Genomic DNA, 71263 nt, shown 5'->3' on the forward strand with positions numbered 1-71263 from the left:
ATTCAATATGCTAGTCATAGGTGTTCTACAAGCTAATAACGTGAGTATGACACATGTGATATAATACATATTCTTTTTGCTCATTATATTATTTGATATTTTATCACTTTATATTGCTTATTATATATATGCATTGTGATATTCGAATCTATGCAATGAGAATTAAATCATGATGAAATCACAATAATAAGACTGATTCGCCTTTAAACACATATCCTAAATAATCCTAGTCATAGGTTACTCGAGAGAGACATAAAGATAACTGGATATACTGGTGTACTGTATACCCGTACATATGATAGAGGCGGTTGGTCTCATAGCTGCTCGTGTAGGGATACTAGGATTACAATGCAGGTGTTAATTAGATAATGAATTTACTGATTGATTCACTCACGGAATGTTTAATGGTTAATGATAACTCGTTGTCATACAGCGATTCTGTTATCCTAGTGGTGGATCTGGTCCTTAGACTTGAGACACTAAGGATGTCTTATATAAGTACTCTACTCTTCGATACCAGACTTAATTTGAAAGTTTTAGATTTATCATAACCAATCATCGAGAGTGATTGCCAACCTTACGAGAACTATTAAGTGTCGATAGAGGATCATCTATTCTAAGTGTCATAAGAGGAATATCTCATTTGCTCTTGCTCAAACAAATCCTTGGCTATGGTCATTTGGATTGAGAGGGAAAGAGTTCTATGGGAGAATCCAATTAAAGTGAGACTCGAGTAGAAATTGTATGGGCCTGATAGTACCATGCCCGATATATAGTATCTGGGGTATTAGATGGATGAGAGACTATAGATACATGATAATTGAGAATAGATATGTCCAAAGGATTAGATTTTCTTGCATCGTCTAGGGAATACGGCGTAATGGTCTAGTACGTCCATAATTGATGAGTCGAATGAATTATTATGGAGATAATAATTCACCGATCCAAAAGGAGTTCTGATAGGTATGACTCACGACCAACTCGATATTGGGCCTAGAGGGTCACATACATATAGTATACATTACGACGAGTAGAGGTTCGGATATGAGATATCTATCGAACCCCATATCTTATTGGATATCCAATAAGCACATGAATTATTGGATCATATGTATGAGATTTAATAAGAGCAAATGAGAGATTATTGTATAAAGATCCACTAATCTAAGAGGCTTGGGTAGTTGGATTAAGATCCATTAGGGTTAAGTTGATAGAGAGCTTGAGGGAACGAAACACCCATATGCAGTTTTCAGTTTTGCAGATGTTGTACACCATTTTTTGCACAACAACGAACACATTTTTAAAAAATTTGAAGATTTTATTTTTTATTCTTTCGTAACGCATGTGATGTCGCCTCAAGATTTCCCTACACTGTACGTATGCGGGGCGGGTACTTCCTTATGGATGATGAGATCCAATACAAGCTAATGAAAGATTATTAAATAAAAATCTACTAATCTAATAGGCTTGGATAGTTGGATGTATAGAGAAATTCTTGGGAGCGACATCACATGCGCAGCGGAAGAACATAAAACAAAATCCTCAATTCCCAAAGATGTGTTCGTCATCGTGCGAATATTGGTGCACAAAATTTCACAAAACCGAAAACCATTTGTGAGATAGATTGTATTACCTAGGGAGATCGTATATCTTTGAATCCACGCAGATCTATAGGAGAGGGTGAAGGAGGTCAAGCGCCCTCCTCTCTAGCAATGATCTATACAATAGGGCTATGATGATGCTCCTCAAAACTCCAGACCTATTTTGAGGTGGAGGGGGAGGAGAATAAGAGATGAGACAAAAAGCTCTAGCCTATGGATCACTAGTTCTCTCCTATTTATAGAGGTCTCATATCAACTTAACCCTAATGGATCCTGTCCTATTGGGTATTGGATCTTCATTCAACTACCCAAGCCTCTTAGATTAGTAGATTTCTATCCAATAATATCTCATTGGCTCTTATTGGATCTGATCCATAGGATCTAATAATTTAAGTGCTTAATGGATATCCAATAAGATAGGGGCTCTAGTAGATATCTCATATCTCAACCTCTACTCATCGCAATACCTATATCATATATGTGTGACCCTCTAGACCGAGCGAGTCATATCTTTTATAACTCAAATTTGATTTGAGTTATTATTACTGTTCGGAATAAAAACAATTTGATTTGTTGGAAATGATGTATTCTTTAACAATCCTAACTCAAATCTGAAAGCATGAGTTTGATTTGTAAAGTTTACAAACTTATGAAAGAAAATTAAAAACTCACTAAATAATAAAGATTCATCCGACCAAACTTAGCTGAATGAGATATCCTCCCATAAAAATAAATGGGTAAAAAATAGAATAGTATTCGACCAAACTTAGCCTAACCAAAGAATATTCATCATATCTCTCAATATTTTTTTTCCATTTTCATCAAATTAGGTAGCACACTCAAAATTAATCATAAATGATACATCTTTACTGACTAAGTTATAAATTTATACGATACAAAACTGGAGACTTAATTTTTATTAATATAGAAATTAGTTCTGATTTTTGGTTTTATTATTATTATTTTGTGTCTTCAAATGATAATTAATGGTGATTAGTAATCCAAACACTAAACTCCAAAAAAAAAAAAATCTTTTATGTCTAAATGGGTAGGCAATTGGAGGTTGAGACTCCAATAAAGGTGATGTTTAGATGCATCACAAAGGAAAGATGTCTACGCCAAAGGGATAACATTGTAAATGGTCAATCAACATGATTGGGTATTCGTCGTCAGCAAATTATGACAGAAAGCTAAAGTTCTACATGGAAAGAGATTTTGAAAAATGGTGATTTGAAGACTTGTCTAAGCCACATTGAAGATGTAGATGTGACCATTCAAAGACAAGAAACAAGATATCATAGATCTTGAGTTGGTCCAATTATTTTGGTAGGATAGAAACAAGAAACAAGATATCATACAATATTAACTAATGAAAGTGTTCCTAAAGTTCGAAAAATCTCGAGAAAATTAGGCAAGAAAATTAAACCCATTGATCATCAATGAGTAGCCTCGTTGTTGAATTTAGTGCTCTCAAAATTTGGACAATCATTCTTCCTCTCCTGTCCTTTCCATAAGCAAAATGTATTCATATCTCAGGTGTAATAATTAACTATGTAGTGGTTATGGACATATTATATAATAATTATTTTTCATTTATGTTAGAATTTGAAAATGTTTTAAGCATGGTATGCAAAGTACCAGTCCAATGATATATCGGTATGCGGATCGCTAACATGCTACAGTGTTACACAGTACTATATTGTTACAGTAGAGAAAAAGAAATATTTAAAATTAGATGTATCATTCGGTATGTTTTGGTTTCTCGTTCGGTACATGGTGCTGTACCATACCGAGCCAATCTCGAAACATCGGTACACTACGGTATTACATACCTTGGTTTTAAGTATTAAATAGATTCAAATTGCTTGAAAAATAATATTTAATTATTTTATAAATACCTTATATATATCAAGGTTTTGATGAGAGAGAGAGAGATTGAGAAAAAAAAAACACTCCAAGGTTCATTAGGTCTTCTTTAGTAGATCTAGAAAAGTTTAAAACAAAAATATTTGTGTGAGAGAAAGTACAAGATTTTTATCTTAAGGTTGGATTAACTTAAAGAAGGAGGTTTATTCCTTTTACTTGATTATCCTATGAATTTTTTTTATTAATTTTCTTATCGAGATAATCTTCCACAATAAACTATTAATAAAAAAAGAGTGATAATTATTTACACAACCATGATTTAGATAAATTATAACTAAAAGTATATATAAATATAATTAACACAAACTAGATTTCAGTGCCTTCCAATACTTCTAATATAACCACAAGCATGGCTCCGCCATGCAACAATAAATTCTTCACTTATTTTCCAGTCAAAGGTTAAATTAAGCCCATTTTAGATCACTAATAGACACATCTTCATCCAATAAAATATTAATTGCATGTACATATCAATCTCATAAGAGTCATCCTCTTCCCTCTATATTATGTGGTTAATAAATTGTGCCTATTACATTTATCTGACATTATCACCATACCAAATGCAATCTATGGGTGTCTTCTCTAATGTGATTTCCCTTACGTATGCCATCGTATCTCTTCCTGTGATCGACTGTCCCTTCGTCTTGTCTCCTCAGAACAACCAGTGAGGCAGCTTCCTCATCGGATGCCCCTCCTCTATGGAAAGTAGACTTGGCTTCCACCTCTTGCTTGAGTGCTGCCTCATCAAGAACTCCGGCACCGGCCATTCCCTTCGTCCGACCGCTTCATTCGCCGTCAGCACCACATCCTTCATGTCACTCCTTCTGGGTGTCCCCCCGAGAGATGCCAGGATCCGGCGGACCTCTTCGGCGGACAACGCCCCAGCCTTCTTCCGTGCCATCGGAAGCATGGCGTATACCTTCTCCGGGTTCAGTACGTGGTCGGCGGGAAGCGGCCGAGTGAGCTCAGCGCTGCTGCCACTGCCGCCAGAGATCAGCTGCACCTCGGCGACGACCTGCCGTGGGTGGTCGAGCATGAGCTCGGCGGCGGGGATCGGACGCTCGAACTCGTGGACGGTGCCATCGGAGAGCACGACTCTTCCGCCGGAGGCGCCCGGCGAGGGGTGGGAGAGTAGATTACCCATGGAAGAAGGTGGTGCAACGGAGGAGGGAAGGGAAGGCTAGCTGCAGATGATATGAAGAAGGTTACGAAGGACGTGGCTTTTACGAGTGGGAGATCTTGCAGCATCCTACGGTGTCTTCCAATGATTTGCCTCGAAGTAACTTGCATGGCTGACTTGGCGCGGAACTGTGGGAATAAAAGCGTGTTTGGTGTCAGAATTCCGCACAATACGGTGCCAACAGGTTCGCTGAACCGCCGCGCGTCTACTTACCTGCACGCAACAACTGACGTGGGACACACGAATGTGGGACCCAGTGGTGTCGGAGTGAAACGTGTCGTCCGGTGTGGGACGATGTGATATGACGTTTCTCGATTAACGGTGGGTTTTAGTTTTATTGTGCATTAATTCTCGAGAATATTTCTAACTATCATAACACTTGCATGTAATCAAGAAATTAATTCAAAAGGAGATCCCAAAAAAAAAAAAAAGAAGAGAAATCAAATAAAGATTCATAGGAAAATAATCCAAAAGAGAAGGTGTAAAGGAACAATTCAAATAATTGTGTAATGAATATTTTTTTAGGATTTTATTGTATAGTATTATGAAATATGGTTCTACACAATTTATTACGTTTTATGTAATTTTTTTTCCTAGAAATTAGGTTGATATTTTCTATTTTTATGTCTTGACATTTTTGTATATAGAAAGTACACTGAATGAGTAATGAAGAACGAATCATTTTCTCAGTGATTCTTTGGTTTTTTATATAGACAACAATCAATCATGTAACAGTGTGAGTTTTCTTAAGAGCTTAACTATCACAAAATTCAAGCCGTTGTTATTTAAGATACAAATAATCATTGAAATTATTTGGTTACCTAATATGCCGAGAGGCGCAAAGTTGATTAGAGTAAGTTTAGCGTAAACTTGAAGTCATAAGATGAGTTACTCAGATAACGAATGGTACAAAAAAGAACTATGTTAAGATGATCATAAATTAATATGGGGTTTGAAGTATTCGATTAGATGTCAATTATGGAAGGTGTAATTCGTTAGAGAAAGAGGAAATTCATGAGAACATTGAAAATTTTTATAGTACGATATTTGATCGTTGGGTCACTATGTTAAGATGATCATAAATGAATATGAGATTTGAAGTATTCGATTAGATGTCAATTATAGAAGGTGTAATTCACTAGAGAAAGAGAAACTTCTTGAGAACATACCTTGAGAATTTTTATAGTACGATATTTGATTGTTGGATCGAGGTCATGATTAATGATTATATGCTTCCTCTAATCATATATGTAATCATTTAGTATTGAATTTGAAAAATATGTTACGTGACATAATGAACGATTGACTGAGTCAAATCTTACGTACGATGATGATGAATTGTTCATTCGATGTTAATCACGTAACAATGAGGTGTCACTCACGTTTAGGTGTTGACGACCTTTCCTATGTTATTATTCTTATATCAAAACTCATAAAACTATCTGAGAAGGATCAGAATTAAACTCATAAAATAAAATAAAATAAAATTATTTAATGACCAATAAATATAGTTTAATGATTGCTTCGGGCCAAATTGCAAAGAAGAACAAGAAACAAAGAGGAGGGATAGAAAACTTTTAAGTTCCCTCTATTTTCTAACACTTTCTTATAATTTTTATATAGGAAAACCTAAAAACTTAAAAAGATAAATAGTTAAAATTATCAACAGTAACATCTTCCCAAGGCAAGAAATTTTTGTTTTCTTTGGCTATAACATTTTTCATATATGATTTTTAATATATGTAAAATGTTGTGAAAAACCTTCTGCCTAATATGTGAAAGAGTATTTGAATCAAAACAGACTATTATTTAAATTCATATATGTAGTTCGACATTACACATAAATGAATATATATATATATATAAGAAAAAATATATTACAAGAGTTAAACTCCGAAAATGTTTGGTTTGAAATTAATTGGTCACACGTGTATGAGAAATTATATAGTAAGAAATTGAGTAATCTTTGGGTGGAGAAAGAGCTAAGGAATTGCCGATTTGAAAAGATCAAGATTAGTAATAATAAAAGAATAATAAATGAGTCATGTAGGCCACATGAGTCTATGTCATGATGGTCATCTGATGGCAAATGACAACTATTGGTGAATAAATTTACTGTGACTGATGAGTCAGTATGGCCTGGTCCATGGGTCGATGTCGGGAGTCTCCTGTCGGCTGAGCTAGATGCCGAGGTCGATCGGGCCCTTGCGATGGGGTATTGATCAGCGTTTCTCGATTCGAGCACCGTTTGCGTGGAGCAACGTCTCTCCGTTCTCGGGCTGGTTGGCAGCTCGCCTTCGTTCGCTGGATGGCGATTCCCAGGTTGAAGCATTCATGGCTCGGGGGTGGCTGTTTGCTAGCAAAAACGACTTTCGTTGATTCCCGACTTTAACCCTTCTGACGAGCAAGTCAGTAGTCGGTCGAATTATTTTTTACCCCCCTTGGTCGGATGTCGGATAAGGGCTTTTATACTATTGTACGAGGGTCGATCACACACGGGTTCGACGTGACCGCTGATCCTCGAGGGATGGGATGATATTCCTGACTGGCTGCCGTCTCGGGACATGTGGAGCGACATTAGACGACACCGCCACAAGCTCTCGGACGGGATATGTTGAACATCGTTTTGATACAGATTCTGACTTGACATATGATATTGACTGTGACGTATCCTGGGCCCAAAATACGCCTTATCAGTAACTTCATTGGCCTCCATTCCACACACAATTATTTGCATGTGTAGCTTCAATCCTACCTTGCTCAATCCATTACTTGTCCTCATCGATACAAGACAACATGATATCGGACATTGGGCAGTGCTACTTTTTTTTTTGCATGTTTTCGAGGAGGTATACATTTTTTTTTGTATTCCTCAAATGACGTTTCTTATTTATTATATTTCTAAAATATTCTCTTGAAAAGATAATTGGAGTAGTATTTTTTTTATTATACATCGTGGATCAATCCATAAGATAAATCGATCTAATTCTTCAAAAAATATCATAAATATATTTTAAAAATTATAACTAAAATAAAATATCTTTAATAAGGATACCTATTTAAAATTTTATGTTTTGTATGAGTTGATTTTTACTATGTTTGAATCTATTTACCTTAGTTATAATTTTTTTTTAATAAATTTATAGTTTCCTAATGGATATACCAAAAACACTATAACTAATGGATACCGTAAATCTTATATATAGGCAATTAAACCAGTCTAGTCTACCTTATGGATCAGTCTATATAATATACCATATAGTTGTGTTGTCAAAAGATATTTCTAAGATTATGTCAATCGGTGTCGTTTAAAAAAATATGAAGAAAAAGAATTTTCTCGAAAATAATTTTTATACAGAGAGGGGACAAATATTTAACTATAAGGGTAGATATGTAATTTTAAGAATTAGACAGGGGTAAATATATAATTATACAAGGGTAGAGTAACTTTTATATAATTTATAATTATTTTTATTGTTTACAATTTGATGTTAAGAACGTTGAATTATTCTTATTATCCCTTTATAATTAGACATATAAGTCCTTAATTTAATTCCAATAAAATCTTTTTATTTTTTACATATAATCTTTTTTTCTTTTTCAATTTTCCCTTATGTTCCTTTTTTTGCTCCAATTGATCATATGAGGTAGCACGAGATGATAAAAATAAAATAGATAATTAAACGGGATGAATCGATGAATAAAAAAAAAGTGAAGGTAAAAATTAATTTTTTATATTAATAATTTTAAGATTATATATATTTTGTAATAATTCAAAAGATATCATCTTTTAGATTAATTATATTAATTCAAAAGATATTAGAACGTTTATAAGCTATCCAATAAAATAAAGAGAGTCGATGACAATAAGACGCATAGACAAAGATCGACAATAAGAAAAAAAAAGTAATTATAAAATTATAAAATTATAAAAAAAAATATTATTAATAATATTTTAAATAAATTATGAATAGTAAAATGATTTTGAATATTAAAATGTGGCTCTAAATAATAAGCTCCAAACATAAAATGATATATTGATCATTATTTAAAAAATGAATTTATCTTAATTGAAACAGTGTTAGATACGTATACATCGTTGACCAGTTTTGCATGCTCATGCTGACGAGCACACGACCTCATCCAAATTGGCCGCCCAATGGCGTCGCCGTCTGCTTTCCTTTCGTGCTCGATTTAGTCCAATTAGGTGCCGAATTGAAGGTTTGATTTCGCGTTAATGTCCAATCGAAATGTGGAAGGTTTCAACTCACGGAGAAGAAGAAGAAGTCAGATTTGGTGGTCTCCCCAGGGGTATATTGGTCATTTCGCAACAGGACATGGCAAACCACGTTTATATGCTCGAAGAAAGGGAGAGGGGAGACGACGGAGAGTCCGAGACCGAGGAAGAGAGATGGCATTCGGAGACGGAGAAGAGATCAGACTGCTGGTGGATGACCGTGGGATGTCTTCCCCCTGTTCGCCTGCTGCTGCTTCCATGTGTCTCTGCAGGATATGCCATGAGGAGGAGGAAGAGAGGTCCACGACCATGGAATCCCCCTGTGCTTGTTCCGGAACCCTAAAGGTAACAGCTTTCCGTCTTTTCTTGCTCTTATTTGGATTTCTTCGTGACATGTGGACAAAGATTTGGTGTTTTTGATGCGGTGGTGATGTTGATTCGGTGTTCCACTGTTCCAGTTTGCTCACAGGGAATGCATTCAGAGATGGTGCGATGAGAAGGGAAGCAATGTCTGTGAGATATGCCTTCAGGTTCGAACCCCTTCATAGATAGAGGCATAGGTTGATGGTGGAAACAAATGATGGAGGACTTTTACCCTTACTTTTTGAGCTTTTTTCTGTGGAAGAAAACTATTTCTTGCTAGTAACTGTTCATAGCTTTTTTCTGTGGAAGCAAACTATTTCTGTGGAAGAAATTTTGCTAGTAAGATGTCTTTTCCTTTAAAATCAAGCTCAAACTTCTCAAAATTAACTTGTGTTCAAGAACTGAGAATAATAGGCAACTAAGTTTTTGGTTTCTGATTAGACCTTGATGTTTCAAGAATTACTTTGAATCCCATATTTTTCTCAAAATTTCAATTTTTTGTTTTTCTGATTAGAATTCGTCTATGGTTTTCTTGTTGAAGCTATGATTATCGGGTTAACAGTTTCATCAGTGATTAAAAATGCTTTCTCCACCTCCTCTCTACCTACCAAAGATCTAAGTAAAACTATGAGATCTTTGTAAGATGTTATGCAGCTTCTTCAAGTGTGTCAAACTGACTTATCTTATTTAAATATAGCTGTACTTTAGTCTAACTTGCATAGCATTCAAATTCCAAGAGCTTTCCCTTCCAACTGATCTCTTGACTAAAACAAATCTTGCAGAAATTTGAACCTGGATATACCATTCCTGAGAAGAAGGCCTCGGTTGATGCGGGTGTGACCATCAGGTTAACTTTTGACCATCATCCCCTCTCTCTTTCTCATCACAGACACTTTTTTTTATTACTAGATTCTAAATCCATGCCACTGGAGCCCACCTGATATGCATTATTGTGTTTGAATTCGAATCCTTTCTCTTTTGGTATGCCTGTGAGCTGAACACCTCCACCTCCATGTCCATTGCTGGTGGACCACCTGCACCTGTTGTACTTGCAGCTTTCTTTGATGCTTCCCACCTATTGCTGATTTGAACTATGGATATAGTGGGTGCAGATCAACTTCTCTTCTGAAACTTAACCTTGATGATGCATAATGATAAGCATTTAAGGTTGAACAGTAGAACTGATCTCGACCCTGATGCTAACCAGCTGCATTCTTCCTGAACAGAGGAAGCTTGGAGGTGCCCAGGCTCAATTATGACCCTCACAACCCAGAGTTCATCAGTGACAATAATTCCGACTTTGAGTGCGCAGAGGTCTCTCCTGCATCGCGCAGGCATGCCTTGTACATCCGATCGATCGCCCTCATGGTACGCGAATTTGTATCACAAATGAAGTACATTGTTTAGCTTGTTAATCAGACTGAAGTTGGATTCCCGTAGCTATAGATTTTAGACCATGGAAGTTGATTCTTATAAGTTTGATCGCAGTTCATGATCGTATTGGTGATCAGAAATCTCGTTGCTGTGATCACTGTTGGTGCCGATCACTATGCATCTACCGTTCTCACTGTAAGAATTGAGTTTCTTCTGTGTGCCACTGATCACATATATGCAGTCAACTGATAATTAAAGATTTGGTGGAAATGCTTGTGCTGAAGGTGCTTTTGCTGAGAGCCAGCGGAATCCTACTGCCATTCTACTTGGTGATGCAGTTCGTTTCGGCATTGCAAGAAGCACAGCAGCAGGATCAGCTGCGGCGGTTCCATGTAAGTTTACATGGAAACAATTTTCCCATCCTTTTTCTAGAAAACAAACTGATTTATTTTCTTTTGTTTTTGCTCATGGAGTTGTTGTCTGTCAAACACAACAGATAGTAGATGCATGGACCAGTCGTAGATCGGAAGAAGAGGAGCACAGGATCCAAATACCTTCATGACCACATCTTGACATCACTCAATATTTTGTGAAATCTTTTTTTTTATTCTTCTCTCTGTTGAGTTTCTGATTTCATAGTACATTTGTATACTTCCCTTTGCCTAAATCTCCACGGTTAGTGGAATTACCCCTCAATTCCTTTTGTTGTTATCAAAGGAAATGAAAAGAAGAAAGAATTTACCAGTACCGTCTGTCATGGGAAGTATGTGCTCGTAGTTCTCCAACATGTGCAGGGGCACCGAAGTGTAGTCAGGCTTATGTCACAGTACACTGCATCATTAGGGGTACGACGTAAAACTTAGACCGTATCCAACCGAAGTGTAGTCTCGCTCACCACCATATCCAACCCACGCCGTAACACTTAGACCATAATCATTCTCTCCAACACAACCATTGTCATGCCCCTCCTCACCACTGTCATCAGCGTCACATTCGCGATGGCGTCCACGACCTCTGGCTCCCTCACGACTTCTAGCACCATTGTCACTTCTCACTGGTGACAATGGTGAGGAGGCACAAGGCAAATGGGGTTACTAGTGGAGGACAAGGTGGTGACAACTGACATTCGAGGCCATGGCAATTGTGAGAAGGGGTGGAGCAGAGGCATGGCAAAGACAAAGGGTGCGATTGCACGACTGGTCGAGGTTCTCCGATTAGTGTTGGACTAGACAAATGAGAGTGCAATGACGACTCTAGTGGTGGCTTATCGATAGTCCAGGGTGAGGGTGATGGTAGAACTGGTGGAAAAATAATTTTCGTCAGTGGCAAAAAAATAAAGGGAAAGCCTGCAAGTAAAAATCAATTAGGGATAAAGACCTACAATAAAAACGTATTTTAAGGTAAAATGCCCTAATTATTCAACATGACACACGACACAATACAAATGAATAAAAAACATGGATGTACCATTTCAATACGAGCAATATCTTCGCACGGCCAGTGATCATCAAACAATAGTAGTAAATATGATGGTAGGATACTTTTCTATCGTCCAACAATTGATTTGTTGGCCTTAGCTATGCATAAGTCCTTCGAGTGAGTTCATATGGAAATAGCACCTTCTATGGAAGAGAAATAATGACTTCACATCTCTATAGCCAATTGTCCAAAGATGCAATGGAAGATCGTGGTCTATATCTTTCAGACAGAAATTTCTATACAAGGAAAAGCATCCTTCATGCTAATCTCATGCTACAAGTGTAACAAATTTCTGAAATAGCAAGTCCCTGCAATGATAAAAGATTAGAACGAAAGACATGTCAGATAGGATTACCATAGAAGAATGGAGTGGCTTTCAGACAAAATAAATTAAAAGAAAGAATAATAGAGTTGAATTATGACTCAATCTGACGAAACTATCAGAAGAAATGTATGCATACATGAAATGGCCGATAAACTAAATAGAAAAGAAGCCCACAACGCCTCTATTTTCTTTTAATTTTCATACTCATTTTACTGTGTCACTAATTCCCTGAAAACTTTTAAGAAAGGTTTGAACATCTTATTCTGAACCAATAGAATCTTCCAAAAAACTGCTTAAAGCAACTATAATTCACATCATAAGACTTCTGGGCTCCCCAGGTATAACTGATCGTAAGCACATGTCTATTTGAGCATTTAAAATATCTTTTACCAACCACTTCTCTTCATCATCAACCTTCAGCAAGTAACCTCTATGATATAGATTACTGGGACACAACCAGACTCACCTGCCCGAATAAAGAACCCCTGGAACAGAAAATTTTCAGAACTTGAAATAACAAATCATTGGTGATGCAGAAAGAGATCTGAACAACCGATAGAAGAAATGCCAGCCTCACCAATTGAATTGGTACATGGAAAATAGTTCAAGAACAAGTTATTTTTGTATCCTGGTTGCCTGAAGAGAAGCAGATGTTGCTGAAGCTTCTGCTATTAGTGATATAGGTTGCCTAGCCTGCAAACATGCACCTATATCAAATGGGTGCAACTGTGACCCGTCAAACAATAGATTAACACCTGGTAGGACAACTTCTCTGCTGTCTAGCTCATCGGATTCATGTTTCACTCCACTGGCAAGGGTCGACCCTTCATCAGGTTGTGTAATGGCCTCATATACAGGACTAAGCGCATAGGCCCTGCAGGCAGAAGTTTGGAAAAGTAGGAATGAGTATTGTGGATTCAACAATTATACATGAAGGGTCAATGAAACATTCACTTCAATATACTTGACATCTGATGATTGTATACTGATTTGAAGAAGCTTAAGAAAATACCAATGACTACGTACTGCAACAACTTATAGAATTCCCATAATTAAGCCCTAGACAGAAAGATTTGTCAAAAGATGAGAACCAATTGTGACGATTATGCAGCTATTATATTCTGAACTAAGGTTCAACATATATAGTTTGAAATATCGACCACACCGGTTGGTACAGATTGGTATTTACTAGTACATGTTATCAGTATGTGGATCTGACAAGTTGGCCTTATTAAATTTGGTACAAGGGTTATGCCCGGTATACTTATCATGCCAGGTGGTCCAATTGAAATTCAACTGATACACACTGCCCAGTACTCAGACATAACCACCAATTTCAATCTCTGACCTGAATCAGCCCCATTTCCCATTTTCATGTTTGATGATAGATATATAATAATGTTGGGTCAATGTCATACTTATTATATGAAGTAACAAATAGCTTAATACATCTTAATATAAAATTACCTAAAAGAATTTTCCATCAGATTTCTAGGAAGTGGAAAAGTACTTCCAACAATTTAGAGAAGTTTGTTCTCGCTAGCTAGAAGGAACTCAAAATTGACCATGAAAAAAGCTTTTCAGGTTGATAAGTCCATCAGGATAGAACTGTTGGAACTGAAGCAGTCTCAGAAATGTTTCTGTAGAGATTCTAAAGTTCAATCAAACTTCCCAACCAGAAAATGTACATTCTCATTGAGATCAGTCCAGTAGAACTATTAATCCAATTCACAATTGATGTTACAGAAGCAGAAGTATATAGAGTATCATGTTGAAGTACCTGAGTATGTTCCCGTCAAAACTCAGAACCTCTGTTTGGCATCTTTGTCGATTTGCAAGCTTGAGCCTCTGGTGTTCACTGGAGGTTCCAGAGATTGCTGTTGAAGGCTCCAACAGTGGGTTCCATCTACCACTTGCATAGCTTGTCAGTTGACGAGGTGATTTCTTCACATGTTCCATGTGGTGAAACGACTTTGCAGCAGGACCTGTTGCTTGGTATTCAGAACATAATTCGTGTAATCTTCTTCTTAGACTTTGCATTGCAACATTGTGCTCACTAAGCGAATCTGTTTGTAGTAAATGTGATGAAACTATCCTTTCACAAATTCTGCCACATAATTTGGGACTAAATAGAGGAATACCAAATTCCAAGCTCAAAGGAACCCATTCATATTGTTCATGATCTGGTGTTAACACGTCTGATTGTATTCCCTTCCAGAGTCGTATAAGGCGAACGTAACCTACTGTATATAACTCAATTTTGCTTGAGAGATCATTTAACAATGAATTTAAGTTTGCAATTCTCTCCTGGTCTAATTTCATGTCTAGCCCTACAGGTTGAACCAATCCATCAAAGTTCTTAAGCGGCAATGCAATATCCACTGTGACAATCTTTCCAGAACTATCAAGATCGTATCTACTTAAGGGTTGTACTAGAACAGCTGAATGCTTAAGCATGGAGTTTAAACAATGCAAAAGCACATTTCCATTAACCAAATTTCCCTCAAATTTGCCTCCTAGACCTCCTACTATGGAACCATCCCACGACCATATTAGTGCTTTTTCACAACCAGCTAATGGTGCAGGAAGAAACCTCAGACACTGCCCCTTCATCAGAATAACTGACAGAGGTCCGCTAACCATCAGTCTATACAAAACTAGTTTCATCCATGGCGTCATTGAAGAATATGAGGGTGGTCCAATATGGATTGGACCTGAAGGTCCAGGTAAAACTGATGAGGCAGGAAGTGGAACCATAGATGCAATGATATCATAGTCTCTAAGAAGTAGTCGTTCTAGTGTTGCTGGTGCAAGAGCGGCCAAGCTTTCACAACGAAGAATATCAACACGGTACTTCCTTTTTCTTTTTAGAACAGTCCTTTCATTTTCTGAACCACCTGAGTACGTAACTCTCTGATCATTCTGTAAATTATAATCAGGTTTGCATGTGTTATTTTCAGCTGAAGTACCTGAACATACAGGAGTAGAACCATTTACAGAGTCAGATTTGTCTGGAGATAAATCAGGCTGGGGAACTTCAGTATGACCGTGTTCCAAAGAGTCATCATGATTTGCTTCATTTACATTAGAATCACCAGATTCCTCAGAGATGCTAATTTCGGCTGCAACTGAAGTAATGTCATCAATGAAGGAATGTGTATCAGTTGGATTACTCGCTATGTCAAACTTCTCATTGTAAGCTACACCACCAGATCGAAGACACTCTAGAACACATCGAAGGCTATATGCATGGTTAGCAAATTCCTGTAGTTCACCCTCATACTTTTTTCCCTCTAAAGTTGAGAGATCCCTGCAAAGTTCTGCAATACTAGAATCACCAAGTTTTCCTGCTTCATATAGTGTTACAGCATGAGACTTCAACCCTGCAAGTAGCAACTAAACAAGTCAATTAAGAAAGTTTAATTCAAGGTTCTCAATTTCGATGTGTACTGCTCAGTATGAGTGGTACGTACCAGTTCGAGATGATACCGGTACATGGACCATCCTTTACCGGGCGGTACCAATGTTTTGACCCGTATCGAACAGTACGAGGTTTGTACCGAGCGGTAACAATCAAAATCAGATCGTTACCGAGGCATACTGGTCGGTACGCCCTGAATTTCGATTGTTACCGAGGTGTATGGTACACCCCAGATTTCGATCGTTCCTGAGGTGTACCGATCGGTACACCCCACTATTTTTGGACAGTAATCTCCAGGTATTTTGGAAGTTTTTTAGCTTTTTTTACTGATGTACCATCGGTATACATCAGTACGTTCCGTACCGAGTAGGGCTCAGTACATCGGTACGAACCGAAATTAAGAACCTTGACTTAATTAAAGTACTGCTAGAACATAGTACTAGGGAATGAAGAAATCAATAGGTAAAGGTGCTTGATGAACATAACTGGATGTGTAACTTAATTAAAAATAAAATACACTTCAAAGTTGGTGCCTGCCTTCAAAGGTTGGTACACTGCCTGGTATACCAAAATTGTATCAGGGAGTTCTGGTTGAGTTTTGTAAAATTTTACTTCAAACTAGGAAAAATGAGAGGAAATCCTAGTATAAGTACTATTGAACTACCCAATGGAAATGAAATTCCCATTTTTGACCAAGTCAGCATGAATATTTCTCTCGTCTTGTGACAACTCATATCTTCAAATATTCGACAGGATGGTAAGGAAAATATGACATCATGCCACACTCAGCATACCAAATGAGTTCATTACGTTCCATTTCCAAAACCACAATTCTTATTATGGTCCAAACTCCAAAAGAAGTTCCTAAAAGCCTAAATGGAATAAATTATTAAATGTGACTTCTCAAGTGCTTACTTATTGTCCAATCTGGATATACAGTTATGATTCCATCCTCTAGAACGAAACAGAAATGCAATAAAAATGAACTAATTTGAGGTACTTCTTGTTGCTCTAAATCTCTCTCATCAGCAAGCATTAAGCTTGTCCTCTTTGTTGCCTTTTTCAAATAATTAGTTCTTGGACTTTGCACTTCAAAATTTTTTGTTGAGTTTTCAACTTACTCATAATGACCTCTTATTCATGTGTACTTCTATAATCCCTCAAGAAATCCTACAAAGCCAGCAAGCATAAAATGCTATAGACTATAAATAAGTTGTTTTCATATTAGCACTGCATACATTGACATATGTATTCTAAAATAGCCAAATTAAAGAACTATAGAAGTTCAGCAAACAAGTTCACATGTAATTTACCATCCAAAATTCTGTATGGCTACTCAGACTCAATTCTAAAGATTAAATAGATTTTACAAGGAAAAAATGGAAAATTTCTTTCCATAACAAAAGTTTAGAGAAAAATCATCATAAATATTTAAGGTGCTGCAAATTTACTTTTGATAGAGAGTGCTAATCTCATGAAAGTTACAAACAAGTCGAAAGACAGTATAGTGCAACCCAATGTACAAATGGTTTATCAATCCCTAGAACCAACAGTAGCCACAAGAAGGAAAATAATGCTAGAACTATAAATAAAGCATCAGGATGCAATCTGAAGACGGGCATGCAACAAAAATGAACCGAACCTGGTGAGACAGATCCCATCATTAAATAGGAAGTAATATTGGCATCAACAACAAAAGCAACATGAGCAGTGCCTGAAATCATTCTATCCTTTTCAATTACTAGATCATGACTATGCTGGCCAGACTTTTCTGAGTTGATGCTAGCAGTAGAAGCCTCTTCATCATCACTTAGTATATTACTAGGGTAGCCAGGCATGACAGAATCTCGAAGGATGGATTCCGGATCCAAAAGTTTTACAGCCCAGCCTAATCGGCAAGCAAATGATGCAGCAGCCTGGAGCTGAGAAAGGTCAGCCTGGAGGGTTGCAGCCAACTCAGCAACGGTAGCATTCTCACTCGAGACAACAAAAACAGCATATAATAACCTGCAAAAAGTTCCATATATTTGATTAAAGATATCTTACAAGTGAAGAATTTTCAATTCAAAAGGCATTCTTTTATCATATAGGTTCAACAATCTGTCGATTGTACTAAATGTATCTTACTCTTCTATTGGATCTTCATAGGACTGTTCCCTGTTTGAAACAAATCCTTCCAGCCTGGAAACTGAATAAGTAGAAGTCAATTATGTGATCATAGTACAAGAGGATAAACACAGAGAATTGTGATAAAGGAAGGAATCACAGATTACTATAATGTAACATCAAACTCAAGCTTCGCTTCATTGGAAACTTTTATGATTTTGATAGAGGTTTGAGAATTATATATAAAATAAAACTTGTACACATCAAAGAACAAACATGGGTTTCTGCAAAAATAAAAATGGTATTACTTGCAGGTCCATTTCTATTGCAAATTTACAAGTAAAGATAGATGTGGTCATAAAATTTTGTTGGCAAGAGGTATTACAGGATTTTGTTTTCCCTGACAAATAGAATGCCTGAACTAGATATAAAATTGGAGGATATTACCTTGAAGCAGCATATCCACAAAAAGTGATAGATATGAAAAAGAAAAGGCAAGAGAGAGAATGATGCTGAGATATCAATGGCAAAAGGGAAACTAGGAAAAGGTTAAGGTTGCCCGCTGCTGTAGCAGTTTTCATTTATCAGAACTTCTTAAACCTAATTTTTTAACAAGTATTGCACATATCAGGCTATTATGAAATCCATAGCTAATCAGGAAAATAATATATGCTCAGATATAGTTGAACATGATGGGGATAATTGTCACCTATAACATGTTTTTCCGTTTTTTCTTCGGAATGAAGAACAAGAGACAAAAAAGAGAGGACAAGAGAGTTTGGAGAGATGAGAGACAAAAAAGAGAGATAAATCAGTGTGCAGGAGAGGACAAGAGACAAAGGAAAACTATAGAGAGACTTGTTATGCAAGTGACAAGACAAGAGTTACATCAACTCATATAACTCATATATATTAAATAATAAGACATGAACCCTAGTAAAAACAAAAAAAAATAACTTTACTGTTGTATTCTCCCTTGCCCGACACCTAGTGGTAGACTAGAGCATGGTTTGTTGCTTCCAAAGGTTGGCGACCACATCCAACGATTGGCCACCGATCTAAGGTTGGGCAAACAGGACATCCTTTCCCATTTGAGACTCTCAAAGCGGTAAAAAATCTTTCGCCTTCCTTTTAATATGCGTTGTCCATAACTCCATATTCCAAGCTGGTAAAGTGTATGTTTGAATGAGTTTGGATGAAATTAGAATTGACCCTAGGAGATAAGGTTAAGATGGACTGAGCTCACCTGAATTCTAATACAACTTAAGAGTCAATCCCATCAACCCATCAAAAATTGATAAAAGCTAGTTAAACTTCTGAATTAGATAGAATAAGTGTTCATGGTTGCCCCTTGTAGTAGCGCCCCATCACATCTTGGTTCAGCTAGTAAGGCTCCAGGGTGTCATACTGGTCTGCCTACGAGTTTTCCTAAGATGATGGAGGTCTGGTTCCTATAAATACTATATCCTAATTTTTTTCCCCTATTAGATTCACCTTGCTCCCAAGGGTATGCAGATATAAATTTTCGCATTAATTGATCTTCTATAGCCATAGTTGCATATTTTTTAGTGCAGTCATTCCATCAAACAAGCACTTCAGTCTAAATCCTTCCATAGATTGCGCAATGCTGCTTTTGATTAATCTCCACATGTTTACATGGTTTCAATCAATTCTGGTGGCAATAACACTAAGGTGACATCAGGCTCTCCTTGGTGTTGTTTTCCAGATTGGACACATGGAATACATCATGTATTTTTGCATCAAAGTTGGCTCTAATTATAGCAGCTTGTCGTATTCACAAAATTACCATAACAAGGTCAAATGTAGGGATAGCTTGCTATGTCCTATTTACACAATAAACTGTAGATACCTGGGAAATCAAAGCATCAACTAAAAATTCTTTTTCTTTATGGCGATCACATACATGCAATTCTAGAAAATTTTCAACTGTTACATTCTTGTACCTCTGCATTAACTATATATCAGCTTCCAATGAAGTTGGTTAGTGGCAAAGTTATAATACCTCAAATGATGTCAAAGTGACTGCAAAGTGAAATGTAATGTTTTATGCCCATTTTACTCCTCTTCTTAGGTTGTTCTATAGAATTACTAAATTAAGTCTCAAGCTCTCAGTTGGACAGCCGTCTAAGGGTGATACTACTCATTCTGAATTTGGTTTCCTGCAATGCAACTTTAACTTTGCCACTAACTTAACTTTCAAAAGTTAAAAGACTCCATTCTTAATCTTAATTTTTTAGACATGTTAAAGTTGATAAAACCATAAGAAGATACAGTGCCTACTAAATCAGAAATCAGTTTAGGATTTTATATGGGAAGTAAATGCAAAATTTTAAGCTTTCAGGTTCACCTGATATGACAAGCATTGACATTTCATACATGTACTTTAGTGTTTGAATTGGATGTACTCTTGTGTTTCCTCCTCGAAAAAATCTTCTCGAGACTCTACTTACCATCTACCTCAAAATGTAACTCATTGAGTCAATCCTTGTTGACAGTAATCAAACTCCAGAGAGGTTTAACCAAATAATAGAATTGGTGACCAGAATCTACCAAGAGCTACCATGTAATGAGGTATTCATACAATAAACTTCAAAAATCATATAAAAATGTGTTGAAAAGTTAGAACATGGTACTCACAAAAAACAACCTAACAAACATAAATGTTAAGAACACCAATAATATAGAATTTCTGGAAAATAAAAACAAGTAGCCCATAATGTTCTATGGAAATTCCAACTAGTAAGTTCCAAGACTGAACAAAAGATGAACAAACAAAACTCCTACTCAGAAGCAATTGATATAATTCTTTAAAAAATTCAACATCTATTGCATTTCAACAAAAAGTGGATAATCATATTGCTTGATACAAGGATTGTTATACTGTGTACTAGTCCCAATATGGACCAGTACGGATAATCATGCCAACACCGCTCGGTGATTGGACCAGTACGGATTGACACACTGATAACCAATATGGGTCAACATTGTCCAGACTAGAGAGGAAAAAGAGAGGAGCAGAAAAAGGAGAAGAGGATGAGAAGGTGGAGGAAACACAGAATAAGGGGTAAGTTGACTGGCAGAGGAGAAGGCAGTAACACATACCCAAGGAGGAGAAAGTGGCAACATGAGCAGAAGGAAGTGACGACATAAGGTGGAGAAGGCATCAACAATTCAAGAGCATAAGGAGAGTGGTGATGCAAAGAGTTGGTGGATGTGGAGGACAGAGAGTTCTTTTTTTTTTTGGTGTTGTGTGTTGGGGGGGGGGGGGGGGGGAGGGGGGGGGGCATGGCGGCAAAGGCTCGAAGGCAAAGGGAAGAGAGAGAAGAGAAGTTGCAAAGAAAAGTTATTGACAACTATCAACTGTCAACGACTGAGAAGAAGGGAGAAGGAACCATATTAAGAAAATAAAAAAAAACTTTAGAAATTAATTAGTGTCAGTTGGTAAGTCTCATGCCCAGAATAACTCTGCATCAATCATCTTACCTAGGGGTGTACTCACTTAGATAATGCTAGTGAACGATACACTCAGAATTAAACCAAATCAGATAAAATCGTCCAGTCCACGTATCAGTCAACCATTAGACTAGTAAGTATTCAGTCCTTACTGATCTGTACACTTGGTACAAAAAATATTCATATTTCCGTTTTTTGGTTTTTAATGCCTGAAAATAATAACATGTTAATGTGTATTATGGCCATATGTATCAATTAGGACCACAATAATGTATCATGAGCATAATATCTCAATAAAATACAATGTGATAATTTAGTGAGCAAAGCAAACTATCATAATAAATAACCACCAAAATGTATTGTTGCAAAACCAATATAACCCATCCTAAAAGTTTAAAACTATCAGGAGACTAAGGGGTCTACCTGTTCTAATATTAATTTCATACAAGTAATACAATCCTGTCAATATTCCCATGGCATGTTATGTTAATAGACCTCGTGGTACTACTAAATATGGCAAGTACAATGGATAGGGTCCAGCAAATTGACATCTGCCAGATGGTCTATGTGTATAAAGCAAAAAGCCCCATCTGTGAATTGGCTAGATTTGATAGCTCTCTAATATCAATTTTTACATATTACATACAATAGGTAAATGTATTGTGGTACTGTCGTACGTACCTTTAAACCGATCATCAGGATAAACAGGAACATCAAAATATACTAATCCCCTTCTGTAAAGACCTTTAACAATGTCAGGATCAAAAAGAACAAATGAATTTGCTTCCTCCTTGCAGACCTTGTCTATAGTTGCCATTTCTTCTTCAGTGAGTTTCTACAAGAGTATATTACATTACTAGAACCAGTTATACTCAGTATGATAAGTTGGAATTGGCATCATCAAGAAAGAAGTGGCATTTATTTCATGATCCTATTCCTAAATTAGTTTCATGAAGTAAATTTGTGCTAACTCAAATGTCCATGGATGAAAAGTGAAACTTCATGGTTCAACAGGGATGTTTATGCTTATGTACTTCATCTATCAAGCTCACTTATCATAGATGTTTATATACTTTCTGACGATTTGTGAACAAAGTTTGCAAGAAAGGGCACCTTAAATTCTTCCAATGTAAAGTTAACAAGGCAAACTCCCCACCATGGTTCGACAGGGAAATCTACAGGCTGTGTGGGCAGCAATTCCTTAGCAATTGACTTGTTCAGCTTCCACATAATTTTCTGGATCTCTCCAAGAAAACATAATAGTCAAGGAAACAGCAAAACAGCAGCAGCTAGAACTAAAAGTAAGAAGAAAGAGAAATATAGACGAAAACAACATAAATTAACTTCATTTATAGTGTCACATTACTATAATAAAGATCAAAGAAGTTATGTCAATCCATGGAATCATCTGCATAAGTTGATAGATATTAAAATTTCCAAAATACCATATCATGCAAAAGCAAATTCAAGCATTTATTATTCTTTTAAGATTCAAAAAACCCGATAAAAATGATTATCACAACCAACTTGTATCAGCAACTGCAGTTATCAAGTTCAAGAAGTCTATCACAGCCATATGAACGCAAAATAAATGTTTGTACATCTTGATTTCCTTCTTGATACATCAATTGCTTATTTATATATGTTAATTTAGAGATGCTTGTTTCACGAGGCTTTCAGCCCATTTATTGGAAAGATCACTATTCCATGCCAATAAAACATGGATCTTGGTAACACAATTACAACTAAAATGTATACTTTACATCTCACTTAAACAGGTAAACTCTAATGTGATTGTTTAATTACCCTTTTGCAGCTAAGTGGTAGATACAATTTGGAGAATCTGCATCAAACTCAAGGAAAGTAACAATGAAGGTTCTATTACAGGCCACTTCGCCCATTGGTTGAGATCATAATCGGTCTATATTCATTTTGATACTCTCAAAAGTTTGCAACCATCTTTCTCTTTCTTACAGATGCTAGGAGAAACTTGTATACATTCATTATAACATATCTTTGAGGCTGCATTATTACGAGCTAGATTCATTTGTTATGGAGTTATACGATGATGACTTGGCCTGCAAGATAGATTGATATATTGAGTACAACATAGTGAAGAATCTGGGTGATTCACTTCTAGATGTGGCAAGAGATCCACCAGCCCATCTTGTTTTATTCCATAGACGGTCAAGGAAGAGGAATGACAGGGGTCACAGGAGGCTACTCAGTTTCGACGTGGTTGTGCTACAGGCAGTCAATCCTTCATGGGTCACGGTAGAGCATATCAGAATCAATCATCTGATTATCACATCAAAGAAAAGATAGTTTATTGCAATCAATTGACCCTTTAGATATACTTGATGAGCAACAGGTACAGTCCATTAACAAAAGATCTCCCTCTAAATCCCACACTTTGTGATGTCTGATGTAAAGATTAACACATTTACCAATGACAGTAGCCAAGATTAAGGATCTTATGTCCTAGCTACACAGACAAAAACCAGCAGGACATGGACTAGGGAAAATATTTCAGTCATATCACCCATAAAGAAGATTATAGCACATGCGGATCCACACAACTTCTCAATGACTACAGGGAAATCTATAAGGTTTGTATGATCTCGAATCAGATAAAGGTTCCTCATAGTAACATCCTTCCTACCAGCATGCACTTCATGTCAAAACTTGCGTATATTTACTGATTATTAACTCTTATTATGTTTAACTTAATGAAAAAACTCTACACAAGCCATACCCATGTCAACTAATAAGGTACCGTATCAACGTGAAGGGCTGGTACAGGTCTTCGACCGAGATTTTGAACATTGGTTGGAAGTAATTAGCAACTTTCAATTTGAATGGAGATGGCCTTGTTAAATGATGCAATATTGCTTAAATAAAATTATTGTTGACAAACAACCTAAGCCACATATAGAAATCCATCTTCTCTAGAGTGGGACTATAGAGAAATTACAATCTTCCCCACTATAAAGGGCACTACATATAACTTACACTTCCCTACTAGGAGCATATGTGGAGCAAATCAAATGGACTTTCACTAAGCTCTTTCGTATATCTTTGGGGGTCGTAACTACCTCATCAGGACAACAATAACTATTTCAACATCAATCTAACTTACAAAAAATTAGCTTACACCAAATAGCCTAAGAAGTTGCTATGATATTATTATCTAGGTATGCAAGGAACTCTTGCAAAATGCCAATTGGTTATCTACTCATGAAAAGACTTAGAACCAACAAGTTTCTTCTCTTCATCAATCTCAATTAACCAAAAGATAATTAGCACTATTTTACTTCCTCAAGATCATGACCTTTCCACTTTCGCTTTTGTTGCCCATTATAGTATTCACCAATCGGACAACCAATCACCATATGGATTTCACTATATTTGGTCTGGTATGGCTTGTATCACCTATTAAATTCACCCCACCAAATGGTGAATAGACTTATACCAAACTGTATCATGCAATTGTACCCTTTTTCAACAAAGATCTATGTGCTCCCATAGACAGATACATATATACTATATGTTATGCATAAAGTATAAGCATGTATTTCTACCACAAATAATTGAGACTTACTGCTTATTTTTTTGTTTTTGCACATATTTCTATGTATAACATACCTAAAGTATTACCAATTCATTAAAGAAGTGCTAATATTGCATAAAAAGAATATTAATACATACACAAGAACTGAGAATTCTACAAAATATTACATTAAGTTGGATTTGTCAAACACATGACAATATGTTCACTTTCTACTTGCATCAATCCATGCATATAGGCTATAAAGTATAAACTAAGAATTATCTAAAGTTCATCAAGCAATAACAAAAACCAACATTCAAAAGTAAACCCATTCCCACCAACAAAAAGAAATCTGGCAAACCCTTTATATGCACACATGATAAGGAAATAGAAGACCTTTGATCTGCACTTGTTCATAATATCAATGTATTCATTACGTCCAATTCCTGTAAGCCTCAGAGCATCTGCGGCACTGAAATTGGGGATGCTATCATAAGGCTGCTCTGCAAAATGTTTTTGGAACATTAGTATATATTCATACAGTTCTTTCCAGATCATAAAACAAGTATAAGTTCCTTAGGTAAAGTTACCCTTTTTTTTTTAATGTACATATATAGGACATGGAAAGATTGGAAATGTCAGAAAGGAAAAGACTATAAGGCTGAAACTAAGCACTACAAAGAATCTAATCAAGATAGCATTTTCTTTTATCCAACCATCTCACAATAAATAATATGTGGACATCTTTAATTATCTTCATTAAGAATTAAAATGTTGAAACTCATAAAGTAGTGAATATCACATCCTGGTATATGTGGATGTAGTATTTATAGGACAAGAAACCTATATCAATTTTGAAAGAAGCAAAATATAATTGAGAAACTTGTGCAACGATATTTATAGACACGTGAGAACTTTACTAGCAATTCAAGTCTGAAAACATATTGATGTAAAAGTGAACATCATAAACTATCACCATTCACCAGCCAGATAGCACTTAAGGCAGCACTTAGAGATATATTATAGTGATGAATAACTGCCAAAGTTAAGTTAAAATCAATTGCTGTTCAGATGAGTTCATTCAGTGGACAATATACTAATATAGCATTGCTGTGTGAAGATAGAAAATACCAGCAACATTACCGTCATATTTTGAAAAAACTAAACTGAATATTTATAGAAATTTAGAAGCAACCACTCCAAGGTGAGACAAAGAAAAGAGGAAAAAGCTAGGGAAAGGAGTCAATAGGAATAAGGCATTACCATTCTTTAAAACTTCAAAGATCATGTCACAGTAATATCTGAAAGGTGACACCCTCAGTACACGACACACATATTCTGCAAGATGATAGGGAAATAACTGCAGAAAAAACATATCAACTTAAACAGATGAGAAAAAAATCCACAAGATTTAGAAACAGGGACACCTAACATTATAAATCCAAAGTTAAAGAGAAAGTGAAAAATAAAACACAAGCTGAGATCACAAGGTCTACAAAATTACCACAAAGGTCAAGAGACAGACTGGGCTAGAAGATCCATGTAAATTCATAAAATATTGGTGAAAATATGAGTGAATCAATAAGAAAAGAGGTTCCAGGACATACAGCAAGATTCTTACGCAGATAGCGCATCATTTCTTCATAATATTCTCCCTCTTTACAGACTTTACGTGCAAAACATTGATTCCATTGTAGACGCTTCCTGATGCAATAGTCTATGATTCTGCAACCCATGAAGAAAAATTCAGTATTGACAACACATACCCTCCATGGAATTTGTAGCATACAAGTGAGATATGGAACCATAAAGAACATATCAAAACACATAGCCATCGAGGTTCTGCCCACAGAATTAACAAAATAACAATGACTGGCAACCTCATATAAGAATCTGGAAAACATACTACAAGAATTTCTTCACTCTTAATAAAAGTGAAAATGCAAGAGCAAAAGATATAGTTAGGAATACAGATGCATAAGAAACAGATAAAACAGCTACAGGAAACAATCAGAAGTGGCAAACAAGAAAGGGTAGATAAAATATTTGAAGTTTTGTTGGTAACAAAAAGTGCAGTGTCAAGGTCTGACTACGATACTGATATGAGTGCTTCGACCCTCTCATAAAGTTATGGTAAGCTCTTCATGAAAGATGCAATTAGATGCAGCAAATGGAGCTCATTCTAGAATTTCATGATAAGAAAAACCTAGCTAAATAACGGAAAAGAGGTCACAACAAAGTGTTTTACCGTTCAAATAGCACGAATCACAAGTTCTTAATGCATACATCCAAAAAATTTGAGCAAAAGAGCAACTTGCAAGTTCTATTTTTCATTTGACATATTTCCGATCTTACTGCTATCAACTAGACTATGCCCGATCTAACTAGTTAGTCCAAATAATATAATGATTCCGAGCACGGGACCTTTTATGCCACTCTTCTTTTGAAGTCAACGTCAGTTGAAGTCTCTTCGGCAGGTTCTCCCATGGGCTCTCTTCCCTAATAGCCTTCAGAAAAAGCTGGTCGTCAATCGTCGCTGGAATGTGCTGCATCCTCCAAATCAAACACTAGACTACTGCACAACAAAAAAATAAAACAAAATTAAGTCTCATCTGCATCAATCTTTCAAAAGCAACTTCAGAATCGTAGCCGTAACAAGGATGACTCAAACAAAAGAGAGCCACCGGAGGATCCGAGCTGCAATCCCTTTGAGTTAGCAACAAAAACCTAGTAAAAGAGACTGAGATCTGAGATCGAGTTAGGGTTTTGGAAGCACGGGGCGAGTACCAAGGAGATCGAGCTCGACTCGCTTCGGATCTCCGCTGAGGGCTTCCAGAATGGCAGTCGACGACCCAATCGGAGCACTCCTCCACTCGCGAAGCCGGACCCCGTTCCGCGCAATTGCTGACTCGAGTCCAACCCCGAGCTCGGACCGTCCTCCCGGCAACACGTACAGAACCGGACAAAATGACGCATCCAACGCAACGCAGTTTGGAAGAACGGTTACGCAGTAAGCCGTTCTCTTGAATGTCGAAGGATCTTCTACAATTATTCTACGTGATCCATTCGGACCGTAATGGGATGACTCATCAGCGAAGTGTTGATATCGGAAGTTTAACGATTTAATTTAAAGGTGATGTTGGAGAGGATCTTCTTTCTAGTCCTTCCAAACCCGTAACACGATGGTCCGTTCAAAATTGGGCCCGTACATGGCCCACTTGTATCTGACTGGGCCTCAACAAATGTGGCCGGCTTAGAATGGTTGAGCGATAGACCGAACCGGCTGCTGGGTCTAACAGTTCTGGGTTAAGTCCACCATAGACTAAATTAGAAGATGATCAATTTGAATTTGTGGGGATTAGTTGTATTTTGTCACTCAATTTCACATGAAATATGAAAATATATAGACAATAAAATTTATATCCATCACACATTTAATTAAAACACCCAATAAAAAAATCTCTCATATTTTAGACCCATCAAATATCAATATATAAATATATATATGAAAAATATATATTTATATTACAATAAGAACAAATATATATTTATATATAATTCAGTCGTCTCCTTAACAAACATCATTTTCCATTCCACCGTCGCAAAGATGGACATTATTATATTACAATAAGAACAAATAATGCTCGTCTTTTTAGCTCTCATATCTCTGTGGGAATGACTTTGGAGTATTATATATGCTTCCAAATCTAAAAGAAGCCAAGAGTTCAATATTCTTGTATAAGAAAGACTATGAGGACAAAAGCACTAATCTCCAGGAAATCATTATTATTGGAACCCCCCCCTCTCTCTCCTTGACTGTTGTCCTCCCAGAGAGAAAGGTAGCGAGTGTGTTGAGAACATTTGTTTAGGAGAAGTATGAGATAAGGTTTGCTTAATATTTAATGAATGCTGCAACTAATGCTTTGACAGTTCCTTCAAAGATGTGGCTGCCGAAAGTGGAGAAGGTTGGGAATAATTAATGAATGGATAAGGTTTCCATTAATTATTTATAGTTGCTTATTAAAAGTCAAATTGATTTTATTATTATCATTGAAGAACAGCCTATTTAAACAATACTTTTATCAGTGAAAGAGCTAAGGAGGTCAACAAGATTTAGATTATTTATATTAAGTTCATCAAATCATCAGCAATTTTGATCCAAACAAATGTGCTGAACCCTTATTCTAAGAACAAAAAAAGAAAAATTAACAATTTCTATTCACTTCAATGTCAACAATATAATTCTATTTTTTTTTAACTAAAGATAAATAGTAAAGACTAGATTTGATGTCAGATCTTACTATCAAGAATCAAAGTTATTACACTAATCAAATAAGCTAAAATAAATGTAAGATTTAGTTCAAAAGAAATATTAATATCTGTTTGAACATTAATTATTAAATTTTGTTGTAAATTTTCTTACCATTTTATCTCAGTTAACTAATAATTAATCAAGAAAAAAGAACAATTAGTACTACAAATGATCCAAAAATATCACTTTCTTAACTTTAAAATCTATCACAACTAAGTTATTTATTTATTTTAAATATATCAGATAAAATTTTAAATCTTTAATCTTTAATTAATATTTAATAGATGAGTATGATATACTATCTATTTTTTATAAAAATATATATATTTGATTATGTTAAAAATATTTAAATTTTTATTTATAATTTGTATTAAGTTTTTTAATCTTTCTTTTATCTCCTCATATCATTAATAATTTTTTATTTTGTCATTCCATATATATATATATATTAATCTAAAAAATATAACGTCTGTTCTACAACTGATATAATAAAATATATATAAAAGGTAAGTGGTAAATCTTATGATATATTATTGGAGCGTTTAACAGTTAGTTGACAGATACTGTTATTCTAACCATATTGAGAAAAAGGATAAAATTGCGTTCGTAGGCCCCTCCAACATTATTATAGAAAGAAGCAAAGAGCAAATAAAAAAAGCGCATGAGAAATGAGTAAAGCGAAACGGAGCACTTGATGGATTAAAAGGTTCTAAAAACCCTAACAGCTCACGGATCGGAATCCTACCCATGGACTGGCGACCTCCGATCCCTCCCCGGTCATCGCCCTCCCCGTAGCCAGACCGAGCCCGTCGAGCTCCGGATCCTGCGATCTCTTTCCCTTTGATCCGTAAAGCTCGCCGGTGCCCGCTGCTCCCGCTCCTGGCCTGCCCAGCTCCGAGGCCTCCATGCGCTCCCCGCCCCTTGCCGGATTGATCTACGCCGAGTTCTGTGGATCTGTGTCGCATTTTTCGGCCGTGATCGGCGATGGGGGGTTTTGGGCGAGCGCCGAGGATTTCACACTGGAAAGGTACTGTTTGTGCTTGTTTCTGTGATTACTTGATTTCACTTGGTGTTGTAGAGCGATTGTTCGCTGGAAGATCACGTTGTGGGTGTGTCATAGCTATTTTTCGAGTTTGGTGCGTAATGGCGGTGGCGCTTGAGGTGCGGATGGATTAAACCAGTTTTTCGAGTTGTGGCTTCTTGTAATGGCTTATATTCACAATGCAACCTTTGTTTGCAAAGCCAAAAAGACTACTTTTCTTGACATCAACACCTACATGATAATGTGGCTGTTTATTTGGAATTTGCTTCAGCTATGCTCTCTTTTCTTGGGCTTTCAGTCTGATTACGTTTGTGGCATATAGTAGTAGCTTACTGTTAGAATAGACAAAACAGTTTCCTGTATGCCAACTTTTGCCTGATTGGTGAACGATTGTTTATTTTATCGAACTAGATCTTCATTTCCTATTTTGAATAAAAACCAGCTAATGCATTGATCATGTTGAGTCCTCAATTGGACTTTAATTTGTGGCATGCAGGATTACATGAACGATTGTCAAGGATATTTTTTCTGTGTTATCTGTTGATAGTAGTGCGCTTGGAACTTATCGTGGAGGCAAAACCTACCAGTCATTTACCAGAAGCAGCTCCCACATCTCCCGCTACTGTGGCTGCTGCTTCTCCTTTAGATGAATGGAACCAAGTTCATTCCGCAATCACGCCATCAAAAGTTGAAATTTCCTTGCCGGCAAGTCTTCCTCTGGTCAGTAGAAGACACTTGAAGTACACTATAGAGAAGGCTGCAGCTTCACAATTGCCAATAAGAGGTTCCCCAGATTATAACACTCTAACTGCTTCTTTAAACTTGTCAAGTTTAGTAAATCCTCCAATGCCAAACAGCCAACATACTTCCACAGAGTTGGCTATTACACCTTCATCTGTTGGCCATTCTTCTCCAGTATATTCAAACTCAACCTCACTTCCTTCTGGCTTGGCACAACCACCATTGTCTCCTGAAACTGGTAAGATAAATTTTGTATTTCAACTTTTTTTTCTAACATTCTGATAAGATAGCTTGTGTTCATTCTTTTGTAGTTCAACAAAGAAGTTAACTTGCACGACACACTTCTCTAAGTGCATCTGCTTACATTCTTGCTGAGTTGTTATAGTTAATTTTCTCTTGATAGTACCAAAAATTTAATGTCTCATCTTCGTAACATCGGCCTCTTCTTCTAGAATATTAACAGACAATTCACTTAGAGGTCATTGATTCTAGTTTCTAGCTTGTGAGACATCCAATGGACTGTTAAAGAAATACAAGAATGTTTGAGGATTTGGCATGTTTTATATTTTGAAAGTTTGATTCATGTACAAGTGTGTTCAGTATGTACCTTTCATAATTTTAAGTAAACGATGTTTGTTTTATTCAGGAAGTCTGTAATATAAATGTTTTACTTCAAAAGGAATTGAAACATGACTTCTTCTTGGACAGGGAAAACAAAGGTAGGAAATCTTTGTCACTTGAAAATGTGTATTATGTTGGTGAAAACTGTAGTGTATTCTTCTGATTTTAATCTTTAAGGATGGAAAACTTTCTCTCATCTGATTATCCTGTTTTAGAAAGTAATAACTAGCTGAACTAAGATAAGAAGGCATTGTTCTTTCCAGCAATCACTATGCTAATATAATTATTTCTAACATCTTCTCAATGGAACAGAATGTTGTGAGCCAAACATGGTGCAGAGACAAGGTACTCAAGATTGCCACTGTGTGTACCCTGTCAAAGTCGAGCTCTTTCTGCAGAATGTTTCTCTGATTTCAAATTGGAGCACTGAATTTCTTCAAGAACTGTCTTATCAGCTTGAGCTGCGGATTGACCAGTTTGAGATTGTTAATTTCTACGTTGTTGGTGCATTTGGGTTAAATATCACAATGGACATAGCCCCACATACAGGGATAAGTTTCTCTGCAGATCAAGTTATTGCAATGAATTCTTCGCTTGCACTGCATAGGGTTCGCATTAACCCTGGGCTAGTTGGCGACTATAGACTTCTCAATTTGACTTGGTTTAGACCACTTGCTCCTCCTCCTGGTAATCACTAGAAGAACATAGTAAATTATTGTTATTAGATGGTCACAAAGTTTAATTTTCTTCCAGTCTATTAGATATGTAATCCATTATTTTCAAAGTTGCAGTCTTTGATAATTTTTATCTACTATCTGCATATTTTTCACTCTCAACCATCAAACAGACAAATGTAGCATGGTTTTGAACAGGTAAACTTGCAGACATAAAAATAAATTTGTGGAACATTGCAACAATTTAGCAGCTAATAGATCATTCAACATGAATTAATTATGGAACAAGTTTCATGCTTAAACTTGATAAACTTGAACAACATATCTGCCATAGTTGTCTTATAATAGTAGCAACCAATTCTTCTGATGTTATAGTAATCATGATATCATTTATGATATGTGGGACTCACATAAAATTGTACATTTCATGTACAGTATTTGACTTCTTGTTAGTAAAGACTGTTCATATAGATGTTCGATTTTACCATATGTTAACATCCGTATATCTTAGAAATGTATTTTGGAAAAGCTACAAGAAATATTGAACAAATATCTTTGTTCAATATTTTATAATTAAATTCAAAATCATACAAGAAAAAATGACATGTCACACTGCAGATGTCAGAGATGATTTTCTTCAGAAAAGAGTAATAACCATATTTATATTTTGAGATATATTTTGTTTAATTCTCTTATCCTTTAGTTCCATTCTCTTCCACTGTCACGGTACACTTGGACTTTTCTTGGGTTCATTTGTTTACTTCATAGGTTGAAATCAACTTCAAGACCTAAATGGAACCACATGCAGATGCACTTTTGTGTTGTTGATTGATTATTGATATGTTTTGTTTAGTTAGAAGAAACTAGATCAATTTTGACCATTATAGGCTTAGTGTATTCTGTGATTGTCATGATACTTGTTTCTGCTTTTAAGGAACTAGTTTTGTCAACAATAAGATGATTACTATATACCATGAGTGCCCTGGCTAAATCATCTAAAGCTTGCTGGATGTAACTTCTATTTATGCTGCAACTATCATTTGTTCTTCCTCAACATTTTAGAGGTTATTTATGATGTACCTAATGCACGCTATATATCCAAGAATGCTGTCATCTTCTCTGTCTTGTAATGAACTTGTTTTCTTGGTTGTTGTATCTAGCGGATTTATACTAAAAATGTCTCTCTTTCCATGTTAATCTATCTCCATTTATCTTGTGGTGAAATTTTTTGTAGGGATATCATTTCATCTCTAGTGAAACTTATGGATATTTTCTCTAGAATAGATTTCATATTCCCAGATGGCATCTGGTGAAATGATGGTTGACTTTTCAATCTTTTTTCTCCAGCTCCTTTGTGGGCTTCATCACCCATGGCTTCATCACCTGCAGCACCCTACTTGCCTGCATCTGTACCAAACAAGGATACTGGAGGTGGAAACCATTCAAGTTTCATAATAGTTATCGGGATATGTATCAGCATTCTGCTAGCTGTTACTTTAGTCATGCTAGTAATTTGTTCTTGCACATCTAGCAAAAGGAAGGAGGTACCAGCAGAAGAAGCAGGTACATGCTTAGGTCCTATTTTGTTGCTTAAACTTATAAGTTAGGATATCCACATCCAGCTTAAGTTATGAATATATGGAATGGTTGAATTCTAGTAGAAATGTTGCACAGAAATTGAGATATGGCGAGGAACCAATCATGTAAAGGTTGCAAAGTAATTGAATATGCATCTGACAATTGATTTTTGCATATCTCAGTTTAGAACTAGAAAGTTGATTTTGAAGCTTACATGTTAACATCCACATCTCCTGAAACAAGGATTGGCTGTTCCTTGAATAATAGCTAATGAATATTATGATTTTGGAAGACTTCAAAACTTCAAACTAATGACTTACAAGCTTTTGGCAAAGCAGAAAAGGAAAAAGAAACACTTTTGACTAAAGTTTTATCATCATCTTCATCATTATTTATTTCATCATAATTAACTATGAAGCAAAAGTGAACACTCTAATAAGTTACATCCGAAAACCAACTCAAGTTTGTGGTTGCCTTTTAAATTGATTATTAATCAATTCTCAAGCAATTGATTCTGAATTCATGGGAACTTTGGACATGGGTTCTTGAATTTATGTGATATGGTTTAGCCTAGATGTGGTGGCTGTCCATGTTAAAGTTATTTTAGTTTTGGATATAGGTTAAGATTAGCCCAAGATATTTGTTTTGTTGCTAGTGAGCAAGATTGGGAACATCGTTGGTAACAGGGATACCTTTCAAATATCCTTCCTATGATTTCTTATTGTGTGGATTAATGTAATAGGACAACGGTTATTATTTCTTAGTTTCACAACAGAACTTCTTAGTTTAAGCACAATAAGTTGAATTTCTTAGCAATCAATTATGATACCATATAATTTTATGTATTTAGATTTTCATCAGAATTTTACTTTGCAGTGAAGTCAAGGATTGCAGATACAGTGTCTGTGGAAGCGGTTCTTCCTCATCCCACTAGTACACGGTTATTTTCATATGAGGAGCTCAAAGATGCTACAAACAATTTTGAGTCTGCTAGCATGCTTGGGGAAGGTGGCTTTGGCCGTGTCTTCAAGGGTATATTGAGTGATGGGACTGCTGTTGCCATCAAGAAGCTTTCCAGTGGAGGACACCAAGGAGATAAAGAATTCCTGGTTGAGGTCGAGATGCTGAGCAGGCTGCATCATAGAAATCTTGTGAAACTTGTTGGTTACTACAGCTGCCGTGACTCAGCACAAAATCTTCTGTGTTATGAGTTAGTTTCAAATGGAAGCTTGGACTCCTGGCTTCATGGTATCATTAATTTTGAGCAAGAGGTTTCCATTTTGAGCCTTAAATTCTATTACATCTAAGTTTCCGAATGTGATACTAATAAGTGCCTTCTCTTTAGGCCCCTTGGGAGCAAACTGTCCTTTAGATTGGGAAACTAGAATGAAGATTGCTCTTGATGCTGCAAGAGGGTTAGCGTACCTACATGAGGATTCTCAACCCTGTGTGATTCACAGGGATTTCAAAGCATCCAATATATTGCTTGAGAACAACTTCCACGCCAAGGTTTCTGACTTTGGTCTGGCCAAGCAAGCACCTGAAGGTCGTGCTAATTATCTTTCTACTCGCGTCATGGGGACATTTGGGTGAGTAGTCAATTTCCTTTCATTCAAGTTACTTTATTTTGACTTATATTATTGCACCATTTGCATCCTGTGTCATTTCAGGTATGTAGCACCCGAATATGCCATGACCGGACACCTGTTAGTAAAGAGTGATGTGTACAGCTTCGGAGTAGTTCTACTTGAACTGCTGACAGGAAGGAGGCCTGTAGATATGTCACAACCATCTGGCCAGGAAAACCTTGTAACTTGGGTTAGATTTTTTTTTCACGGTTTATTTTTAAGTTAATATACATTAGTGGATCCTTTACAGTTTACCTCATCAGATTTACTCATTTGTCTACATGGTGTTGGTGGCGTAGTTAAATTTCAGTGAAGATAATGATATATAGACAAAAATATATAATCTCTTAAGTGAAAGACATAGCAAAGGGAAAAAGTTTCTGTTGGAAACAGTTAAATAGAATCTGCAAAGGTTAGTATAATAATTTCTTTATGACAGCTTAAGATATTCTTTTCATGATAATCTTTCTGCAGTTTATTTAAGTACCAATTGTTTTCATTGTTAATCTAGCTAGCATACTTCAGACAGCCCCCACCATATATACTAATCCATCAGGCGGTAAATCATGCATTCATATGTTCTGGTACTTGCAGGCCCGGCCAATTCTTCGAGATAGTAACAGATTAGAGGAGCTTGCAGACCCTAGGCTTGCAGGTAAGTACCCCAAGGATGATTTTGTGCGAGTTTGCACAGTTGCAGCAGCTTGCGTTGCACATGAGGCGAACCAGAGGCCTACGATGGGTGAAGTGGTGCAGTCCCTTAAAATGGTGCAGCGTGTAGCTGAATGCCAGGATCCCTTGCCGACCCCATCAACTAATCCCCATAATAAGCAGTCGTCGACGACTTTTGAATCAGATGCCACTTCGTCCATGTTCTCTTCTGGTCCTTTCTCAGGTCTAAGCCTTTTTGACAATGACAACATTTCCAGAACAGCAGTATTTTCTGAGGATCTGCATGAAGGTCGATGAGGCTTAAGCTCGTGCTTTGTCATGAGAGGGCTGAGGTAACGGCTGTGGGGGAAACGGATTGCAGATAGTCTATGTTGTATATTTCAGTTGTTGCCACTCTAGGTTTTGGAATTCATGTGCATTATTATATATGACTAGTCTTGTTTTGTTGGAAATATATTAAATGTTTTCTTCGTTCTATGATTGATTTCTCACATTTGTTTACTTAATGAGTTCTGAATTTGGCGATACTAATCCCATAGGTTTTGTTCAATCTGTAAAATATTTTCTTGATCCTCACATTTGTATACTGATATGAACACACAAACAAAGATCTCTTCTCAATCCAGGTGCCAATAACACTAGTCTCCAGACCTACTGCTTTGTACACTACCCAAAACGTTTTGGGTGTAATTATGTAGCCATTCTTGTCAAAAATTGAGCCACATGAATTGACTTTTGAGTTAGGAAAAAGTACTTCTTGAGGGGCATATATACCAGCAGCTGCTTGTGGTGCTCAAAAGCTTCAATCTGCTATTACTCAGTCAACCTTTTGCCAGAAATTTTCGAACGTTTAATTTGTTCAGCATTTTGTTTGGGTTCAAAATAATTGGATCAACCTGATATGAGCACACCTTGCAATCTTCTTCCACCAATTGAAAATAGGTCAAAAGACTACACTCTAGATAGATTGTCATCTCATCCTACATGATAATTTTCTTGATGCCATAAGAAAAAGAGGTGGTTCAAAGCTAGAAATTGTGTCCTCCTATATTCTTTTTTTCCTTCGCGTCAATATGGAAGAAAGAAATTAGACGGTATCTGAACCATCATGGAAGTTTTGAGGTACCCAAAAGAACAGCTCAGCCATGTCAAAAATGAAATGTAAGCATGACAAGCATTCTGCCCTCTTTGACTAGTAGATGGTTGAAAACTGCAGCAGATGTGGAGGGGCTCACCTTTAGCAACCATCAGAACCACCCTGATAAAACTGTCTGGTTTGACTTTGAGCTACGCAGGAACATATGACTCTAGCATCAGCTGTGCCGGCGACGGGGACTTGATCTCCACAATCAAGTATGTGAATGTCCACTTCTTGTCAGCCTGGTTTTTGAACATTTCTGTGTACACCTTGCCAAATCCATGTGGTCCGCGAATATGGAAATTTACCTATATGTAAATTAGATACAAGTCAAATGTTCATTCCTGATGACCCTGATGCGCGTTTGATATCTTCAACAACCAAGGAAGTGCATGATAAGTCTCTGGAAGCAAAATCCTAATCTTACTATTAATTTTCAGAGAATCAATTCTTGAAGGCGAACATTCTGCAGAAAGCTTTTTAAATGGATAATTTCCAGTATTGCCAGTCTTTAGTCTTTTCCAATTCTTAACATCCAATTCTTGCTACAGCTACTTAAAACTCACTGCTTTCCCAATAATCTACTTTGATAAGGCTGGTGGTAAAATCCTTCTCAGAGGTTTGCCAGAATCCAAATATCATTTGAAGATTGACCTCATTTTCTTAGTCCAGACAGGTTTTGCTAATTTTCACCAATTACCCTTTTTCAGAATAGATTAAAGCGAGCCCAGATAAGCATTGCATGGAAATGGAAGATTATAATTTGTAACTATCACATTGGCTAATAAGTTCAGATTGGTCTATAACTAAAACATGCATAAAAGCTTCTCCTGTGAGATATTACCTCAACATGTTCAATACCATCTTCATCAGTCCAAACCCTATTTGGAATACGTTGACGAGCAGCCCGATTTCTGCTTTCTTGGCCATAGCCAGTAACAGGAGAGCCAATTCTCACAGTAACCTGACAACCCAATATGGAGCACAAATATAATAAAGAAAACATAATAAAAAAAATCCCAAATGAGTTAACGAGGCAACTGATAGAAAAATCATGACTGAGATAGACCAGCTCTCTGATACATACCTGACTATCATTCTGCACCCTTTCAAGAGCCTTTCCGAAAATCTTGTACCTACATAATAGGTAAAGAGAAAATGCATAATAAATTACTTTCTTAATATATAGAAATGAAAGAAAAGGAAAAAAATACAATTAAAAAAAACCAACCAGATTACAAAGAATTCATAACTGCACAATTGCAAGCATTTTACCATCTAATATAATCATCTTCTTAGTAAAATGTAGTCTCTTCACTCCACATTGTCAAATAAAACTAATAATAAAAACTCCTGGAAACTTGATCCATCTAAAATTGAGGCTCAGTGAAAATGTGAGCTGAAATCAACAATTTGAAGGTGTTCCCACATCTTTTACTTCAAATTACGTACTTCCATAATCAAATCCATGTGATTTGATCTATCAAAATTTTTTTCTTCTTTAAAAGCTTCAAAACTAAAGAAGACAACCAAACAATTAATATTGATACAACATCTAGTGTGGCATGAATGAATCAAGCAAGTAAAATGTTTCACCATTATCGGTATACTAAACAGCAGGCAAAAGGTCCATATCTGATGCTCCATCCTGTTTGATTGATGGCACTGCAACCCCCATTTATGTCAAAGCTAATTAGATGACTGTGCTCATGACACATGACATGACATGGTTGACACATGCCACTAGACATACCAGCCAATAGATTTCCAGCTTGCCTTCTCTGCCAAGGGATGTCAATGATCCACATAGCGATCCAGAGTGGGCACTAGCACTTGTTTCTGTTGTTTGTTCAAGCGCTATGACAGATGAAAGTCAGTTGTACTACATAGACTCTACATTAAGTATAGTCATCATAATTCATTTGTGTAACGATTCTAACGTCAAAAATCAATAGTCACACTTCTAAACAGCCTAAAAGTGGCAATTAAAATTAATATGAATGCCTTATATCCATGGTATGCAGTACTGAATCGGACGGTATGTACCGGTCTGACGACATACCGGTACGCGGATCGTTCGGTACTGCTACAGTGCTACAGTATTATACTATAACAGTGCTATATTGCTACAGTGCTACAATAATGAAGAAAATTATATAAAATTATTTGGTTCACCAGGGTATACTGCTCGGTACACCCTGGTGTACCGCTCGGTACGCCGATACCGTACCATACCGAGCCAACCTCGAAATACCGGTATGGTACGGTATTGCATATCTTGTTATATCCTCCTAAATTGTATATTTGTGATGCATCACACAAAAATATGATGTCAAGACATCACTAATTAAACAGCAGCCTTCTAATACTACTTTCCTGAATTTTGGTAGAAACTTGTCCTCATTAAAGACTGTTGAAAGAGCTGAACCTAAATTCTCAGAATGAGCAGAAATTGAAACTCCAAACCTTATTAATATCTGAAGTTTAGTGAGTTAAATCTGAAATTCCAACCCTTTACATACAAAAACCAACTTATTATCACATAGTAAAAACAGAAAAGAAAAGTACAGTCTACAGAAAATGCATGTAACAAAGAATAATAAATATTCACTAAAAAGAAAGATTTTGCAGGTTTACCCACTCAACATAAGAGTCAGACATCTCAAGATGTTATCAAGAACTTATGATGATAACATGTCATATTTCTCCTTATATAATACCAACTGCTGCATAGCATGACAAAATGGTTTTAACTATTAAGCCACTGTTGACTCAAGAACCAAAAGTTAAAAGATCTTTTGATGACCATCGATGTTCAGCATAAATTTGTAACTGCAATCAAACTTGGTTGTAATTTATTCATAAATGGGCAATCGATATAGCAGCTGTCACTATAGCAGCAGCAGAGACTAATAAAAAGCAAGGTTAACTCTGAGTGTAGTATCTAATCATACATTACATTCAACATGTTGAGTTTCAAAAAACTTTAAACTTCAAGTAGAACTGGAAGAGTTACCATATACTATGTAGTTGCAGTTTCTGTAGTTACAGTTTCTATCTTTACTTTAAAACTAATATGAAGAAAAGCTTACTCTTTTGGCTCAAAAATTAACTCCTTAAAGACAGCATATGCAGCCAAGCCTGCAACACCCAGACCCGCAAGTATTATTAGACTGTATGAAGCGCCCTCTGCAAATGTCACTGGTTTTTCTGGAATATTGTATGTAGGTGCATCAAAGGGATCTTCAACTGTAGATATATCTTTTCTTTTCTCCTGAGAAGTTCATATGATACATGGCTCTTATCAAAAAACAATTACAACTATTGCATGAACAAAGAAGCCATGAACATAAAGCAGACTACATGGTACAAGTACAATCAACAGTGAGAACTAAGAGAACTGATAAAATGAATCATGAATTAATTAAAAAAATACTCTCATTTAGATAAGTTTTCTAGTTAAATCAGCTTGGCGAAACCATTATCTGTAACTTCAATAACAGGTCAGTGATGAATAAATAACTTGGAAAAAGATAAAATCTTCAGTAAATTTTATCAAGGTTTTAAATCCCGATCGTGGCTTTGTTCAGAGCTTAGTAGTGGCAAAAGATCCATGCAACTGACCCCAAATGATTGCGACTTTACAGCTTACCATTGCTATTATAAATATTGGTTATACTGGTCAGTATGGACCGATATGGGGACCTCCAATTCAATACCAAGCACATCGCCCAGTGAGGTTACCTTACTAGGCATGCTGCCAGAGAAGGTAACTAGTATGAGTTGTGGGATGGTATAGGAAACTTTTATTTTATAAATCTTTTGCTATTTTAAATATGGGGCCCTCAAGGACTGTCAATCCTCGTCTTCTATGAATGCTTGTTTATCAATGCTGAACATTTTCTTTGTCTTGCAACTTAACCCATAGTTCCATCAGTTCCTTGTTAACTGGGTTATCTTCAACATTGTCCACTGAGAACCTAAGACTACTTTCCTAATAACTTATTCTCTTGTGCCCTTCCTCGGTTTAAAGATTTTAAAGTTTTTCTTTTGCCAGATGTGATAAACTGAAGCCACAAAAATTCACTTCATGACAACACATGCAATGGATCCTCCTTTATAATGATCAACCCACCACTTCTATTCCTGCTCCAAGATTTCAGCTTTCTGATTCTGCAGAATGATAATATATCTTCCTTTACCTAATTTGTACTGCTACATCCAAAAAATAGATGCATGACATCTTTGTCAGCTTCTTGGCACATATATGGGTCTACTAAGTGATTCCTTCCTATATTAATCTATCCTTAGCAATTCGTAATTGCTAACCGAAGAATGACTGCTGTTTTCAAATTTTGTTCTTGAACCATACCATATTATGCTGCCACACTTTTGGCTCTTTAATTGTAATACATTTGCTAACTTAATCTGTGATAAAACCTTTTTAAATATCAAATACTAAGGCCTTTTTAATTATCAAGCATCCAGATCTTTTTAGCCTTGGTATCCCGAATACAAACTTTGCTAATTTTGGTTCACAATGTAGCAGTCTCCTGATTGATGGCTGGTCGAATAAGTCAAAACCACCTATTAGTAACTACATCAGCAACAAAGTGATGTTTGGCAATTCCTAAAATTCCTGATTACAATCTTTGTCTTTTACCATTTTTCAATCTCTTAATTACAATCCTATTGCATATTACATGTACTGTAATGATGAAGCCCCATCTCTGATCATATAATGTCAGCTCCTTTAGCATTTGCCATTTGCCATCCTACAGGACCAAAACTGAATAGTAATTCTCCACCAGGATTGTTCTCTACCCTTCTCTTTGTGTTTTTCCTTACAGCTAAACTGAATAGATCTCTTTATTGTCTACCAATATCGTTCTCTTCCCTTCCTTTGTGTTTTCCCTTAGGGTGTCATCCTATCTATTATCGTACAATCAAAACCTTTTTTTTCTTCAAGAACAGATTCAATAGTCCCTTGGTAAATTCATCCTGATTGTATTCCATCTCCTTCAAAATGGGTGTCCTCTAGCTACTCAATATGGCTGTGCAACAACCAGGAAGCCTGGAAGCCTGAAAAACCAATCCACAAAACTACCTGTTAATACTAATTTCATACTATTAATAAAGTATATGCATACATGGTTAACAGTTTGCTAAAAGGAATTCAAAATTAACTACAGATTGGGTACAAAAAGTATTCTTAAAGACATTGCATGCACTCACTTGAGAATTTGATGTTCCATAGTGTTTCCTCAGTATGTTAACCTCATATTATTAATATTCCCTTTAGGCACGTCCACTAGATTTACACTACTTTTTCATATATTCTCAGCAAATAAGACGATAAAGAATATAAGTTGTGAAGAATGTAAAAGGTGCACTATTTTTTTTCCTTGGCTCTTTAAAAAAATTATGTGATATGCAATAAAAATATTCTAATAATAAATTAGAATGAACAGTAATAATATAAGTCATTAAAGAGAACCAAGGGACGAAAGGGGAGCTAAGATGTCAAATGAATGATCTCATAGCTTTAGTGACAAAATACAAACCTCTTTTGTTCTTTGTTCTGATGCTTGTGTAGAATAATTTGATGCAGCTGTTCTCACTAAGCAAGAAATTGTGCAGTGCTTTCTGTCATGTATGGTAGGCTGAACTGCATGATTTCTGTTGATCATATGCCATCTGAAAAGTTTACTAAACGATCCTAGTGTTCATGTCAAAAACATGCATTAGTACATGCTATGCTCTTCTAGTGCACCATATAAAAGTTGCACAGAAACAGATGACGTACATGCTAAGCATGCAGATAAAAAAGACGGAAAAAGTCCTCAGCATTCATGCACTAATTTTGAAAGATCACTTTTCCATATACAGCATCTTTCCTTTTGCAAAATAAACCAAACGATAAGGAGCTGAAGTGGACAAACAATTTTTAGCAAATACATCTCTGTGAGTCATTGATTTAAAATTGACAGGTTGCACTCAGTGCCATATCTGGAATAGTTGGAACAAAAGCAGTTCAAGTGAGGAGATAAGTAATTTTATAATTTCAAATAAACATTGACTTAATTAAACTTACTTTTTATCTACACCAATAATGAATTAATGAGATAAGCAGATGGCAAGAGAACTTAGATAACTGGTTAATATAAGTTATATAAAACCAGCGATTTAAAAAGCGCTAGACGCCAAAAGGCGCCAAGGTGCAAAAACGCCCGAGGCGCTAGGCGCTAGTCCGAGCGAAACGAGATGCTAAAATATAAAAAATATATAAATTAATTAATAAATATAATTATTTAAATTATAAAATATGATATTAAATTAAAAAATCTTACAGAATCACAATATCACATTAACAAAAAATCTCAAAATTTAAAACAATAATAATAATTTCAAATAAATAAAAATTAGCAGTATTAAAATCAAAATAATATATTATTAATCTAATAAATAAAAAATATTGTTACTAGTATACGGTTAATAGTATACTATTAATATACTGTTAACAGTATATTATTGAGTTGATGTGAGTAGATGGAGTAAGAGTAACAGCAGCGGCAATGGCAGCGGGAGCTGAAGCGACGATAGTGGCAAGCAGCGACAGCAGCAATAGTGGCAGCGAGTAGCGGCAACGTTAGCGGTAGCAGCAGCGGTAGCAGGAGCGACGATAATGACAACGACAGCAGCGACAACAACAACAAGCAGCGATAGTGGCAGCGGTAGCGGAGAGCAGAGACAACGAAGACAAGCAACGATAGTGAAGAGAGGCAACGGCAATAGAGAGGAAATGTCAGCGGTAGAATCGCAAGCAGGGTTAGGGTTGGGGAAGTCGCGAGAGGGACGTTGGGAGGCTGATATCGATGCTTTAGTTGGTTCAATCGAACCAACTGAAGCACCGGAGACCGAACCAAACGTAAAACACTGGTTCGATCGCCTGGTTTAACCCGGGCGCTCGCCCGAAGCGCTTGACGCCTGGGCTCGGGCGAGCGCCTCTTAGAAGCGAGGTGCTCGCCTGAGCGCCTATTGAAATCGCTGTATAAAACCTTGATAGATCATCTTATTCTCACACATATATAGGCCTTCTCATGCAAGTTCATCAAGAATTTCAAATTTCTCAAGTTAAAAAGACAAAACAAAAGTGGGAAATGTTTATATCAATTACATGACAGCTGTGGTCCTCAGCTGTCAGTAGCCTACCCTACACTTCAGAAACAATATGCATGAGTTAAGATTTATAAGTTATTATCAAACATGGCTGAGATAGTAAGCAAAAGAAAATCCATGAACACCGCCTAAGAATATATGGTCGGTCATCTTGCTTTGACTATGATGAACAAAATAACTCAAGTGTTTTCCAAAGCACTAAGCACCATAAGGAGCCAAGGTCCCTTATTGCTTGAGAGGTTGGCACTTGTCCGAAGAAACCAAGATGCTTACCTTGAAAAAGTTATAAATATAGAATTAAGGATAAAAATAATTACTTAGATAAGAACTTCAATCAAAACATGTTTTATATCATTATTGCAAAATGAATACTTGACATTGTCTTACCCAAAATATTCCACCTTAAGTAATTTTGTCAGAGAACATGTAAGGATGACATTAGGTCATTTGGATCCTTTAAATAATTACACTCCCATCCTGGACACTGTCTATTGTTTATCGGTGATATTTCCTCTGACACACCTACAGTTGCCATTGTACTTGAAATGTAGTCTGAATTGTCATGATAGATTGATTAGTTGAACCATGGAGATAGAAGAAAAATAAGAGGGAGGGAAGATGGGGCAACGAGAAGATGGATGAAGGAGGATGACAGTGAAGAGCAGTGGAGAAACGGGAGGAACACAAGCAGAAAGTGGGAGAGAAGGGCAAGAGTGATGACTGTTGTTAGCTCTAGTTGGATTGGGAGACAAAACATACAGTAGATAGCAAAGAAAAGAATATAGAAAAAAAAATACACTAATCAAATGAGACCAAGGACATTTCATCTGAGTTTCTTGAACCTCATCGTTATATGCATATCACATGAAACTAAATACACAAGTCTGAAAGTCAAAATTCAAAAACACTGCAGAAGAGATGACATATTCAAGTGTAAAATTTGTACAGTTTAACAACAAAAAAAATGTACATAGTAATAACATACAGACAGCATTTATTCACTTAAAGACAAGAATAAATACTGGCATTCAAAACCTACAGATTTGACTAACCTTCAGCCTTTCTCACATCCTGCATTAAGAGAAACGAAAAAACCAGTTAATCCTACATGAAAAGACTAAGTACATATTTCTATGTGGCACTAACAACTGGTGACAAAGAAGCAGAAGATGAATGACAACTACATTACATAGAAGCTAAACATACAATACACTCTTTTTTTTGGGAAACTCTCATGCAACAATTTGTTTATAACAAAGCCTCAAAAATAATAAGTTAGTTACCGATCAACTCTTTCTACGAACTATTTAAAGAAACTAATTACTACATCCCTTGAACAATAAAGGAAACTAAGCAAGATTGGTTCTACAGAGACCCTACAAAAGATCAAGTTTCCTCTAACAGCCACGGTCAGTCTTGAAAAAATTGGATAAGTAGTGCAAACTTCATGTTGCAATTAAATGGATGATCCTCTGACAAATTAAGTCATTAATTATGAGAAAAACCCATACAGTGGCAACAAATAGTTCCTCTCATGATAATGAATCATGAATCTAACAAGAAATCTGCAATAAGGTATAAAATTTACTTTGGTAATACCAAACTCATGGTTTAACCTGAGTTTGATCAAGATTATCGTTTTATAATGTGAGTACTAGTGAGATATGACTGTCACAGAAATGACCATACAGCACTAAGTTTTATGAGTTCTCTATTGATGCTACACTGCGTCAGAAACCATTAAGAAACCAGAAGTCCCAGTCCTTTCAGTTTAAGATGACTTGCAAGTTAACCAATTCCACGTAAGTTTTAGAAAGAAACAATGTTTACTTAAGTTACCATTCTAATAGCAACGAATGAATGGAAGAACCTACTCAGTCCCGATTGGTTCCATATATAAGAAGGATCCACATTAATAGTGAAAGACAAGATCTTTTAGGCCTCGATCAAAGTCAAACTACAAAATCTAAAACGATAACGGCAATATGAACCCCGGAGAACCCTCTGTCAATTACATCACCTGACTAAAACGCCAGAGACCAACAGATGAAAGTTTTTGCCAGTATCACCTACAAATCATTGAAAAGTTCTTTCAAAATAGTGAAAACCTGACCTTGGCCGAAGAAATTGTAGATGATGCCCATTCCTTTGCAGGAGGCAAGCCGCCGGAGAGATTCCCCAGCGACTCCTGCCGGAACGACGGCGAAATCAAGCGGCGGGACGAGCCGCTTCTAGCAATACGAGATAAAACCCTAGACGCCATCTACCACCTCGATCGAAGACCAAGCTTACGAGACCGAATTAGGAATCGGAGGGCGAAGTGGCGAGAGGAGGCTCCGAAGTGCGGCGAGGCACAAAGAAGAAGCTTTTATAGGTCAGAAGCCGAAATAATAAACTGAACCGGATTCGGTCCAACCTTGTAAACCGCAATTGACAGTGTACCGAACCGGACCGGTAGGCCGATTTCTTCTTGTATCCCCCGACTTATTCTAATTCGCTAAAGTCAAATTAGAAGACACATAAAAAAAGGAAAATAATTACTCAAATCAGATTTAAAATGAGTTTGAACAGTTGAAATGGTTAAAGTAGATAAAAAAAAACGATAAGAGTGCTTTTTATATCTGTAATTAGATTATACGATGTGAGATCTAAGAGGATATAACTCAAAACCATGTAGTAATATTTAATATGTAAGGTTTAAAATATTTGTTTGATGATAACATATTAAATTTATTTATTAAGCGTTGAGAGTTGAAAATCTAATTCGATAAATTTTGAAGAAGAAAGTAAGTAATACATTATCTTTATCAAGTTGATTTTATGATATTTAATTTTTTTAATTTAAATAAGCCAATGATAGAGATAGAGAGTATAACTAAAATGGATGGTTTTGGAGGAACCTTTATAATTTAACCAAGTTACCTTTTTTTTGTTAAAAAAATGATGTTTTTTCTTTCTTTTTTTTGTATTGTGTAGTTAAATAGAGTTTGCATCGAGGGTTGAAGCTCTTCTTAGATCGCCTTTTTTGGAACATGTAACTAGGGATGATAAAGAGAATGGGACATAATGGGTTCCACTCAAATTCTTCCACTACATTACTTAAACTAAGAGAATAAATATATTAATTATTTTAATTAAATTTAAAATATAATTAGTAAAATAATTAAATAAATATTTTTGGGTGATAGATTATTTTTGTGTATCAATAAGTAGATTTGGATTTTTTTTAATTGCAAATTTTTTTAGATTTTATATTTTTGATTAGGCTATATAAAAAATATAATGAGATCGATTCACCTTTAAACACGGATCCTAAATAATTTTGGTTATAGGTTACTTGAGAAAGATATCGAGATAACCGAACAGACTGGTATGTTGTATACATGTCTATATGATGGATATAGCTAGTCTCATAGCTGCTCGTGTTAGGACATTAAGGATACAATACAAGTGCTCATTGGGGAATGAGTTCATCAATTGATCCGCTTACGGAATGTTGAATGGTTAATGATGCCTTATTATCAGATATCAATTCCGTAGTCCCAGTGGTATATCTGGTCCTTAGACTTGAGACACCAAGAATGTCATGTATGAGTGCTGCACTCTTTGATACCAGACTTATATGTTTGGATATCACAAATCTAGCACAACCGGTCATCGGGAGTGGTAGTCAACCTTACGAGGGCTATTGAGTGTCGATAGAGAATCATCCACTCTCGGTGTCATAAGAGGAATGTCTCATATGTTCTTGCTTAGACAAATCTTTGGCCAGGGTCATTCGGATTGACAGAGAAAAAGTTCTTTAAGAGAATCTGATTAGAGTGAGACTCGAGTAAAAACCGTCTAGGTCTGAAAGCATTATACCCGGTATACAGTCTCTGAGATATTAGATGGATGAGGAACTATAGGTACACGATAACTGAGGATAGACAAATCCAATGGATTGGATTCCCTTGTATCGTTTGGGGACTACGACGTAGTGGCCCAGTACGTTTGTAGCCGATGAGTCAAGTGAATTATTATGGAGATAATAATTCACTAAGCGAGAAGGAGTTCTGACAAGTATGACTCACGGCTAGTTCGATATTAGGCCTAGAAGGTCACACACATATGGTAAGCATTGCGATGAGTAGAGATTCGAATATGAGATATCCGTTGGAGCCCCTATCTTATTGGATATCCAATAAACCCATAAATTATTGGATATCCAATAAGCCCCTAAATTATTGGATCATATGGATGAGATCCAATAATTTAAGAGGCTTGGGTAGTTTGATGAAGATCCAATACCCAATAGAGAAGGATCCATTATGGTTAAGTTGACAGGGGACTTTTATAAATAGGAGGATTTCAATAGTTTATAGGCTAAAGTCTTTGCTTCTTCTCATATTCTCCTCCCCCTCTCTACCTCAAAGCAGGCTTATAGTTTTGAAGAGCATCATTGCAGCTCTATTGTATGGATCACCGCTAAAGAGGAGGGCGCTTGATCTCATTCACCCTCTCCTAAAGATCTGTAGGGATTCAGGGATATACGACCTCCCTAGGTAACATAATCTATCTCACACGTGGTTTTCTATTTCGTGGATTTTTGCGCATCAATCTTCGCACGATGACAAATATATATTTGAGAATTAGGAATTTTATTTTCTATTCTTCCGTTGCACATGTGATGTCACCCCCAAGATTTTCCAACATGGGCTCTCTTTCTAAAGTTATCTACCTATGCGTGAATCTTTTTAATAAGTAAAACCCATATAATTATATATCGACAAAGTTAGGTCATCTCATCAAGTAATCCAAAGATATTTTGGTAATATATTTTTATGATTTCATTTATTTGTTATATATGTTATGACAAAAATAACATGATTACTCCATTAGTACTATTGCATGGGGTTTGATACTTCTTCTCTAAACGGTGAAGCTACATGATCAACACATGACCGATTTAATATCGAATAAACAGTATGATAAACAAGCATAATAGCCCAATATTAATTAACAATAATTTCAACCGACGTAACAAATAGATATAATGATTCAACATCAATAAAGACTGATTATGATTAGTTCTATTACCAAATAAACTAGATCCCCCCAAATGCTTATTATAAAAGAGATTGAACAATAAGTCTAACTTGTTTAACTAAATTATTGACTTAAGTATCATAGGAGTTTTTCATGAATACCTTAAAGTAGTTTTGCATGTTTGAGATGTTTGATTGGATGAGCTCCATCTTGAGATAGGCTCGAATGATCTAAGTCAGCTTCTAGCTCAAACAGTCTAAAAATTAGTATAATAACTTGGTGCTAGAATAAGGGCTTAGTACATCTCAAAGAAATCTCATAGCTCCGTGTCAAGTAAACCTTAAAAGATTTTGAATCTTCCGAACCTACGGACTGACTCCGATAGCCACAAATGCTCTTTTGCCTCACACTATAAAGTTGAATGCTTGTTTAGCTGAATTAAATCACACTATAAAGTTGAGGAGTTAACATTACCTCTTACATTAAAAATAATATATATTACCGCTTACATGCCTAATTAGTGCGCAATAGTGTGGATCCCACCATACAGGGGTAACTTAGCCCAAGTAGCTTTTGCCATGTCCATCTTGCAAGTCCACCATGGCATGCTCTCTCTCTCTCTCTCTATCTCTCTCTCTCTCTCTCTCTATAAAGGCTCCTGTCAATACAAAATCTGAGACATCGATATATGTATCCTTGATACCTGCAGGCAGAGAAATTGCTTGTGTGAAAGGACTGTTAAAAAGAAAAATTCAATCTGATAGAATTCAAGTAAGTTGAGGCTATAATTTACGAGAAATGGCATGCATTGCAAATGCACCAAATATATACGTCTAAAATGAATACCTTAAAGCTGAGGATCAAAGGCAAAGAGACTTCTCTGCTCCTCTGTTGGATTTGCCAACCACCGGCAGAAGATCCATGTGGCCGCAATAACCGACGATACAGAGAGCAATGCCAGAGAACCAAAATGTCGAACATTGGCAGCAATGATTGCAACAGCTAACATTACGAGCTCTGCAAGGCTCGCAATGGACATCTCCGTTATTCCTACGAGGTTAGCTTTTGCAGCAGGAACTCCAGTTTGAAGGATCTGAATGCTCGCGATGCTATATGACATATGGCCCAATCTTGACAGTACCTGCAACCGTGAAGAAAGACACTGTTATTTGGAGCTTGGGTCACTGTGTTGGTTACAAGGTCTAATCTAAGTCTGTCATTGTTCATGCTTCTTCATTATGGTGTAGGAATGGAAGAGTTGGATCTCCGTCCTTACAATTAAAGATAGGAAGAGATGTAGAGGTCCTGGCATGGATATTGAACCACTCCAACAAACGGCAACAGCTATGGTGAGAAGCAGGGACTGGAGTATCAACCCAGCTGCTCCTGCCTGATACATGTAGTGTGTCATCAAGATCAGGGATTTTGACAAGAAGATATAAGGAATTTAATAGCTATGGTTCGATAGAGACGAACCTTCAAAATGCCAAGCTTTCTGACTAAATTTGCAGATATGAATGTTGCACCGACACCCATGAGAGCTGATAATCCACCAAATGCACCGATGACTGATGGAGCAATTCCTATTAAACAAGGAAAAAGTTTCGACTATTGAGAAAGTACACAACCATAGAGACAATAAGCATTTATTTCCAACTGTTGAGGAATCAGGTAAAGGCACCACAGTGAGGTGTAAAAATTTTGGATGATCAAGCTCAATTTTGATCTTAAACTGTATCCAGCACCTTGGAGAGAATAGAAGAAATGATAATTACTAGATGCAACAAAGCTTACATAATTCACACATAATAACCAACATCCACAGAAAAGATCCACTGTTATGAACATAATAGTAAAGGTTGCTAAAGGGAAACAAACTATGCAAACTCAAAATAATACAAGCTTCCATTGGAAAATACAAGAGAAGTACCAAACACAACTATTGAGAGAGATTTATCAAATATTAGCTTATTATTTGAAAGCCATTCCAAGTAACCATCAACCAGATAGAGAAACCACAAAGGCTAAGAGAGTAACCATATACCTTACAACACTATAACAAGAGTATCCAATGATTCAACATTCTCTTTTTATTTATTCCTAAGTTTCAATTTGCAGTAAGAAGGGACATGCATAAGTAAACAGTAGCAATGTCACAGATTGCCATTTGGACTACATTGGAGCATACTGTTCATAACTTCTTGGTTCACCAGGGAACTGTAATGAACTTCTGCTGTGGTGAGGGTGTTCATACACCTTAAATATGGTTGGCCTGATTGGTACATATTGTACACAAAATATATTTCCTTGTAACTTTCTAAAATAGAGCATCTACAGGTTACCTGATAACTTTTAAATGGCAGAGAAAACCTTCATTCCTCGTTTAAAGCAACAAAAGAGATGGTTTCACTCAAAGCCAAAAAAAATTAGTTAACAGGAAAGAAACCTATACTACCACTTCAGAAGTAGAGGCCAATGTCTTCAGGGAATTATTTTCAAGTTTTCATGGACTTGGAAAAGGCAAGAGGGGATACAGTTAAGATGTGGAACTGAGCATGAAGTGTTAACCAGAGAGCTAAATGAAAATATTCAGAAGGGTTTTCCGATTAGGACAACACAATACAATAATGTTAAAAACATTGGAAGTTTGATAATCTTGAAAGAATTTGGATGCAGAATGCAAGCCAAAGCCAGTGGAAGGCAGTGGCATCTTCCTGTACTGTGTTCGTTGCACCTCAGATTATAATGGATCATGTTGTACTAAGTTTCACCATATCATATGATAGGAATACATTGCAACTGAGCTTGAAGTCTTAACTAACACCAATATTTTATGTTAGCAGTAAGTCTCTGAACAAGGCAATTCTGAGCAATACAGTTAATCCACATGACCAAAAAAATATAGTAGTACGAAGTTCCCAGAAAGGCAATATATAATTAAATGTGGAACTGGATCTGTCACTGAAAATTTTGCATGTTGAGAATTGTTGACGTACCATGATGTATCAGGAATGCAGTCATCATTGCACCTGGAGCAAGAGCAATATTCAAACAAAGGAGAACATATGCCACACTAGCTGGAAGAACTGGTTGATGCTTATATTCCATCCATCCATATCTTATGGCAGTCAGTCCAATTTCAACTGAAAAGTTTCAAAAGGATTAGCTTACCTTATTAAGATTTCAGGAGAAATACAAAATTCTACAAGGTAGAATTTTCACCTATCTTTCTCAAATCGAGCAAAGTAAAAGCTGTCAAAGGCTTGTCACAAGTTTGAGGAGACATGGAGCGATCAAGAACTCCACTGGAAAGTCTATTGATTAGCTGACCCAGTACAATCTGCAAAAAGAAAGATTAGTGTGGAAAACCAGAAGAGATACGGATAGTAAGATGTCTTGTGAAAAGATAAAAGCCTACCAGAACAGGTAGTGTGAATAGAGTCAGTGCACATGAAAGTTTAATGCATGTTGCAAGTTTATACTTAGACAAAAGAAAGCCAAAAAGCGAAGCACCAGCTACCTGCACCAACAATATATAAGGACATAAAATAGACAAATTACTTGGAAGAACTTTGCAACTACCAATAAAGCACACAACCTATATTTTTTGTCCTAAAGAATTCTAATTACATGCACATTTAGATGAAGCTTTCTATGCATCAATATGTTGCCAATGAAAATAATATGCAAAAGCATCATCAAAAAGTTCCATAAATAATCAATTCTAATTGTCTGAAAAGTCTTTTTTTCCTTTTTTGACTAGAATGTCTGATTCAGCGAATTGCTCAGAATAATGGATACTCATAAAAAAGATAGAGACAAAATTATCATGAAAATTTTCAATGGTTAAATAATTTAGCCACAGACGATCATCATATAGTGAAAAATTTTGACTGCAATGCATCCAGACCGACAAACAGCAGAAAAGATTTAGTAATTAGGTTATTATCTGTCAAAAGGAACATACTGAGGTGGAGTGAATATACCATGCTAGTCTGTTAAGTGTTCCTCTACTACACCGTCATGTGTGCCTATGCAGCCTTGGCAATTTAATTGGTGTGTGCTAGTCAGCACAGAGCAATAATACTATCACCAAGGAACAGTAAGGTATGATACGAAATGGCAACACATCGTTTTTTTTTTTTTTATGTCTGTTGTTCTCTGAACCATGGTATAACATAATGATTTCAAATAACACAATGGAACCAAAAAATTCAAAAATGATACCTCACAAAGAAGATCAACTCGACTATTAATAGCATTGGCTTGTGCTAGCGCAATCGGTCTATTTGTGCCTGCTAACTTCACAAAATGAAGAACTCATTAGAAAATGGTCAAATCACATACCAACAAGGACATCAACAAAGGAATCAAGCAGCATTACCAGCACAATCCAATCACGTTCCATGGTGACCCCCAGTGCCAAGCTTGCTAGCCTTTCAGTTGCTGTGGCAGCCAGCAGTACAAGAAACCAGGGTTGAAGAAGCAAAGATGACACAGAAGAATGACGAACCGTATCTAGTGCATACATGATCATTGCAGCTGAAAGCAGCTGGCCAACTGTCTGGGAAAATATACAGACTAACCAATTTGAGGAGCCAGAAAGGGTCAACTAGTTCTTCTTAGATGCAATGAGTAAAAAAAAAAATGATGTTACATACCTGAATAAGATTCAAACAGTGATATGAAGGAATTCTAGGTAAAGAATCCATAAAAATTCCAATCAAAGGACCTCCACCTAGGATTGCAAACTGCATTCAACAGTTGCAACAACATTACATTTCCAAGCTTCAAAATTAAATCAAGATTTTTTGTGAAAAAAAAAATCAATTGTCCTTACCTTAGAGAAGAAACTAACAACAGCTACAGGCAATAGACTTGGATGAAGCATCGCAACAGCAGCAGGCCAAGTGAAATTCCAGACATGTTCCGATAAATTCCCAGCTAAGAAACTGGCATATAAAGCTATCAAAGATATATAGAATTATGTAAGCTAAATGACTGAACACATAATAAATACAGTGCAATCTGCTGGTGATCTGTGAAAAGAACATTATGGTGTTCAAGGTTTTAAATACAGGTCCAACAATGGTTACAACTACTTATTGGACTGGTATGGGACTGGTCTACTGGACCATATACTAGCCTGTGTTGCCTGATATCATTGAATAAAATAATAAAACTCAATGTGAACTGTATATGTACAGGAATCAAGCTAAAGTTTATGATACCTGTATTTATGATTTTGGTCAAGTTAAGTAATTAGAAATTTTAGGAAGTTTGGGAGGAAAAGTAATTTCTTAAAGGTAAGGTAACTCTTCACATCATCTCTTTTCTCTGTGTTTATAGAACATGAAAGAGAAACTTTCTTATTTTGCTATTGTATTCTGGAAGAACACACCACCCTCATGAAGAAAGAACCTCTAGACACCAGTCCCATCATGAGTCCCAGTATCATGATCTGTTGTTTTTTGTTTCCATGGTTTTTGAAAGCAGAAAATTTAGCTTCCAGATGTCCAGATGTTACTATAGAAACAAAGATTAATTTTATTTAGAAAGAAAAGAAACACGCTGGACATGTTTCTTTCCTTTATCTTTGATTTTTCTTTCCAAAACAAGAAAAGAAAAAGGGAAAAGATGCCCAATTAGGGTTGAGTTTGGTAACTGAACCTGCATGAAATGCCATCTCCTATAGAAACCAAGGAATATTTGTTCAGAACTTGCATGGGAACAAACAGCTCTGACTTAAAACCTAGGGAGAGCCAAGAAACAACTTCAAGATTTTGGGCATCAAGATAACCTTTGAAGTTATAACAAGATATAGGATGCATGTAACTAACATGTGAAAAGCACACTTAATATATATGTATATATATATGTATATATATATATGTATGTATATATGTATGTATGTATATATATATATGTATGTATGTATGTATGTATATATATATATGTATGTATGTATGTATGTATATATATATATATGTATGTATGTATGTATATATATATATATATGTATATATATATATATGTATATATATATGTATATATATATATATGTATATATATATATATGTATATATATATATAAGCTAAAAAAAGGAAAACAATAAATTGATAACATAATGGACTTTAAATAGGACAAACCATACACAAAAAGGACCCAGTGTTACTCTCTCGTATAACATTAAATTCACCATGATTGGGAGATATTGGTTCAAAGATCAGCAATCAGTTACAATGAGTCAATGACAAATAGAAGTATGAAAAACCCACCATGAGCAATGATGAACTATTATCAACAAATAGAAAGAGTGTCAGATTAATGTTAGGGAGCACAATTGGCTCAAACTGGTCCTCCATAAAAGAAACCATAAACACATGACCAGTTTAAACTTGGCTAAAAAATTTAAGCCAATGGGTCATGGGCCCTTGTGAGTTATATGTCCCTTTTCTGTTCATCATATGTGACAATATCTTCTTATGAGGACTTGATCCAGCTTCCTCGTGTTAGTCAGCTTCCTCGTGTTAATATCTTCTGACTCGTCACCTTTCCCTTTTGGTTCTCAGTACTGGTTCTTGGTGTGCTGTTGTGGCTCCTGACTTTACTTGCCATGGTACTTGCTCATTGTGCCATTTTGCTCTTGGCTTGTCTACCACACTCACGATTGCACTAGCATTACTTTAACTTGCTCGATATCATTTGATTGACTAAACCAAACTGTTGACTCTGATACCACTTCTTAGAGAGGGGATTGGGACCAAATTGGTCTGTCAGCAGAAGTCCCAGACTCACAAGAGGACTCCAACTTGATGCAATAAATTGTCAATGGATGATGTTCCTCAGATGTTCTATATTTCTTTACATCACATTTGAGTATCTATAATGAATTTACAATTCAGCCATGGAGTTTAGCAAGTTGTGGATGAAAGAAAATAGTTTTGTGGATGAAAGAAAATAGTTTTAATGCAGTTTTAAATAATCAGAGGAATTTGAATAGGTACATAAGGCTTTAGAAGAAGCATCCCAGAGTCTCAAAAACCATCATTGAAATGTAATCCATATAACATGGTTACAGAATGAAGAATTGAGTTTACCTACTAAGCCAGCAGGGTGAACTGGAGTTGCCGCAAGAGCATCTTGTTCCTCCTTTGAGAGAACCTGAAGTAGGGAATTTTGATTTTTATTAGTGCCTTATTTCAGACTAGTCAATCTAAAATTAGTGTCCCATTGAGATTTTACTCCAGAAGTAATAAGAACATAAATTCTCATATCAAGAATGCAAGTAATAGAACAGAGTGAGACCGTACCGGCAGTGTTGTGAGAAGACCAGTTTTATAGGTTTCTTCGGTAAGAAATTGTAACTCAGAACTAAGGATATCTGATGATAGATGTACAAATGGCGTAGAGCAACTGGATGGGAGGGGTGAAGGATCTCCCATGGCCACATCATTTGTTGCAACATCGGTAAAATCAACTTCAGAATTCGCCACATAGCATTGAGAGGTGAAGCTGCCCAACCTGAAATGAACAGAGAAAAATAAGCAACTAAGATGAGTAATTTCCTGGAAATCAGGGTAATTAAAGTAGACGATCTTTTCTTAAATTAAGGGCAAAGGCATGCTTTTGCATAAACTAAGTTCCTAGTATCATCTCCTGTTCTAAGGAGTGAATATCTAAACACATCTGAATTAGGATTTGAGGATATAAACAATGGCACCCATCCATCATCGATATATTTAGGTAAATGAATTATATACTAGAAGGAGATTGCTGTAAGGTGAATATACTAAGCAACTGTGGCATCAGGAAGAAGACTAGATGGACTAGTCGTCCGGTCACTTTTTGGGAAGGCTTTGGTATTGATGTGTCATTATGGAGGTAGTCTGTGTTGAATATTTTTTGGGTTTTTTGGTTCATGAACAGCTGATTCTAACATTTTGCTGCTTTTTGGAGTATGGATATGACATTAATGTTAACTGATATTACTTGAAACATCAATAGATAAAGGCCAGTCAATCCATCATAACTTGCAATTCTTGTAGCAGCGGGCATTGATGTTCCATAATAGCAGATAACAAAACCTTCAGATTTCGAACGTCATTACATTTACTTCAAACCGAAATTTTGACTCAATTTACGGTCGGTGACCAATTCTTTCAAGAACCAAAACCAGAGCAATCAAATTCTAACCATTGCGCTACAAACAGCACAATGCGAGACCGATAACTCATAGTTTTGGGCAAAGATGGCACTACTAACCAAAAAGAATGAGGAAAAATCGCAGTTTGTTCTCCTTAATTAGAGGACAAGGAAACTAAAAAGTGAATCCATTTGAGGCGGATAAAAAGCAGCATCACCTGCAACACGCGGCGAATCCCAGCGGCCGCAGCAGGCGAAGCAAGAGAATACGACGTTGAGAAAGGTAGAGAGGTCATTACATCTACTTCAGACCGAAATTTCGATACAATTTACGGTAACCACTTCTTTCAAGAACCAAAACCAGAGCAATCAAATTCTAACCATGGCGCTACAAATAGCACAATGCGTGACCGATAACTCATAGTTTTGGGCAAAGATGGCACTACAAACCAAAAAGAATGAGGAAAAATCGCAGTTTGTTCTCCTTAATTAGAGGACAAGGAAACTAAAAAGTGAATCCATTTGAGGCAGATAAAAAGCAGCATCACCTGCAACGGGCAGCGAGTCCCGGCGGCCGCAGCGGGTGAAGCGACAGAATACGACGTCGAGAAAGGTAAAGAGGCGTGAAGCGGAGGAGAGACGAAGGCGCCGATGGCCGAACCGAGACGCTGAAGAGCCTCATATCGAACACTTCACAGCACTCGTCCTCGTTTTGTGTGGGCATATATATATGTATATACATGTGGATTTGGTTATCTCAATTCGGACGAGGGTGGGAAGTAGATCGGCTCCTTTAGTCATTGGAGGACCGTCCGATGGAGATCGTGCGGCTGATGAGGGGAGCTCAGGGTTATGGCTGTGATGTGGTGTGAAGGCCCACTGTGGATCAGATATGGGTTGATGAATGAGTCCAAGTGGAAGCATTTGTGTCTCAATTGCAACCAATTGCTATGTGTGTCTTTGGAAATTTTGAGTATTAATTACAACTCTCTTCAATATCCACGAATGGGTCAACAGAAAAGTTATTTCAGGGATAGCATACTAATCCTCCTTAAGATATTAAGGTTCCACTCCTCGATTGATGCTTAACCAAGTATTATTACATGGTCAGTTGGATTAACTCTAAGTAAAAACATGATCTGTTTACAGAACATTACATAGATTTACTTTCTTGGATGCCAAATCAACCTCCTACCATTGCATGTTCTGTCATCCATCTTAGTGCATAATGTTTAACATGCACGCAAGCTGTTCAATGGCATCTTTGTGCTCAATGTCTGAATAGGATTCTTTATCTGTTTGGAATCACATACGTGTACTTCATGAAAAGAGATGAAAGCAGCATCCATCAAAGTGAGTAATTGTTAGCAAGAAACAACATCATCTTCTTAGATTGGTCTATACTTATCATCAATATATGCCAATAGCACAGCAGTTCTTGTTGTCAAGTGAGAGTACTCGAAACAGTTCATGCAAATCCATGGTGTCTAATCTCCAAGCCGTAAACTGTTTCTGCCTTGGCACTTGAGAGAAGTGCCTCTTCCTCTTCAAAATCTTCAGCTTTCAGTAATAACACAGTAGTACAGTGATCGTCAAATGCTGAAAGTGTTTTGGGGTCTCCTTCGTAGCTACATCAGTACATGCAGTCGCCATCATTCACAGGCGACCTCTAAACACTGCATGCCTTCCAGCTTTTGATCTTAGCAACGAAAGCTGTCGTCCTCGTCTCCGTTTGTGACTGCGTTATCTCGGACGCGCTTCATGTTCTCTCGTGCTACTACTGATGATAGGAAGCAATCAAAAGCCATGCCTTGTCGCATTGGAGGAAAGGAATGGGAGCATGGGAGACTGGTCTGAGACATCGACCAGTTAAGAGGTTGAGAGCTACAAGGAAGGGAGGAAGGAGATGGCCTAAACGGGGGATTCCGGGCATGGGAGGAGATGAGAACAGTGGGATGGAAGCATGGAAAGGAGAGGGTGATATGACAGCTAAAAGCGGACGTTCCATGTTGCGTTGCAGGGATTGGATCATCAATGATGTACGGCTGTAGATAAGGTTGCATTATTGGCGGGTGGGTCATCCGCCCACGTGCGCTTGACGTAGATGGAAAGGACCAGTAACTTTATATATATATATATATATATATATATATATATATATATATATATATATATATATATATATATATATATAGATATAGAGGCGTGTGTTTGTCACAGACATGGCACAATCGAACCCACATGGGAGTGGCGATCCGTCGCAATAGAATGAAAATAAAAGGGAAATAAATATTATAAATCATACATTAGATATCAATTAAAGTATTTGGATTATACCATTTGATAAGAAATATTCCAGCATCAATCATGAGTCGTTGACAACCACTATGGAACTAACACAGAACACAACCAGACATCCATCTTATATATAAGCAAGCTAACGTGGTGCACTTCCGATCGATTACACATCGCACGAAATTATACGAGCCGACGTCATTCCACAAAATTATACGAGCCGACGTCATTCCACAAGAACTTAAACGGATCGACCCATGTCACAAGGAACATATGGGTTGCAGTTATTATCAATCATTAATCGTTTGCATATGTATAAACAATGATTTTTTATCCTAGGAGAGGGGTCGATTCTCTACTTACTAACTTAAGCATTGAAGGAATCAAGTCGGGAATCCCCCATTCCCTCCCTCATACATCGACTTGTTATATAGGATCTTAGCGTAGATTGAGTGTGAAACGACTCTACTTCGGGGCGTTCTTAAAGGCTCGATCATAATCTCTGGGCCATCCTCTCTAGCTCGATCTCGCTCCCCCATCCATCTCTCCCTCGAGGAACTACTTGGACAACCTTGCGCTTTCGAAACTGCATCAGGTCGTATCAACTCCTATGTCACGATATAAAAAAATATATAATGTCACTAGAGAGATAATGATGAAATATTATATAATATTATATCTTAAATCATTTATGTATGTTTTGTGAGTTTGAAATAGGATGTTAGCTAATTTGATTAGTCAATATTTTGACTATTGATAATAAGTTTAAGGATATAATTTCATCCTCACTATATTCTATTGTAAAAAAAATCATCCATCTAATATGCGAATAAGATAATAAAAAAAATGATATATATATATATATATATATATATATATATATATATATATATATATATATATATATATATATATATATATATATATATATATATATATATATATATATATATATATACATATCTTTGAGTACAAGGATAGAGTTATGAAATATCAACATTGTGAAGTCTCAAGCTTGCATGTCATGGATGGATTTCTCAACGGCACCCCAACGGTGACTTAAACCGATGGAACACCAAAGTCAATGCTAGCAACGGTACGACATCGTTTGGTTAGCATGATGGATTCTCAAAATGATGTGACTAATGGATGAGGAAAAGGAGAATTAAGTGTAGGATTATTTATGGTAGTCAAGATTTAGAAAATTGATTAGTTTGCAATAATCATAATTTTGGAGTAGAAAAGAGATTTCAAGAAACAACACATCTGTCTACTCTTAACTTGTAATTTTCTAAATATTCTTAGGATTAATGTTGTGAAAAAATTACATGATATATCAAATATAAATTCGATTAGGATTAATGTTGGAATTATGTATAATTTATGATTACAGTGGTTTTTGTATATTAAAAGGATTTCCTAACATCTCAAGTCACTGAAGGAATTGGTGAACATGTAGAAGGGGTGTGACAATAATATTAGATCAATTACCTTAAAATAACCCAACATAATATCCCAATAGGGCTGTTTAATTTTGAGTTAAGCAAATTGTCTCCAAGCTAAATGTGTTATTTTTATCTTAGATAGATACATGACACTTGTCATGATAAAGCTTATAATATAAGAATAACATATAATTGTACGGATTTTACATATATAGTTCTCTCATATGAAGAATCAAAATGATTTGACACATCTTCTATAAAATCCATAATAGTCACACATGCCTTCCCATCGGTCTTTTTGTAATAACCTCACATATTTCAGTTTTGTTGGATTAATTATACGAATTGTTTTGGTCAATGAGCACTGTATAATACAATATTTCTAATTATTTGAAATAATAAAGTTTTCTTATATTTATCCTTACTCATAGTAATAAGTCTAATTGGCTCAACTCATTCAACTATTACATTTTTTTAAAATGAATTTTCTCATAATTTTATCCATTATTGCAATCATTTATAGTTATTAAAAAATATAAGTATTTTTTCATTCAATTTTTTTTTAAGAAACCATGGAGAACCAACAAATTTGCATAGCACAAACTATTATTATTTTTCTTTTTTTAAAACAAATTATTATCATTTTAATAAAATAGAAATTTATTACTTCAAAATCCTATAATAATCAATCCCTTGCTTATAAAGAAACAGAAGGGAGCATGTACCTTCTGACTAATGATTTATTCATTCAAAATTAAAACATATTAATTTCAACAAAATTAACCAACTAGTTAGTATATGCATAATATAATATTTACTATAATGATACAAAATATACAAGACATCTTTTATTATATTAAGTAATTTTTAAGATAGATTATTTTTCTTTTGAGGATGTTTATGATCGCGAACCAACCTCGACAACATACTATTTTATATGGGTTAATTATAAATTTTTTTTATAATTAATTATCTTTAGTATTCTAATTTTTATATTTTTAAAAATTATATTAAGATTTGAAAGTAAAATATTTAATCATGTTTCTCCTTACGTCATCGATTCTATTGACAAAAATAATACAGAATTTATTATTGAATACGTATTGATTTTGTTTCACTTCCATTTTTTACTGAGCTGAGCACGTGTGATATTTACGTCAACAGAATCGATGACATTAGGAGAAATATGATTAAATATTTTACTTTAATAAGTATAAAGATCTTGATATAATTTTTAAAATATAAAAATAAAATATTATTGATAATTAATTAAAAAATAATATATATTTTCTAATGGGAACAACATTTTATCCACTTCAGACTTTTGAGTTCAACCTTAGTTTCTACTCACAAAAGTAGTACTATAAAAAAAAATAATAATAAAAACAAGTGTCTGTCGTTTCTATCCTTCTCCTCATCCCAACTTTTTATTCCTCAGCCACCGAAAAGGGAGCCTTATGCGCCCGCGCCCAAAAGGAGGTTTATACCATGGAACCACGACCGCCCCCAACAACCCCTCCCGTTATCCACCAATCAGGTGCTCCCTTCTTCCCCGAACCGTCGCCCAACAAGCCTCACCCACCGCTCCCCTCTCACACCCATCATCACTCTCCCCCCAATCAATACCGGCTGTCCGGCGACTCAACGCGCCTCGCGAAGCCAGACGCTCTCCGTCTTCTCTTTCTTCCCTAATCCCTCCGGTCGAGATAAACCATGAACGATCTGGTCGACGAAGAATTAGGAGGTCGTCTTCTCTACAGCACCGCCAGCAGCAGTAGCAGCATTGAGTAATCGGCAGCGGCAGGTCCAACCGGACGAGCCTATCCGTAAAACGCTCTCAAAACCCCGTACAATTTAGAGGAGGAGGAGATCAAGAATGGCTTCTGGGAGCAGCAGAGGAGGAGGTGGAGATGGAGGGCATCATCACCATCACCATCACCATCGCCCTAGTAGTAGCAGTAAGCAACCGTTGCCGGTGAGTAGTGGTAATAATGCGGTGTCGCAGACGTCGGGCGGGGAGAGGGAGAGGGTGAGGGGTGGAGGAGCGGGGACGACAGGGGGGAGCAGCCGTGGGGGAGGAGGGGCGTCGGAGTCGGCGGTGAGCAAGGCGATCGCGCAGTACACGGAGGACGCGCGGCTGCACGCGGTGTTCGAGCAGTCCGGGGAGTCGGGTAAGTTGTTCGATTACTCTCAGTCGGTGCTTCGGGTGGCGCCCTCCAGCTCCGTCCCCGAGCAGCAGATCACCGCTTACCTGTCCAAGATCCAGCGCGGCGGCCACATCCAGCCCTTCGGCTGCACCGTGGCCGTGGAGGAGCCCTCCTTCTGCATCATCGCATACAGCGAGAACGCCCCCGACCTGCTCGACCTCTCGCCCCAGTCGGTGCCCTCCCTGGGTGGCCCCCAACCCCCAGCCCTCGCCCTCGGCGCCGATGTTCGCTCCCTCTTCACCCCCTCCTCTGCCGCCCTCCTCGAGCGCGCCGCCGCCGCCCGCGAGATCGCCCTGCTCAACCCCCTTTGGATCCACTCCCGCACCTCTCGTAAGCCCTTCTATGCCATCCTCCACCGCGTCGACGTTGGCATCGTGCTCGACCTCGAGCCTGCCCGCTCCGAGGACCCCGCCCTCTCCATAGCTGGCGCTGTGCAATCCCAGAAGCTCGCCGTCCGCGCCATCTCCCGACTCCAGGCCCTACCGAGTGGTGACATCCACCTCCTCTGTGACACCGTCGTCGAGCATGTCCGCGAGCTCACTGGCTACGACCGTGTCATGGTGTACAAGTTCCATGACGACGAACACGGGGAAGTGGTGGCCGAGCGCAAGCGCGACAACCTCGAACCCTACATCGGCCTCCACTATCCGGCAACAGACATCCCCCAGGCGTCCCGATTCCTGTTCAAGCAGAACCGGGTTCGCATGATCGCCGACTGCCACGCCACCCCCGTCCGCGTCATCCAGGATGAGCGGCTCATGCAGTCCCTCTGCCTCGTTGGCTCCACCCTCCGTGCTCCCCACGGCTGCCACGCCCAGTACATGGCCAACATGGGTTCCATCGCCTCCCTCGCCATGGCCGTCATCATCAATGGCGGGGACGAAGAAGGTGGCGGCACTTCCTCCTCTTCCTCCTCCCGCGCTGGGCCCACGAAGCTCTGGGGGCTCGTCGTCTGCCATCACACCTCCCCCCGCTGCATCCCCTTTCCCCTCCGCTACGCCTGCGAGTTCCTCATGCAGGCCTTTGGCCTCCAGCTCAACATGGAGCTCCAGTTAGCCGCCCAGCTCTCTGAGAAGCATATCCTCCGGACACAGACCCTCCTCTGTGACATGCTTCTTCGTGACACGCCCACTGGCATTGTCACCCAGAGTCCCAGCATCATGGACCTCGTCAAGTGCGATGGGGCGGCTCTCTATTACCAGGGCAAGTACTGGCCGCTAGGCGTCACACCCACCGAGGCACAGGTCAAGGACATTGTCGAGTGGCTGGCTTCCTGCCATGGGGACTCCACCGGCCTGAGCACCGACAGCCTGGCGGATGCTGGTTATCCTGGAGCTTCTGCACTTGGCGATGCGGTCTGCGGCATGGCCGTTGCCTATATCACTCAAATAGATTTCTTGTTCTGGTTTAGGTCTCACACTGCGAAGGAGATCAAATGGGGAGGAGCAAAGCATCATCCGGAGGACAAGGATGATGGGCAACGGATGCACCCTCGCTCATCCTTCAAGGCATTCTTGGAGGTGGTCAAGAGCAGGAGCTTGCCTTGGGAGAATGCAGAGATGGACGCGATCCACTCGTTGCAGCTAATATTGCGGGGTACTTTCAGAGATGCCGTGGATGGGACTAGCAACTCAAAGGTCATTGCCAATGGCCAGTTTGGAGACCTAGAAATGCATGGAATAGATGAGCTCAGCTCGGTTGCAAGGGAGATGGTTAGGTTAATAGAGACAGCGACTGCACCAATTTTTGCTGTTGATTCAGATGGGCGTATAAATGGTTGGAACGCAAAGGTTGCTGAATTGACAGGCCTACCTGTTGAGGAAGCGATGGGTAAATCACTGGTTCAGGACCTTGTCTTTGAGGAGTTTGCAGATGTTGTTGACAAGCTTCTATGTCGAGCCCTAAGAGGTACATCATCATTTTGCTTCTCCTTACAAAATAGCTTTGTAATAGCATCTTGAAATTAGTGATTGGAGTTCAGGGCTCTCAGTGTGCCAATGTGACATTTCCTTTGTTTTGTTATACTCAACTAGGCTGACTAAAGTGGCAGCTTCTTTGATGGTATAGTTATGTCTATAGTCTTTACTGTGATACAGAAAAAGGGAGAATTCTGAAGTTGCATGAGATGAATTCTAGATTGAATATGTCGAATCTTTCTGTCATTCACCAAGCTTAAATGGATGCAGGTGAAGAAGATAAGAATGTTGAGATAAAGTTGAAGACGTTTGGCTCACAGAAATCAGAAGATGCAATTTTCGTGGTTGCGAATGCTTGTTCTAGCAGGGATTTCACAAATTCTATTGTAGGTGTCTGTTTTGTTGGTCAGGATGTTACTGAGCAGAAAGTGGCCATGGACAAATTCATTCACATACAAGGGGATTACAAGGCTATTGTGCATAGTCCCAACCCTCTGATTCCTCCCATTTTTGCTTCGGATGAAAACACTTGTTGCTCTGAGTGGAATACAGCAATGGAAAAGCTCACTGGTTATTCAAGAGGGGAAATGATTGGCAAGCTTCTGGTTGGAGAGGTTTTTGGCAGTTGTTGTCGTCTCAAGGGGCCAGATGCTTTGACGAAGTTCATGATTGTTCTTCATAATGCAATTGGGGAGCAGGAGACAGACAAGTACCCATTTGCATTCTTTGACAAGAATGGAAAATTTGTACAGGCTTTATTGACAGCGAATACAAGAAGTAATATGGATGGTCAGATAATTGGAGCATTTTGCTTTTTACAGATAGCGAGTCCTGAGCTGCAGCAAGCTCTTGAAGTTCAGAGGCAGCAGGAAAAGAAATGTTTCTCTAGGATGAAAGAGTTAGCTTACATTTGCCAAGAGATAAAAAATCCGCTAAGTGGTATTCGGTTCACAAACTCACTGTTGGAGATGACAGAATTAAATGATGATCAAAGGCAGTTTCTTGAAACAAGTGCTTCTTGTGAGAGGCAGATGATGAAAATTATAACGGATGGGAATTTGCAAAGTATCGAGGACGGGTCAGTTTTTTTCCATGTTTATTTTGTTTAAATTTTTACTAATTTGGTGCATATTTTAGTTTGATAATACATTTTACTGGCATTGGGAGGATACAGAACACTTCTGTCAATGTAACCTTGAAGGAAACTGACAAGAACATTGTTAAGAGAACATTACAGTTTGATAGCAAGGATATGCAAATTACAAAACCTAAATGAATTTTATTAGGAATATAATTTTTTAAACATGGTAAAGCTGGTTTTAATTTTGTTAATGAGGGAAACTCATTTGACGACCGTTACCTTGTCATATATTAATTGGTTTTGGGGGTTAAATGGCAGGAAAAACAACTGAAACCAATCTGTACTTTTTCTATAAGACTTGGAGAAGTTAGACTTACAAGGCCGACTTGCATTTTTTCTTTTATATAGAATTAATTGCCTTAATTTGTCCTGACTAGGATTTTGGCAGAATTAGATGTTTAGCTTCAGGTGGACAGTCCCTAATATTAGTTCCCTTTCATTTTCCTAAAAATCCTTCTCAATTTTATTTGTGTCTATAGCTTGTCATACGTTGTTGTGAATAATGTGTGACCATGAAGAATAATTTGATGCATCCCAAGAATAAGGTAATATTTTTAATACTAGATTGGTCTGTTGGAATTATTTTATATATAAATTAGGTTGTTAAAATTTAGTTTCTTTTGTACATCAGAGCATCTCAATTGACACGAGTCTCTGATTTGAGTAAATCACCAGTTTTAGTGGAGGGATTTGGTTTTTTTGTTTTGAGATTATGGGTGATTTGCATATTTTTTACCTACCAAAAGAGCCTTATTTCTGTAATTTTAATAAGATATTTATTCATCTTATACTGAGTGCCTTCTTGCTTCAAGGATAGAAGCTGGCTTCAAAAGGAAATAATAGAGAGAAAAATGGGAAAAAGAGAAAGAGGTTGGAGAAAAGAAGAGAGAATTAGAGAGGAACTCTCAAGAGGAGGTTCTTTTTATTGGAAGTAGTACTTCAATTCTCTACCCTTAAGAGCTGCATGAGACACCAATTTATGAACTCTTCTCACGTAATACAATAATAAGCTACTCTGTAATATTATACAAACCTTCCTCGACTCCTTTAACCTATTGAAGTTCTAATACACTCCATATAAGATTACACATTCCTTGACCAGTCCCTTCTTGAGTCCTAACTGGACTAAGAAAAGGAGAGGTGTCAATTAGATGGTTGCCTAATCTATTCATGCCCCTGGCACTTGTCCATGCCCTCGATGAGTCCAAACTTCTAGGAAATCTTCTTCCTTAAATTTTCTATCTTTAGCTGCAATTAGGAATTAATCCAATTGAGTTCAGATCAATTTAGGTCTCTTCGAGTGTATAGAGGTCAGTTTGGACTAATGCAGTCCTTCATTGACTTGGACTATGTGTTGATCTTTGTGTCCAATCAAATCTTGTCTAAACCTATTCACAATTGGTGGTGACCTAGATAAGTTATTGATACAATTCTCTGTGTGATCTCGCATTGCTGACATGACACATGAATCCCCTCTCTTGGCTGCCCATATGGCAGGAGTGTCCAAGACTGTAAGGCCTCCATCTATCTTTTGGCTTGCCAGAATGGTGCCCCCTGATCCTTCTTTTGCAGCTGCCAGGGTTGAGAAAGAGAATTTTGATGCCGAAAATTTGCATCATAACAACTCCTTTTGTTCCATCTTGTTTCATGTCAATTGTCATGCAGGCATTCGACCATATCTATGAGTTTTCTGCTATCAATTATTTCTAGTTTGATTTGGAATTTCATGACCAGAGGACTTATGAGAGATCATGCTGATTGGTAGCTTTGCAGATCTGAAAATGTGAGTACCAAACATATATAGCTACTGGACTTTATCTTGCTTCACTGTATAGACCTTTTTTCAGAACATGTTCTAGTGATGAAACATACTCAAATGAAGCTGAAATTTATCAATGACATTCTAGTATTGAATAGCTACTCAGAGTAAAGTTGCACCAGATTTGGATGTTGTTATTGTTGAACATTAGCTGCAGTATTTCTGGGACAAAATAGAAAATACTATAGCTGGTTAAAAATTTTCTCTTCTTTCATGCTGTACCATGTCTAATCAGGTAATAATTCCTATAATAGGAAGACTATAGATGAGTTCACCATCTTCATAAGTTGTTATAAAGTCACTGGTGCAGTACTAGACATCATAACCAATTCCTGAACCTCCAATGCACCATGTTGCCAAGGTGGTGGTCTAGGACCTTAAGTTAGAGTACAACTTTGATTTTGTTTTCTTTCTCATATAAAGGAAATGAAGGTAGATGCCATCTGTCACCACCGCCAATACATATGAGTATTGTCTGTTTGGAGATGCTTTTCCTCCCCTATGAAGTTGATTCTAATAATTGTTTGAAGGTGTAGTCGAATCAACAATGGAAGTTAGTGAATTTCTTACTAATGCTTTATGAGAAAATTGATCACCCTATTGACAATTTCTTACTAATGCTTCATGAGAAAATGGTGATGACCAAATTAAGAAAGATAACTTGCTTAAATGACCTCCATAAGCAGTGCTCGAAAGCCAATGCTACTATCCTGATTGTTTGAGAGGTTCTATAGGTGTTTCAAGGGTGAAAACTTCAATCACGTAGATATCCAAGTTGAGATATTCGTCCTTCATCTTTACTACTTGGCCGGCCATGCTAGGGCTATATGCTGATATCGAAGACAGTCCTAAACGTTGCTGTGAATCCCCTGTAGACAATGATTATTTTGAATGTTATGTAGGTGCTAAAGATGGCTTGACCGACTGTTGTGTTTGAATTATTTCATGTGCTGAGATAGCTTTCACTTCGGATTTACCCTACACTCTCTTAGGTAAATCGAAGGCTTAATTTAACATGTCAAAGGGCTGCTTATGCACCATAACAAGGTCAAACGACTGTGTTGAACAGTTTCCTTTTTAGTTCTTTGATCGTTTTCATACTTCCATTGGCTTATTTTGGAGAGTCTTTTTGAATCTATAAAAGTAACTTGTTCAATGGGTTGAGGAGGTTGGATAATGCTCTCTGAGATTGGTTCCAGTGGAAACAAGGAGGTCACCATTGGATTATTCGTTCTGTAATTGAGTCATGATCCTAATCTACTGTTAATTTCTCTTACCACTTTAGAAAGATAATTTCCAAACAGATCTACTGTCTCAACTTGGTAAAAAGACAATCATGATGAGTATGATCTTTTGAAGATAGTTAATACTACTTTCTTAGTTTCTTTCTCTCCATTTTCTCTTAAATGCTTGTGAAGTAGAAGAGGTTAAGTGATTGCAAGTTGCAACATCTACTAGTTTTTTAGACAAAAAATTGTTTAGTTAGTTGACTGTTTTTTAGCCAACTGTATATCATGAGTTTTTTTTTGGCACATTTAGCTAAAGTTATGTCTGCTGCTTTGTGTAAGCTAGATCCTCCACTCGGTTCTGGTATAGTGAACTTAGTTGTATTTCTTTTTTCATGCTAAGATAACATTGTTTTATTTAACTATGATGCTATAGTTTCAGACTTATGGAAGAAAATATTGGGTGTTATAATTATCCCACTGTTGATCATACCTTCATATCCAAGATGAAAATAAAGTTGTGATTTGGCTAAATTGAAGGTTACTAGGCTAGCTTAAAGAATTCCATCCTAGTCATGGCTGAAGTTATACGGAGTTGAAAATTTTATGGTCTGGATTATTACCAAATTTCTAAGTTAATAAATTTCTATTACTGTCTTGTTCTTAGAATGTCATTGCCAAGTACCTGTAACTCCCATATTACATTTGTTGCTTTACAGGAATCTCATTCATATCTTTCTGTCTTACTCTGTTCTGTTTGGTATGTGATGCCTGTACCAGGGATTTAAATGCTGGGAGGGCTGGTATGTCCCTACCAGTATTTAGCATTCCAACCAAATACTGGCATCAAATCATATAACTTGATACTGGCACATATTCGTTTTTATTGTTTCATTATTTTATTCAATGATATTGGGCAATACAAGTCGGCATAGTGCTTGGTGTATTGTTACTAGTCTGATAGTTCACTAAACCTGTATATAAGTCCCCGGTTTATACTTTGAATCATACACATTGAATCTTAATATCTTGTTGGATTTGTCTCTTATGGCATGATCAACAACATACAAAGGACATTTTGTGGCTCGTTCTCAACCAGGTTTGACCTCAAATCATTGACCATTTCTTTGCAAAATAGTCTTTTAAGCTAAAGGGGATCTTATGTCAACTCTTAAATTGGTACAGCTTGCTAATTTCATCTTTCATAACGATAGTAAACCAAATGTCTGGCAATAGTCCTTGAGCGGTATGTTTTGTGACCCATAAGTTACTTGTTAACTGATTATCCTCATCTATATAGAACCTCTATGCTACCTCATGTTCGTAGAAGCTGCATTATCACCACAATATTTGTATGATTAAACTTTCATTGAATTTCTATTTTGACTCCTTCTATATGTTACTGATGTTGTTCATATT

At 36.9% G+C, this 71263-nt stretch overlaps 7 protein-coding genes across 22 annotated transcripts in view; 3 read left to right on the forward strand and 4 right to left on the reverse strand.

Moving 5' to 3' along the window:
• Positions 1-4179: 4179 nt before the first annotated feature.
• LOC135606650 (uncharacterized) lies at positions 4180-4671 on the reverse strand. The gene has a single exon (XM_065097704.1). The coding sequence runs from the start codon at positions 4669-4671 to the stop codon at positions 4180-4182; it is 492 nt and encodes a 163-aa protein (XP_064953776.1).
• Positions 4672-8952: 4281 nt separating this feature from the next.
• On the forward strand, positions 8953-11425 carry LOC135582548 (uncharacterized). Of its 3 annotated transcripts, none has more exons than XM_065098617.1 (7): positions 9052-9289; positions 9403-9474; positions 10090-10154; positions 10534-10675; positions 10796-10876; positions 10966-11073; positions 11155-11425. In XM_065098617.1, exons 1-7 carry the CDS (start codon positions 9119-9121, stop codon positions 11179-11181), a joined length of 666 nt encoding a protein of 221 aa, XP_064954689.1. In that variant the 5' UTR covers positions 9052-9118; the 3' UTR covers positions 11182-11425. The 3 variants fall into 3 exon arrangements, with proteins under 3 accessions (XP_064954690.1, XP_064954689.1, XP_064954688.1); XM_065098616.1 differs by having other exon boundaries at positions 9055-9289; positions 11178-11425; XM_065098618.1 differs by lacking the exon at positions 9403-9474 and having other exon boundaries at positions 8953-9289; positions 11178-11425.
• A 590-nt stretch (positions 11426-12015) lies between these two features.
• On the reverse strand, positions 12016-28015 carry LOC103977660 (uncharacterized). 10 transcript variants are annotated; one of them, XR_010485075.1, is made up of 13 exons: positions 27824-28015; positions 27461-27611; positions 26644-26761; positions 26300-26396; positions 25433-25539; positions 22600-22722; positions 22168-22321; positions 18034-18094; positions 17549-17913; positions 14266-15868; positions 13063-13359; positions 12952-12970; positions 12016-12468 (listed from the first exon to the last, which is right to left on the reverse strand). XR_010485075.1 is itself a non-coding variant. In XM_065098613.1 (12 exons), the coding sequence occupies exons 2-11, from the start codon at positions 27586-27588 to the stop codon at positions 13101-13103; spliced, it is 3015 nt and encodes a 1004-aa protein (XP_064954685.1). In that variant the 5' UTR covers positions 27589-27611; positions 27824-28015; the 3' UTR covers positions 12016-12468; positions 13063-13100. The 10 variants fall into 10 exon arrangements, 8 of the variants coding, with proteins under 8 accessions (XP_064954685.1, XP_018679291.2, XP_018679289.2 ...); XR_001977332.2 differs by having other exon boundaries at positions 12952-13359; XM_065098613.1 differs by lacking the exon at positions 12952-12970.
• Positions 28016-30010: 1995 nt separating this feature from the next.
• Positions 30011-36781, forward strand: LOC103977661 (proline-rich receptor-like protein kinase PERK15). The gene is made up of 8 exons (XM_009393238.3): positions 30011-30375; positions 30887-31369; positions 32065-32439; positions 33774-33989; positions 34881-35252; positions 35350-35593; positions 35675-35822; positions 36227-36781. Exons 1-8 carry the CDS (start codon positions 30333-30335, stop codon positions 36599-36601), a joined length of 2256 nt encoding a protein of 751 aa, XP_009391513.2. The 5' UTR covers positions 30011-30332; the 3' UTR covers positions 36602-36781.
• A 425-nt stretch (positions 36782-37206) lies between these two features.
• On the reverse strand, positions 37207-46963 carry LOC103977662 (probable mitochondrial import inner membrane translocase subunit TIM21). The gene is made up of 7 exons (XM_009393239.3): positions 46735-46963; positions 45674-45692; positions 43007-43161; positions 40535-40716; positions 38530-38578; positions 38287-38406; positions 37207-37750 (listed from the first exon to the last, which is right to left on the reverse strand). Exons 1-7 carry the CDS (start codon positions 46882-46884, stop codon positions 37592-37594), a joined length of 834 nt encoding a protein of 277 aa, XP_009391514.2. The 5' UTR covers positions 46885-46963; the 3' UTR covers positions 37207-37591.
• A 3098-nt stretch (positions 46964-50061) lies between these two features.
• LOC103977663 (solute carrier family 40 member 2, chloroplastic-like) lies at positions 50062-58485 on the reverse strand. Of its 5 annotated transcripts, none has more exons than XM_065098619.1 (15): positions 58344-58485; positions 56964-57174; positions 56751-56814; positions 55320-55401; positions 54490-54601; positions 54311-54400; positions 54034-54213; positions 53877-53951; positions 53068-53169; positions 52872-52989; positions 52646-52792; positions 51126-51232; positions 50926-51039; positions 50496-50790; positions 50062-50352 (listed from the first exon to the last, which is right to left on the reverse strand). In XM_065098619.1, exons 1-14 carry the CDS (start codon positions 58475-58477, stop codon positions 50497-50499), a joined length of 1830 nt encoding a protein of 609 aa, XP_064954691.1. In that variant the 5' UTR covers positions 58478-58485; the 3' UTR covers positions 50062-50352; position 50496. The 5 variants fall into 5 exon arrangements, with proteins under 5 accessions (XP_064954691.1, XP_064954694.1, XP_009391515.3 ...); XM_065098622.1 differs by lacking the exon at positions 58344-58485 and adding an exon at positions 58014-58167; XM_009393240.3 differs by lacking the exon at positions 55320-55401 and having other exon boundaries at positions 54490-54614.
• Positions 58486-62989: 4504 nt separating this feature from the next.
• Positions 62990-71263, forward strand: part of LOC103977664 (phytochrome B) — a 12078-nt gene continuing 3804 nt past the window's right edge. Inside the window, exons 1-2 of the mRNA XM_009393241.3 lie at positions 62990-65650; positions 65929-66736. Of these exons, the coding sequence (XP_009391516.2) occupies positions 63412-65650; positions 65929-66736 (3047 nt within the window). The 5' untranslated portion in view covers positions 62990-63411. The remainder of the gene's footprint in view (positions 65651-65928; positions 66737-71263) is intronic.

This window comes from Musa acuminata, chromosome BXJ2-3, assembly GCF_036884655.1.
Source record: "Musa acuminata AAA Group cultivar baxijiao chromosome BXJ2-3, Cavendish_Baxijiao_AAA, whole genome shotgun sequence".
In the NCBI taxonomy this organism is placed as follows: Eukaryota; Viridiplantae; Streptophyta; class Magnoliopsida; order Zingiberales; family Musaceae; genus Musa; species Musa acuminata.

Coding starts and splice junctions, on each gene's coding strand:
- LOC135606650 (XM_065097704.1), bottom strand. CDS start 4,671: ATGGGTAATCTACTCTCCCACCCCTCGCCGGGCGCCTCCGGCGGAAGA.
- LOC135582548 (XM_065098616.1), top strand. CDS start 9,119: ATGGCATTCGGAGACGGAGAAGAGATCAGACTGCTGGTGGATGACCGT. Junction 9,475..10,089: donor TCTGTGAGATATGCCTTCAG/GTTCGAACCCCT, acceptor CAAATCTTGCAG/AAATTTGAACCTGGATATAC. Junction 10,877..10,965: donor ATGCATCTACCGTTCTCACT/GTAAGAATTGAG, acceptor CTTGTGCTGAAG/GTGCTTTTGCTGAGAGCCAG.
- LOC103977660 (XM_065098613.1), bottom strand. CDS start 27,588: ATGCAGCACATTCCAGCGACGATTGACGACCAGCTTTTTCTGAAGGCT. Junction 25,540..26,299: donor CTTTGAAGTTTTAAAGAATG/GTAATGCCTTAT, acceptor AACATTTTGCAG/AGCAGCCTTATGATAGCATC. Junction 13,360..14,265: donor TTTGACGGGAACATACTCAG/GTACTTCAACAT, acceptor TTCTGCCTGCAG/GGCCTATGCGCTTAGTCCTG.
- LOC103977661 (XM_009393238.3), top strand. CDS start 30,333: ATGGGGGGTTTTGGGCGAGCGCCGAGGATTTCACACTGGAAAG. Junction 30,376..30,886: donor GAGGATTTCACACTGGAAAG/GTACTGTTTGTG, acceptor TGTGGCATGCAG/GATTACATGAACGATTGTCA. Junction 32,440..33,773: donor ACCACTTGCTCCTCCTCCTG/GTAATCACTAGA, acceptor TTTTTTCTCCAG/CTCCTTTGTGGGCTTCATCA.
- LOC103977662 (XM_009393239.3), bottom strand. CDS start 46,884: ATGGCGTCTAGGGTTTTATCTCGTATTGCTAGAAGCGGCTCGTCCCGC. Junction 40,717..43,006: donor CAGAACAAAGAACAAAAGAG/GTTTGTATTTTG, acceptor TGAACTTCTCAG/GAGAAAAGAAAAGATATATC. Junction 38,579..40,534: donor TTAATTTTTGAGCCAAAAGA/GTAAGCTTTTCT, acceptor CCTATTATGTAG/GTACAAGATTTTCGGAAAGG.
- LOC103977663 (XM_065098619.1), bottom strand. CDS start 58,477: ATGAGGCTCTTCAGCGTCTCGGTTCGGCCATCGGCGCCTTCGTCTCTC. Junction 54,602..55,319: donor GGAGATGGCATTTCATGCAG/GTTCAGTTACCA, acceptor TTTATATGCCAG/TTTCTTAGCTGGGAATTTAT. Junction 51,040..51,125: donor GAAAGCTTGGCATTTTGAAG/GTTCGTCTCTAT, acceptor TACATGTATCAG/GCAGGAGCAGCTGGGTTGAT.